Source organism: Pungitius pungitius, chromosome 1 (genome assembly GCF_949316345.1).
Source record: "Pungitius pungitius chromosome 1, fPunPun2.1, whole genome shotgun sequence".
In the NCBI taxonomy this organism is placed as follows: domain Eukaryota; kingdom Metazoa; phylum Chordata; class Actinopteri; order Perciformes; family Gasterosteidae; genus Pungitius; species Pungitius pungitius.
Window position 1 is genome coordinate 33,357,928 of NC_084900.1, and position 70,760 is coordinate 33,428,687.

At 43.2% G+C, this 70,760-nt stretch overlaps 5 protein-coding genes across 12 annotated transcripts; 2 read left to right on the forward strand and 3 right to left on the reverse strand.

Annotated features, from left to right (window-relative positions):
* Window positions 1-13,608: 13,608 nt before the first annotated feature.
* On the reverse strand, window positions 13,609-20,866 carry znf217 (zinc finger protein 217). 5 transcript variants are annotated; one of them, XM_062565465.1, is made up of 7 exons: window positions 20,554-20,866; window positions 20,246-20,401; window positions 17,169-18,535; window positions 16,912-17,019; window positions 15,439-16,815; window positions 15,248-15,362; window positions 13,609-15,093 (listed from the first exon to the last, which is right to left on the reverse strand). In XM_062565465.1, the coding sequence occupies exons 3-6, from the start codon at window positions 18,481-18,483 to the stop codon at window positions 15,250-15,252; spliced, it is 2,913 nt and encodes a 970-aa protein (XP_062421449.1). In that variant the 5' UTR covers window positions 18,484-18,535; window positions 20,246-20,401; window positions 20,554-20,866; the 3' UTR covers window positions 13,609-15,093; window positions 15,248-15,249. The 5 variants fall into 5 exon arrangements, with proteins under 5 accessions (XP_062421449.1, XP_062421447.1, XP_037335029.2 ...); XM_062565463.1 differs by having other exon boundaries at window positions 13,609-15,362; XM_037479132.2 differs by lacking the exon at window positions 20,246-20,401 and having other exon boundaries at window positions 13,609-15,362.
* Window positions 20,867-24,345: 3,479 nt separating this feature from the next.
* bcas1 (brain enriched myelin associated protein 1) lies at window positions 24,346-35,970 on the reverse strand. 4 transcript variants are annotated; one of them, XM_062565474.1, is made up of 15 exons: window positions 35,865-35,970; window positions 35,620-35,711; window positions 35,267-35,351; window positions 34,361-34,563; window positions 31,562-31,693; window positions 30,718-30,774; window positions 30,270-30,305; window positions 29,780-29,995; window positions 28,851-28,916; window positions 28,591-28,635; window positions 28,396-28,461; window positions 28,121-28,159; window positions 27,325-27,447; window positions 26,666-26,875; window positions 24,346-26,259 (listed from the first exon to the last, which is right to left on the reverse strand). In XM_062565474.1, the coding sequence occupies exons 2-15, from the start codon at window positions 35,659-35,661 to the stop codon at window positions 26,179-26,181; spliced, it is 1,401 nt and encodes a 466-aa protein (XP_062421458.1). In that variant the 5' UTR covers window positions 35,662-35,711; window positions 35,865-35,970; the 3' UTR covers window positions 24,346-26,178. The 4 variants fall into 4 exon arrangements, with proteins under 4 accessions (XP_062421458.1, XP_062421452.1, XP_062421455.1 ...); XM_062565468.1 differs by having other exon boundaries at window positions 28,396-28,635; XM_062565471.1 differs by lacking the exon at window positions 30,270-30,305 and having other exon boundaries at window positions 28,396-28,635.
* A 1,489-nt stretch (window positions 35,971-37,459) lies between these two features.
* pfdn4 (prefoldin subunit 4) lies at window positions 37,460-39,941 on the forward strand. The gene is made up of 4 exons (XM_037480778.2): window positions 37,460-37,605; window positions 38,074-38,181; window positions 38,637-38,777; window positions 39,384-39,941. Exons 1-4 carry the CDS (start codon window positions 37,579-37,581, stop codon window positions 39,513-39,515), a joined length of 408 nt encoding a protein of 135 aa, XP_037336675.1. The 5' UTR covers window positions 37,460-37,578; the 3' UTR covers window positions 39,516-39,941.
* A 10,217-nt stretch (window positions 39,942-50,158) lies between these two features.
* LOC119222708 (N-acetyltransferase family 8 member 3) lies at window positions 50,159-51,890 on the forward strand. Its single transcript, XM_037479533.2, has 2 exons — window positions 50,159-50,440; window positions 50,901-51,890. The coding sequence occupies exons 1-2, from the start codon at window positions 50,422-50,424 to the stop codon at window positions 51,659-51,661; spliced, it is 780 nt and encodes a 259-aa protein (XP_037335430.2). The 5' UTR covers window positions 50,159-50,421; the 3' UTR covers window positions 51,662-51,890.
* Window positions 51,891-66,014: 14,124 nt separating this feature from the next.
* On the reverse strand, window positions 66,015-68,889 carry cbln4 (cerebellin 4 precursor). Its single transcript, XM_037480796.2, has 3 exons — window positions 68,103-68,889; window positions 66,925-67,041; window positions 66,015-66,683 (listed from the first exon to the last, which is right to left on the reverse strand). Exons 1-3 carry the CDS (start codon window positions 68,367-68,369, stop codon window positions 66,486-66,488), a joined length of 582 nt encoding a protein of 193 aa, XP_037336693.1. The 5' UTR covers window positions 68,370-68,889; the 3' UTR covers window positions 66,015-66,485.
* Between the last annotated feature and the right edge of the window lie 1,871 nt (window positions 68,890-70,760).

The window sequence follows — 70,760 nt, forward strand, 5'->3', positions numbered from 1 at the left end:
TAAACCATCATTAGCGAGCAGAAGAGCGTAAGTCTTAAAATTGTTAGATCCCGCTGATGTGCCATATAACCCTTTTTATTCCCAGTGACAAACCAAACCACCTAAAATCAGGTATAATTATGCCGAGGCAAATCCAATTTACCCCTTCTTGCATGTAAGGTTCTCTAAATAAATGAAATTATAGATTCCCGAACCACAAAGCAACTGCAATCCTTCACAAAGAATATCTCTGGATATGGATCCCGATTCAACACGTGTCGTATGGGATCGCCTGATTTGTTTGTTTGATTTTAGAGGTGATTGATGCAGCCCAAAATACATGAGGCAAAGTATTGGGATTCGTCTTTCTGATCTAAAAAAGCACCTGACTTTTGATGCTGTCGCAGCAAGACGGAATTACATATTTAACTTTGACATCTTTGACAATCGGGGGAGAGAGAGAGAGAGAGAGAGAGGCAACCTTCACAACTTTCAAGCACACATAAAAGTTGGATTGCATTTTTTAAAGGTGCAAGGGGAAGTCACCGTATTCAACCGAATCAACATTTCAAAGTCTTCACGGAGCCCTTGACTTTTGAGGCAGATCACAGAAGGGTGGATTGGCAAGACTCATTTACATTGTTCAGAAACTGGTCTCACTTGAGAAGAAAGATACCCTTTACACAGCTTAAATATAACCTTTTGTTTCGCAAGTTAAAAAATGAATTTAGGCACGAGAAAACCGACTTGTTATTCTTGTTGCTAACAAAGTGTTTGAGTGACTCCTTGTTCAAGCTATATCTGTGGACCTGTCAGTTGATTAGTCCCCTTGATTACCATTTATAAGAGGCCCCAGCGCTCTATTATTTGCATTCCTATTTAGCCATGATTTTGCAGAGGGCACGCCGTGATTAAACTTGTCAAGAGGTCTGATTGACAAGGTCAGATCTTCACATTCCAGTCTGCTGAAATGAGAAGAAAAAAAAAAGAAAGTAAAATAGACACTGGCTGTGTCAGCTTGCCTTGCTTTTCCTGTTCCTCTCCCACCGTGCTGAACATCCCGCCCCCCACCCCCCCCCCCTCTCGCTTCCTCCCTCTTTTTCCCCCTTACAATCTCAGTCAGGAATGTTTTAATTTCAAGAATATATTCTGCCTGTCAAAGTGAGGCAGGATGGCCTGTAGTTCAGACGATGAGATGTGATGGGTGTAAAACAATAAAAAAAAAGAAGAGACGGTAGGTGATGGGAGAGAGAACAAAGAGGAAAAGAGCTCACTTTATTGGACAGATTTAATTACACTGAATAGAGATTAAGGCAGGCAATCCACCGAGGTGTGAAATTAACCCTTGATTACTGATGAAGCTCCGAACAGAGGCTGAAAACAACTGTTAAAAAAAGATTGACCACTTGGAAGAGGTAATTATTTCAGATATCACCTAATCAAATCTGGATAGGTAATGTTACCATGCATAAATGAACCAAGATAGGTAACTACATTATTAACGAGGCCCGAAAACGCTAACAGAGAACGACTTGACATCATCTGAAATGTAGCAGCTTGCTTGCATCACAGATTGCTAACCTTTCTGCTACTGGGCTCTCTCCCTGGAGGGGAATGGGGCCGGGGAAGGAAAGAAAACTACAATTAAAAATGCAAAATGAGTTGATGCAATCTGCTTTTTCCAAATGATGCTGAGGACTTCATGCTCTCGAAATCTCACGTTACGAGCCGCATTCAGATAAATGGGCAGTTGTTGGCAGATACGAACAAATTAGACTTTTTCAAAACCCCCGGATAATTCTTCAGAACATTTGTTGAAAGTACAACTTATTTTATCACTAAATAAAAGTATTCAAAAAAAAAATAACAGCTGTGTTTCTATCGCGCAGTGATATTCATTCCATCACCATACGTTATCATCCAGGAGGGAAACGTTCAGACCTGATGTTCACAACTCAGAGACAACCGGATGCCCTGCTCCGACAAGGCTAGCTGTTCATGTGATTAGCAGCAATTAATGAACAGAAAGCCAGGACTCGTTTGTGTTTGAAAAGATCTTAAATGAACCCATTAGCACTTGTCATAGTCCTGTACACTAAACAGCGTGAGTTCAATTAGATTTTTGTCGTATTAAAGTGGTTTGCCCGACGCCGCGTTTTAAGTCGTGCAGTTGTGCCTTTTGTTCAAAATCAGTCAGTCTCTCCCATGTTATCAGGTTTCAGGCCTGTGTGCCGATGCTACAAATATTCTTTTTAAAAAAAATTTTTTTTATGTTTGTGTCGGTTTCCCCTAACACACTTTGCACTCTTATTGCAGTCTTAAATATATCTAAAAAACTGTTCAGTTAAAAGTACAGAACAGGAAGCCGGGCTAAAACCACCACTGCCTGCTTCTCCTGCCTAACTGTGCGTGCGTGACAGCATCCATACAATAAAATATGTACCCTGTCTTGTACATTTCATTCCCGGCGCTGAGAGGACAAGGGAGGAGGACAGAGAGGAGAAATAAAGTGCCATAATGAATCTAAGGGGTGTGATTCGTTCTGATCAAACGCACTCAGGGATGAGTCATGCTCCGCTGGACCTTCTGACCACCGATGGGTCCACAGCAGAGAAGGGGACGAGGCCCGGGGACGGACGAGCACGCATCAATTCTAATTATTCCCAATGTATGCGATCCTGCAAATGGCCGTCCTCGCAGTGGTGGTCGACGACAGTTTTCCTCAAACAAACCGCACATCCCCCCCCCCACCACCACCACAGCCACATCTCCCTTCTCAAGATGTCCCCTCGGAATTTTTCATGAAGAGCTTTGTCTGCAAACCCGGGACAAGAGCTACGGATCAGAAGGAATGAAAGCAGCGGGTGGCGTGGTTCGGTACAGAGGGGAGCAAAACACAACCGGCTCTGGTGCCGGGGATGGGGGGGGGGGGGAGAGAGAGAAAGGTACGACGATCAATTAATCCAGGCAGTAATTGGATGAGTGTGTACGTATAGAGCGGTAACGCCGTAATGAAAGTCATCCATTGTGCACGTTCTCTCCCTGGCCGGTGAACCATCCCCCTCATCATCCTCTGGATCTCAGGTGCTTAGCCATGCAAATCTGTCTGACAGCCCAGTACATCTCTGTCTGCCTAATTGGACAGTATGGAGTTGTTTATGGGTATCGCAGACATTTAGGACTCAGTTGGGGGCTGCTCAAAAATCATTAGCGAACGGCCCCTGTTCCTGAAATGTCAGCTCCACTTCAGCGACGTCAAAGCGGCGCCGCCGCGATAAAAAAAACAACACGGTTATCTCCGTCAACAACAGGGACGCGGCCCTTTTGAATGGAACGGCGTACTCGCCGAACAGCCCCAACGTGTTGTGAAACGAGAGGATCTGGATCCCACTCCCACACCACCGCTTTGTGATGTGTAAGCGAGGTGCTGTTTTTTTTTTTTGCTAATTAGAAAAGAACTCCATCTGTAGAATTTGCAGTGGTGGATATTTAAGGATTTAAGCACACTGTGCTCCGTCACTCGCACTCCCCCATCACAATGCACACTTTGGAAGACTGAAGAATTAAAGCTGCTACGTATCACCTGTGGATCCAATAGCCAAGTTGTGCTGTGCTCTCGCTTCAGTTTCACACTAAAACAGCAGACCCAGTTGGTGTGGCTGGTGGAGCGTTTAGCCCCCAAAGAGCCATACATGTCTCCCAGGAGTCGGCTAAAAGAAGACTTAAACTCATCATATGGACACAATAACCACTTTGAATCAATGCCAATGTTGCTCTGTGTAAACAGGCCACTGGTAGCAAGAAGCAAAGAGTTATGTAAGTGTTTATTGATTGTTTCCACAGGCCCAAAATGGCAAACAAATCCTATATGAAGGTTTTTCAACTTCAACTCTACTTCATTCACATCTCAAATAAACTAAATGATCAAATATAGATATATATATATATATATAGATATAGATATATAACAGAATGGACTATGATATTTAGTCTGATTGCTGTTTAATCACCTGAAACCAAGAAGTGTTGTGTTTTTATTGTCTTAGAATGCGCTCTTCATATCAGTCCACCATGAAACACCACCATGTTTTACACAGTACAGCCCAGAATGGACAATCCCAATCCTGCCTCTACGGGGGGGGGGGGGGGGCTTTATGTTTGTACATTACCTAAAAGCAACGGTAGACATGCAAAAAAAAAATGCGCCGCAGAGTGCGTAACAGCTTGTGTGTGACTCCTGTTCCTCTAAAGTGAACTGAGCAATGCGGATGGCGTTAACACAGTTTTGGTATTTGTTTGACGCCCCCCCCCAAATCCTACTCACTGTCCCTCCGAGTTATTAGTCAACCAACAGAAGACTGAGAAGAGCTACTGCAGAGAGGGGAATTGATACCAATCAATTGCTTATTTTCTTTGAATGTTCAAACCCCTCCATTTACTGCCCCTCTCTCTCTCTCTCTCTCTATATATATATATACTGTATATATATATAATATTTGAGGTTTAAATACAATTCAAAATAATCTCCATGACATGTAAACGGATCCTTTTAATAATAACTTTCCTAATTACTAAGTAGATTGAGTCATTTATTAAGCAAACCTATTTGCTCCTATTTTAATGACTGTAAAGGAAATCCATTTGAATTGAACTTGCAGGTTGTGATGGGTAATATTACTATTTAGTCGCATATTTATGCCACAATCAATTCATCGCAAAAATAACAGACAGATCAATTAAACTTAATATCTTTTTCGTGGCCTAATTGGTTCTAATCTAATTTAGCACTTTATCAAAGAACAAAGGAGACCAAATCCCCAATATGTCCCCAAAATGAACTTAAAGTTAACTAAGTTTATAAAAAGTAGAACCGCATTTGGTTTACCACAGCACACCAAAATATAAAAAGTCGCCAATCGTAGGCACCGGGTCCGAGGGGGGGGGGGGGGGGGCTTCCAGGCACAAGCTTTTAAGAGGGAGGAGGCCGTAGCGTGCTCATTGCACTGAATTGACCTCACACACACACACACACACACACACACACACACACACACACCTACCAGGTAGCTGGTTGTGCCGTAAACACCGTAAACATTACAGAGCATGCGGTCGGGCAGGATGAATCATCAACGTTAATTATTAACGTTCATTAACGCAGAGAGCCGTTCCAAAGACAAACCTGCAGCCGGGCGGTAATGGCCGCCGCCATCCAGCGCTCTTCCGTTTTCCCTTTGGGGAGGGACTGTTTTATTATTGCACTTACCTGTCAGGATGCAAATGTGCCCGCACGATGGATCGGAGTGACCACAGAGGAAGCGATGGGCAAAAACCGGTGACAAGACAAGGGTAAATTCAGAAGGTGGTGCTCAGTCTCCAAGTCCTCCTCCCCCTCCAACCCCCCCCCCCCCCCCCCCCCAGCTCTCATTTTGTCTCTCTCTCCCTCTCTCTGGCTCTTGAAACCATTCCATCTTTATAGCTGAGCCAATCAATGGCAAACCAGTGTCTATTGTCTGTTCTTTGCTCAGGCCGTTGCCCTCCTCCCGGCACCCCCCCACCCCCATTACAGAAATGTTTCTTCCCATCAGTGCCTTTACTTATCACTTCCCGGGTGACATTGAACTTCCTATGCCCCGGCCGCCGAGACACATCTCTGAACTCACACAATTACTCTTCATTCCCACTAACAATTTAGTAATGAAGTATTGATTTCCAGATTCCTCTCTTATGGATGATATTAGATTTTGTTTGATAAACTGTGCCTGGGCCTCTAATCTGCACGGTCCCTTTTCCCACTGTCTGTAAAACAAAGTGCCACTGGAGAGATAATGACCGGGGAACATCGATGAACTCATTTCATCAATTTGTAACACTTGACAATGAAAAAGGGCAGGCATTTTTCAAGCAGCAATGTCAAAGTTTATTGCTCTGGGTACGGTCTTATTGGGAGCCAGACATCTTGAGCAGCGTTCAGCTCTAATTTATGGGGCCCTGTGTGCCAGTTACTTTTAAAGGAAATGTTTTGGATACTGGCAGGATATTGGTGTTGAACCGGGGGCTGTCTGATTTCCAGGGTCACGAGGGATTCATGTGTCATGTTAGACAATACGCAAAAGCAGCAGAGGTGGGGGGGGTGCAGAAAATGCCTTTTAAATCACACCAAAATGTGACGTGCGTGTCACACGTTCACTGATGCGAGAGTCGCATTTATGTTTGGATTCCCGTGTTTTCTAAGAAATGGTACCTGGTATTATTTTAAGCGATACAAATATTGAGGAAACGTATAGGATTCCCTAAGAGCGATGTCTTATGGGATCCTATACGTTTCCTCAATTGTTGCATTGTGAAACATAAGCCAATACGTGACATTTTGACACAGGCTGCTGTATTTCTATCTTATGGCACTGTACCCAAGGCAACAAACGGTACTCAGAATTCACTCACTCTTTGCACATTTGTAATGTTACAGCCTTATTCTAAATACAATAAATCCACAATCAATACCTTTATCAATAATGACAAAGAGAAAACAGGATTTACTGTTAATACTATTTACTTTTGAATATTCACCTGAATAAAAAGATAAAAAATAAATATCCCTCCGACATAAGCATTCGCAACCTTTGCTTTGACACTTGACATTTAGCTCAGGTGTCTCCCTTTTCTCTAAATCATCTGTGAGATGTTTTTTACTCCTTGATTCCGTGTTCCATTCCAAGTAATTGGACATGATTGCGGAAGGCACACATCTGTCTGTATGAGCTCTCGCTGACAACGCAGACCGAAGATCGGCCCGCAGAGATCTGGGAAGGGCTACAAAAACATTACGCCCCACCGAAAGGTTCCCAAGAGCACAGGGGCTTCCATAATTCTTCATCAGAAGACGTTTAGAAGAAACAGAGCTCTTCCCGGGGTCCAGCAAAAATGTGAGGCGCGTGAAGGGGTGCGGGTACTTTTTGTTAGAAAAATTAAAAATCAAGAACTCACAGCTGCAACCCGTAACTCACATTTCGTACACTTACACTCTCCTTAAATGTCACACATTTAAGCGGCAAGAAAAATCCACCTGTCAAACGAGGGTTTTGCCTCTTTGAAAGCTGTACGAACCCAGGAGCAAACTCCAATTGAGTTTCTCCTACGAATCCAATGGTTCCGGCCGGGCCCCCACACTTAAGCATCCTCACGTCCCGAGTGGATGTGGCTGCAGTGGTGCTTCTCACACCGCCGCATGGGACGCTTTACCGTGCAATGTGGTGCAGGCCTTCAAGCTGCATTAATGATGATTTTTGAGTCTTTGCCAAGTTCTATATCGAAATACCATTTAATCCATTTACATGAAATAATGGTGGACTTAAATCAGAGAGTTCCAAGTCAAGAGGTTTCCCCCAATGTTTGAATGATGATGGAAGCAACAAACACTGCACAATTGTTACATTTTGATGAGTTAAGTTCCCTAAATATCACTAGCAAAAATGTACATGAATCATGCAACCTTTTTGAAGCTTTGAAACTTAGCATCACATGTATATATGCGTGGTGCATCTCCATACGCTCGATTACCCTAGAACTGTTTTCTTTGTGCGTGCTCCTGCACAGACAATCTATCTGGTGCAAAGTCAAATCATTTATTTCCCCTCATTCATCCTGATAGAATGAGGGGCCTGAGGAACAACAGCCAATTTGGACTGAAAATCCCAGTTCAACTCGGGGTAATCTGATTTCTCTGCTCCCCAGAAATCTACATGTATAGTGCTTATCAACTAGATTACTGGCAGGTAGGAAGAATAACTCAATTTGAGGTTACTTGTTTCTCTGTGTGTAGTATTCAGTGTCACAATGCATTAGAAGAGGAGGGCTATTGCTTTGTGGAATGGATGCGTAACTTCTTTGCTCCTCCTTTTCCGAGATCTTCCCATTTGTTCTCATGCTGCTGTTTTTTGCACAAGAAAACCAAAGTGATCAAATGTAAATGTGCTGCGATCGGATAATGGCTTTTAGGGACGCATTTGCAGCGGAGACCGGAGGGCCTGCAGCTCCACCCATGTGTTTCTTTTTGCATTTTTATTAAAAGGGACACTGTCTTCTCGCCGGTTACGCGGTCCCGCTCGTTTCCCAGCGTGGACTGTAAGAAGGCTCCTCCCAGTCCTCCTATATGTGGACATAATACAGGGTCAAGTACGGGCTGTGGTAACGGATGACCACCACCCACAGTACCCTCATCACCGCGGAGGTCAATCCGCCTGGAACAAGAGCACCGGTCCCTTCAAGGTGATTATTGATAAAGGGTGACACGCCAATGTGGACACGAGACAAATTATACTCCGGGGCCAATCGCTTCTCTTCTCTTGTTTCTGGAGACGAGACCTTGCTTAATGTATAAATACTGTGGCGGGAACCTATTCCCATACCGATTGAGTGACTATAAAAGAAACGGAGTGGAAACCATCAGGGAAGCAGGGAGCCATGTCAGTTTCCTTTAGACACAGTCCTCTTAATATCTTTTAAAGGAAACAATCATCTTTCCTGATGAACCAAAATGTCCCGTAGCAGCCAAGGTCAAACAGACCCGAGCCCACGCGGACCCACACAGTAAATGCATCAAGTGTTCAACTGTGCGTCGTGTTTCTCTCGTTTCCTCCACAGTCCACTGGAGGGTTTGTTTCCAGCTCACGGTTCTGCAGGGCAGAGGCTCCCAATGTGTTTCACATAGAAGAAGAAGAAAAAAAAGATGGTGGCTTGATACATCACATTAACATCTTAATATAACACAGGCAGCTCTGTTGGAGTCTGGAACCAGACTGTTTGTATTAGTAATCACATCGGAGCGTAAATGACCTCCCCCTATCGTGGAGTTATTGGCAGCATTTACGCAATGATGAAATGGTTTCTAACTTACTTAGTAATGCAGTTGTAAACAAATATTAAAAAAAAATGTAATGATGCGTTTGTTCTTTGCTATGAGGCATTCGAAAAACCGGCTAATAATACATGTTTAATAAAAAAAGACTTTTAATCACATTATCCGTTTTATACTTGCGTTTGAGAGGTTGCGTAACAATTAATAAACCTGTTACAAATGTATATTATTAGAAGTCAAATTATAGATATAATATCATTTATTTAAAACTGCATTTTCATCGAAAAACAAACACTCAAGTGTGTTTACCAGACATATTAACCAAAGGAATCTACTCACATAAATAACCATCATAAATTAATCTTGCAAGTAAAAGATGCAAATTCATGCTCATAAATAAGAAAAAGAAACTTTCATGTGTGGTTGGACAGTATAATAACATTATTACATTGTGTCAGAAGGTTTATTAACGTATTAATGTATGCTTACAACTACTTTGTTATCGAACATTCATTCACTGATAGTTAGAGCTTATCGACGATTCATATTAGGCATTAGAATGATGACAAAGAGATTTATTTGCAATAAAAATTGATTGTTTATATACTGCTTGTAAATATATGGATTAATGATATGGTAGTGTGAGTGCATAGACAAAAATAACAAATGAAATGTACTTTCTTATAAAAGATTCAAACAAATAAAGAATATGTCTTGGAAAGCATCTCACCATTGGCAAAAAATGCAAGTAAATAAAGTCCTAGGTGACATTGCACGTATACTTGCTGAACTGTCGCTTGTTGATTAGTCTGTGAGAAGAGGAAACTCGGGGAAAAAAAGAGTTGCTTAGGAGGTGCCATGTCCTACCAATCACTCTCCCCTTCTAAAGGGGCTCCAATGGCACCTGAGGGGGAATCTCATGGCTGTCATCCCAGAAAGCCTGCCGCCCTGATGCCTGCTTACCATCTGCTCCCCATATGAGCAAAAACAGGCAATTGTCTCAGAGAAGGCACCTCAATCACAGTCATTGAACTAATGTACTTAAGCATATTTCCGTCGGTTAGGGTTGAACGACGTCTATGCAATACTGGAAGTCCCCATTTGGCTGGTGGAGATAGCTGTGATGGATTCTCTGTGCGAGCGGCGTAGGTCGAATGTGTTTGAAATGTATATGTGCCCCCGCCTCGGCGTGGACTTCGCCATCTGACAGTGAAAAAAGCACAACAGTGGGACCCTGTCAGCGTTACACTTCCTGTAAATAACCCCTCCATGCCTTTGGTTTTATCATTCCCTGCAAATGGTTCCAGGCCCCTCCAGAGTCGACAAGAAATAGCATTATTTTATGGCATGGAGCAAAAAAAAGAGGAGATAAAAAGAAAAGCCGGGGAGAGAAAAAAGGGAGATGGGGCTAAAAAAGGTCCTTCAGGGAACATGGTGTAAATGAAGTTCCAGGAATGACACAGGCGAGCAATGAGGCGTGGATGGAAAATATACGCTGCACATCATCGGATAGAGATGCCAGTGAAAATGGCTTCATTGAAGTGTCAGCCCTCATCCATCAATCAATCATCCGCAAGAAACAATAACGCTGCGGCGATGGGGCAGCTTTTATGGGGCTTACTCATGGGTATCGGAAACAGCACTTAAGTATAGTTCTGACACTGAGAGAGAAACAGAGGTGAGGTGCTCAGCTTATTCCACATGCAGGTAGAGCAGATGTGGGGGGGGGGACGGGGGGGGCTAAGTATACAGTGCCTCTACCCCCCCCCATACCCCTTGTCAGACGAGCTCTGGACAGAGGGGTCTTTATCTCAACAACAGCCTTGGATTCCATCTTTTGTAACGTCTTTGTGCCTCATCGTGACAATGGAACGAGAGCCTATGAGCCGCGGTGAGTCTCTGGCCAAGTCGTGCTTTGGGCTAGCATCAGCATGCTAACATGCTTCCATCACGGGGGGGGGGGGGGGGGGATTACGGACCCGAATGGTGCAGCCATGCTAGTAGTAGGGCCTGGCTAAATATTTACTACAGTCTAATACTACAGTCACATATGTTTGCGTCCATTCTACATATTGTCTTTTGCTTTCCCTTCAATCCATTTTTCTTCCCTGAAAACCAGGTTGTTCCGCCTCTTTAAGTCGAGTGCAACGATGTCAAGTAATAGACAACACTAGTCATTACTGCTTCTACTTACAAATACCCTCAACAGACCATTGGAAGTAGAGCCACACATTCATAAAGGCTTCAATATGTTTATCACTCTCCAGACATAAAAATAAACAAAAACCGCTAAATGGTCCAACAGTCGCTTTTGCTGTATGTGAGCCTTTTGATTTCCCCAAACCAAGTCCCCTGATGGCTTCTCGGCAACATGAAACATGACACATCATCTATTATTCTGTACATGTGCCTTGCTATCTCAGCCCCGCTCCATATGGCCCCTGTTGTCTCCAGACACCCAAATCCCTTTCCTTAGGCCAGGGGCTGTTTTTGTGGGAACCATTACCATTGCTCCTCTTCCTCAGAGGAATAGGGTGACGATGATGAGCAATCACAGCCAGGGCGGACTTTCTGCCTCAAATTGTGACAGGATATCCAACAACTGACCGTATCCGCTTTGCTGGCCCAATTGCTAATTCATGCAAGTTGACAATCTGGAGGCAACAATTATGAGTGATGAAAAGACTGAAAATAAGAGGAGGGAGCACTTTAAGGAGGGGGGGGGGGGGGGAGAAAAACATGAAGTTTACTTTACTAGGGGGGGGGGAGGGGGGGGTACGGTATTTGATAGCCTCACTACTGGAGAAAAAGAGGATGAAATGGCTCAGCACAGTCACAGATGTACCCGCACCCTCCTCTAAAACCAAATAGTCTGAACAGATGAATGAATAGCAATGCAAGCATAAAATGCCATTTGGGTATTGAGTTGTGAACTAAAATAGCTGCTGTCGGAATCTTAAAATCTAATGGGATGATGATGAAGGAAACTTGATAAGGAGCCGCGAAGACCTCAGGTGTTTCGTAAGCAAAGCATTTTGAGAAGAAAAACTAAAATCCCACATGAATTTGCATGAAACATGGGCGTTTTCTCAGGTTGATCTCTGTGCATAATTGGCAATGAGGCATGGTGCAGGGGAATAACAATTTAAGATGTAGGAAAATAAATACAGTTCTAATTAAATTGATGAAATCTGTTTTCTGTAACTTGTAGAGAAATAAATTGCTTGAGAGATGCGCAGCGTTTATAATCTATTTTTTACATTACTGTGTCAAATCAATAACGATTCTAGTTCTGTTTTAAGCCAGCAATGATGCATTTAAATGGAGAAAAGGGGCCTGCGGTGCCATTCATCTGCAAGGTAGAAAAAAGAAGAAAAAAAACATAGGTGAAGGTCAGGCCACATTTCTGGCGGAGGCTATATTGTTTCTTGAGGCCTCCGAATTACACAGAATAACACAAAGAAAAAGAAGTAAACAGAGTGAAACGTCTGTGGGGTATCGTTGCCTAATATGGGGACTTTTGACGCGAGAGCCCTGGCAGCATTTTGGGACACGGAGGGGATGGAGAGCAGCGGGATGCATGTCATAAGCTGTTGTCGACTACGCGTTCTCTGCCATGCCTTTGCACCAAGCTCGCCATAGTGCGGGGGAACATGAGGGTGATGCTAAGTGAAATGCTCATTTTGCGTTGTGATTACCAAGGCCCATGGGCGATATGCACTAATGTGAGCTAATGCAATAGATTACACAGTGCAGGCCCAGGGGAACAGACAGCAAACAGATGTGGTCTACTCAAAGGGGGGGGGGGGGGGGGGGAACTCAAAGTTTAAAGTGTTCAACGTGCTGAAGATTGTCGCGTTGCATTTGGTTGTGTACAGAATGCACCGCTGTGATAGATTCTGTCATTTTCTTCCGTTCATAAGACACGAGAAAAATTCAACAATGGTGCTGCTCGGGTCTTGCGGAGGACATGACCGGACTTCTCTCTCTTATTCTTCACGGGGGTGAACGCTCACTGAAACAAAAAACAACTTGCGTTGCCTTTGACTGCCGACAGGCAACACCTGCGTGACATCAATAATCCGGGCGCGGCCGAGAGGTGCAGCACTCAGGGTGTAATCTTCAAAACAAAGAGATCAGCACAAGCCGTTGCGGGTTTTTTTTTCCAGTGGTGTGCGGTTTGAAATGAAGACTGATGTGTGTAACTTCCTCGTATGGAGGGGAATAGATACTCCTGTAGTTCCATTCCAAACCTGGCCACGGTGATCTGACTTATAACTCTCACTGTGCTACATAAGTAGGTCTGCTATTCAGACTGATCTCAAAGGTTTTCAAACCCCAATCTGACATGGCTGTGCTCTAAGGTTTGTATGTGCTACCACCTGGTGGTCAATGTGGGTTGTGGATGAGGAAAATGCAACATAAGGCATTTATTCTTTGGTCCAATTTAAGTTATTTCATACATTTTCCCCATTTATTCTTTATTCTCTAAGATTTTTTGTTGAATTGGACATGAAAATGATGCGTGTGGATCATCTTATCTTGCAAGAAAATGTGCACGAGTGGCTGTGTATAAACAATCCAATTCTAAATTAATCTTAAGAGGCAGACTTGTCTGTAATTTTAAATTAAAAGGTGCCATTGCAGGTTGTACCCTGGGCGCAGGTTAAAGGCATGATGGTAAAATACATACCTGGAGCTGAAATACTTGTATTATACAAGTATTTCAGCTCCAGGTACGTGTGACCTCTAACACCAGGGGGATGTCCCAATTGAAGACAGGTTCGTCCAATCAAGATATCATTATCAATTTCAGTTGATTTATTCAAGTTCCTTCCATTGCAGCGACATCGGTGTCCTGTGCAAAGTACATCAGGCAGTCACACAGCACGCAGCTTTTCGCCTCACTTTATTATTGAAACGTGTCATACAAATCTCAAACAATATTTTTCATTTTTTACATAACGTACACAAGTAATGTGAATACCAAACCAAAGAAAAAGAAAAAATAATTTAACCCAAGCCTTTTCAAAAGTGGAAAAAACACAAAATTACACAACAGAGTAAATCGCTCATAAATGAGTTCCCCTGAGACTTTGTTCACAGTGTGTAATCTATCAAGGCCTTAAATCAACATCATCTGCTCCTGTAATTTTTTATTTTTTTGTCAAACTACACAGCGATGCAAAATCCGCAAAGACCACTTGATGTCCAGCCGGGACCGTCCAGGACCACCTGGAACCAAATAACACTTTCAAGACTGCATAGTAAGGCGAACCTCCTGTGACTAAAAGTGACTAAATGTGCAGCCTAAATAATACAGCATGAGCATTTAATACACAAAACAGAACGTGTCAAATTTGGTACTGGTCACAGCTTATGGATTTAAGGGTCCACTAAAGCAGATGATTTCAAAAAGAACCAAAAGAAAGGATCTCCCAGGAAAGCGTTGCGTTTAAGACCAAGTGTTTCAAAATGACTCAACGGTCCCGTTAATCGTGGACCAGAAGGTCCATGTGGACTCGGCCGCAGCTGGTCCGCACCTCACGGGGTTCGGCGTTCTATGTGGTGCCAGACACCCAAAACACGCATGTCCCTCCAGCTTTACCGCTGGACCTGGCGCTCTAGTGGACGAGCGGACCGGGCTGACACGAGGGCTGCAGCGGCTCTACAAAAAAAACGACGGCGCCGAGGGCACAAAATGAGGTAGAGCACGTCGACGTCCACGGGACTCCTTACCGGGGCCCGTTTGTAAACCTTCAGTGCCTTTGAGAGGGAGGGGGGCGTGGTGAATAGTGCTTAATTACTGCCTGGAGACAAACGGTAAGGTAATGAAGCAGCAATTCATTAGCACAGTTTGTACTTTATACAATCTCTATGTACTGAACGCTTCCAGATACATTTACGTTGTGCCACGTGCAAAGTTTACCGCTATGTCACAGACACTTACAGATATCGGAACGTTAGTGTGGGTCAAATATGGATCAAGCAACAGTTCTGAGTGGAAACAAATATCACAGTGCACACCAGTGCATTAACTTTTTCAAGAGAGATGGTCGGCACTTTTTCATTTCAAAAATAAGGAAGAAAAAAAAAAGTATAAAGGCCTCAGCCACGAAATGTCTATGCAACACAATTTCCCTCCATTGAAAAAAATGATAAATTAAGGGAACATAGACAGTTGGAGCATGAAACCTCTCTTAATCGTCAACAAATTCTCCAAGAAGTTCTCCAAAATAAGGGAGCAGCACAGTTCACATCTAGAGAGAAGAAAAATATACCTTTTATATTTTCAAATAGGATCTGAATAAATTTATATCAAGTACCAGGTAAACTATTTCAATCAGGGTTTGAAACCCCTCCTCCCCCCAAAAAAGAAGGAAGCTCTAAATTGCGTATGAAATGTGTTTTAACCTTTATGTAGTTTTGTCAGTGGTCCCCTGGCGCTGGTTAGGATAAGGGCCCGACGGGTCTCTCCTCTGAAGGCTGGACATGGGGGGTAAGTGTTGGTACAGCAATGTTCTGCCCCCTGAGGAAACACCTGTAATGTTAACCCTGCAATCTGACGGCCTATGCAGACGCACTCCACGAAAACTAAAACGTACCTGCTCTCGGGGCGGCCAGGCCTCCGTGACCCGGGTTGGCCGGCGAGCCGTGATAGAGGGACGCCAGGTCGCTGGGGGTGTAGGAGCGCAGGAGGTTCATCATGCTCCACTCCGAGTCCAAGCCTCCGCCGATGGCCGCCGACGTCGTCTTCAAAGCGTCCAGGGCGTCGGCGACGGTGGAGGAGGCGCTCGGCATTTGCGGCGGCGCTTTCTGACTCCTCCCCGAGAGCAGCAGCCTGTTGGACGCGTTCCCCGCCGGCCCCCTGAAGCCGGGCTTCTCCCCGCCGTCCGCTTCCCGGCCTTTGGGCGCCGCGTACTTCAGCCTCTTGCTGGAGGGCTCCCCGAAATCGATTTGGGGGAGGCTCCCGAAGCGGCTCGACAGGCACAGCCGGGCGGCGTCCGAGTGCCAAATGACGCCGCTCCTCGCCGGGTAGCTCCTCTCGCCTATTCCCACTCTGTCTGCGGGGGGGCCCGCCCGGTCCACGGCGTACTTGCTCCCCGCCGTGGACCTCATCACGAGCTCCGTGTACCTGGAGGACTCCGGGCCGCCGTGTACGCAGCGCTGGGTCTCGTCCGCGGCCCTCTGCGCGGGCGCGTGGACCGGGGAGCGCTTCGGGGGCGGCGGCGGCGGCGGGGGGGGGCGAGCGGGCGTCTTCTCTTGCGGCTTGGCAGGTTGAGGGGGCGGGGACTGGGTGCGGCGGGGGTGGCGCCGGTCAACCAGCGGAAGCGGGCTGACGTCTTTGCCTTCCAGGGCGGGGGGGCAGCCCGTGTGGCGTCGTTCTTTCAAACTGCCCGACGCGCCGATTTGTGGAGGCTCCGACTTGTCTTTGTGGGTGAGCTTTTTGTGCATGATCAGAACCTCTGGGTACATGGTTTTATACGCACAAAGCGAACAGCCCATTGGGACCAACGCGTCTCTGGGTTCGGCGCTGGCGGGGATGGAGATGGACACTTTTAAGGACAGATTTAATGGGCCCTCAGAGTTCTCGTATTTCATCTCCTCCCTTTCGGTCTTCGGGTTAACGGGTTTGGGACACTTTACGGCTGCATCGTCAGGCGCGGCGACTACTTTCTTATACTCTGCGCTCATCTGTACGAGGGGTTTGCCGAGCTTGTTACCTTTGCTGTCAAATCTGTCCTCCGGTGCTTCGTTGGTGCACGATCTGGTGCCGGGAGCCCAGAGTTTGGATCTATTCGGAGCAGGATTTTCATTGTCATTCGCATGCTTTCTATCGCTGGGGGAGGGCACTGAGGACACGGGCCTGCTGGGAATGTCGACGGAAGGTTTGTCCTTGTGACGGCGATCCAGGTGGTATTTCAGGGAAGTCTTCTGGGCCGCCGCGTAGTCGCAGTAAGCACACTTGAACGGTTTCTCGCCTGAAAAACAGCAAACGGTGCCGTTAAAACGTCAGCCACAGAAGGAGGCCTGCCGCGTGCGGTGGGGCGAACGGAAGAATTTTGCGTGCCACATACCCGTGTGAGTCCTCAGGTGAACGGTGAGGTAATAGCTCGATCGGAATGATTTGCCACAGTAACTGCAGGCTTTCGATCGGACCTTCAATCGATCGAACCCGTCTTCACCTTTTGAAAGACGAATACATAAATGGGTACACAGAGAGGAACCAGACAGAATGGCATCACAAGCTGTGATTATTGCCCCTCCCATCAGCAGAGGGAGCACAGAAAAAAAGAAGAAGAAAAAAAAAAAAAAAACACATTAACAAAGTTACCTGGAGCCATGTTGTCGTGGAGCGCGGCCTCCTCCAGGCCGTCCTCGCAGCCCTCCTCCGCGTGGTCCCCCGAGCCCGCTCCGGACAGCTTCCCGTCGACGGATAGCGTCGGACTCTCCTCGCCGCCCCTCTCCCGCTTGTGGACCCTGGAATGGAGGACCAGCTGGTGGTAGGTCCTGAAGGTCCTCTGGCAGTCCTCGCAGGTCGTTGGCCGCACTTTCACCTTGCTCTTTTGCATCAGGGACCGCCGCTGCGGGGCCGGGGCCGGCTGCTGGGGCCGCAGCTCCCTCCCGAGGACCCCTTTGGCGGCTTTGTCTCCCTGTCCCTCCGCCCAAATTTGACTCAACTCCTCCTTGTCGGAGCCGCATTCCTCGTTGTCCGTGCTGGCTTCCTGGCCGATGTCTTTGATGTTGTTCGGGCCGACCGCCACCTTGCCCTTAGTGGCGAGTTGCCACGCCTGATAGGTGTTGAAGGGATCCAGCTGGGCGATCCACTTGGATGACCGCTCACCCCGCGAGCCGCCTCCGGGAGAGCGAGGCGTCAGGTTTAGACTGTGAAGAAAAGTTTCCTGCGTGGCGAGGGATTCAGCGGGGACGTCCGTTCTCTTCTCGTCTCTGTCCCGGCCCGGCTCCCCCTCCCGGTTGTGCACTTTGCTGTGCTCCGCCAGACTGTCGTGGTCGGGGAAGAAAAAGCCACACACCATGCACATTTTGTACACGGTGACCACCGTTTCCGAGGCGGCGTCTTGGGCGACGCCGTTGACGGTGCCCGGGGTGTCCAGGTCCTGCTGGGCTTTGCTCTTCGCCCCGGGTTTAACGTGCATTTTCATGTGGTTCTTGAGGAACCACGGCTCTCTGAAGCGCCGGCCGCAGACGTTGCAGCAGTAGGTGAAGTAGTCCTTGTGCTTCCTCATGTGGGTCTCCAGCTCGGCGGCGTCATGCGACAGCTGACCGCACACAATACAGCTGTGAACCTCTGCTTTGTCAACGGGACAGTTGGTCTTTTTAGGCCAGACTCTCTCTCCGGGGATCCTGAACTCGGCCTCGACTCGGAGCACGGCCGGCTCGAAGAACGTCGTGGGGTGCTGCGTTAGCACGTGGGGGCCGAGCTCATCCTGATGGGTGAAGGTCTGATCACAGAACATGCACAGGAGCGGTACACTTCCTCCGGATTGCAACACAGTCTTCTCTGAGTAAATGGCGTGTGGTGTCATGCTGCAGCCAGGCCCCGGAACGCTCGCACTGTTACTAATGAGAATATCTTGGGCAAGTCCATCTGGGCTCTCCACAAACGGCGGCAGCGAGTGCGTCGGCATTGTCCTCTGAAGGTGGAACCAGCACGAGGGTCACTTGCTCCAGACTAGGAACCTGAAAACAGTGTCGAATGTCAAAACAGGATCAGGTCGCTGCTTCATAACTTTAGATTAAATCTGTTAAAACCTTCACCACACAGAAACAGGAAATGTATCTTTTTTAGAAATCAACTGCATAGACAACTCATTTCCTGTACCGGGCCATTAATAAAACAACAAAAGACAAAAAGCAATGTTTTTCTTAATCAAGAAACCTTAGTTTGTAAGCAATAGACCACAGGATTTGGCAGACTTGGTATCATACAAACTTAAAAGTTAATTAATCTGAAGGCATATGTTCATACTGTCATCTACTACATGTTTCTCTTCAAAAACAAAAAAATCATTTTTGAGCTAAATTGTGTTTAAAAGTGAACAATAAATAGGTTTAAGTTAAACATTTTGTAGGAGTTTGAATAGAAGCATTATTTAATACCACACCTAGCGTTGCTCTAACCTCACCACCATCTTGTTCCAAAGATCACACCCAAACTTAGTTGGTCACACGACTGTTCGGCACCAAAACAACAGCCAGCCAACACCTCATCATAGAGAAAAGCGGTTTTCATGACATGCATGGCCTGCTATCTTTGGCTGCCTTTGCTGACTCAAACTTTGCACATCAACTTTTTTTTTTTTTGGTTTTGTGACACTAGGGTCCCCCCCCCCCCTCTTCCTCCTCCTCCTCCTTTCCTTGTGCTCACTGTGGATAATCAACTGTCTCTCTGGGTCTGATTGGCACACGGGTGCAGGAACGGACCAGTGAGAGCTGAGGCTCAAGAAGAAGAAAAAAAAAGGGAAGTTACACCGATTATAAAAAAAAAAAAAACAACGTTTGTCGCCAATAGTCATTTTCAACTGTAGCGCCGCTATGGTCATTGTTGTTAACATTGATTAACTTCCCGTGGCAGATTACCTCGGTGAATTAGTGATTTGACCCAGGTGAGCCCGCGGGCTTTGTGCGAGGCTGCACTTTGTTATTCGAACAGACGCAGCTCTCAACGACAATTAACGTTGGTTTGCACGTAAGGTGTAACGGAGGCAGGGACAAGTTACACGTTACTCTTAAATAAACCGTTTAGTAATAAAGTGCACTTGGTTATTACATTCCTACCTGTGTATAATAAGCAGAGCACGAGGAATTGGGGAGGAGGAGGAGGAGGGGGGGGGTGTCTTTTCCATCAGGTTTACTGGCGTTTCACCGACGGATCTAAAACACACCCGTTTCTAATCTAACGTTACTTTAAACAAACCCCCCAAAAAAAACACGTTCCGAGAGCAACGACGACGACGTTCATTTCACAGGCAACATATTGGAATCACCCCCCCCCCCCCCTCCTTCCTCTGATCAGTGCTTACGTTGCTGCTTATTGATTTTGGGGGCTTTTCAACGCCGGTTCGTCGTTAACACTCGAGCCCCCTTCGACGAAAAGTAACGTAAACTCCCGACGACACGGTTCAACCGGGACGTCCGCGCGCCGAGCTCGTTAAAACACTCTGCTGCCGCCTCGAGAGCTCGAGCACAACTGTTGAAACTCACCGAACAATACCTCACCAACGGAGAGTTTCCGGATTAATAATGACACTGATACTACGGAGCGGTTCGCTTGAGCTGCTTCTTCATTTCGCTCGCGCGTACGAACAAACAAAAAAAAAAAAGGAAGAGAAAAAAACAACAATAACAACAAAAAGACGCGTTTTCTGCTGCTGGAGGAGGAGAGCTCACCTCTTAAATTGTTTGAATGTGAATCATATTTGTTCTACTTGGCGAGTCCTCTCTGTGCAGCTGTTGAGCTCTGATGCGCGTTCTCGCTCTCCAGCGAGTCTCTCTCTCTCTCTCTTTCTCCAATGGAGCGCGTGCACGGGAACCCCGAAAGAAACCCTTAGGGGAAAGTCACGTGGTCGCGAATAACAGATACAAAGTGCCGAGTTCACATAATGTCGATACACGGCAATAAAAAAATAAATAATTAAAAGGCAGTTAATGAATCGATGTAAACATATACGTTTTTTTTTTTAATGAGCTCTACTTACCAGGAAAGTGAACCGGTCTAACAGTCTTTGGCATTTAATCTCTGTCGTGTGCTTAAACACCCCCTTTACACTTCCATAACACTACTCGATCTAATATTGTGTTTTTCTCCCTGTGTTGTAGGTAACGGAGCGTGGGCTCCCCTGTTAAATAACGCGTAAAAAATGCTACTTTAATGGATGTAAACTGTCACAGAGTGTGTTCCTGAGGCTGATTGGAGATAACAACCACTGTTTCTTGTGTCGTCCTAATGCAGCTCTGCACCTCCCTGAAGAAGTGGCCCTTCTTCTTCAGCTCACACGTCATGCATCGGCTACCATGTGGAGATGGGGGAGGGGTGCTTCAAACTCTTCACAGTTACATGAGGGCTTTTTTTTTGGGGGGGGGGGTGTTGCTGCAGAAGCAGGTTGACAGAATTCAACTTCCTCCACTTTATAAAACATGCAAATAAAACTCCTAAACTTAAATGTGATGGAGCCATATAATCAATGCAAATGTTTAAATGTTTAATCTTAAAAAACAGACAACGCTTTCTTTCTCCATTAAAATAGTTTATTTAATTAAATTAAAGTGATTGTTTCGAAAAGATGACAGGGATAACAGAGAATAACTATTTGGTTCTTTTTAAGAAGAATACACTGATTCAATGAGGTGAAGAACAACACCTACAGTAGCACCCGCTGACTAGTGTGAAGTTGATTACCAGGCCCCTCCTCCACCCTGAAACCCTTCCAAAAAGACACCAGGCATTGGTGGTAATTTAAATCCATAGGTTGTGCAATCAATGAGGATATTCACTAGACTACAGGGTACATTCATTATTGGGACACAAACACCCTGCTATCCGTCTGAAAGAAAGGAAAGGAGCAGTGAACAAAAAACGAAACCGTCGTTTAGATTAGGCGAGGTTGTTGCCTTATCCTGCCTCTTGTGAAGACTAGTGTTTGCTTGTATATAAATAAGTCAGATCCACCCCGTTGGTCTCTTTATAAAGAAATCAAAAGTTGATCCGCGGGTTCGGCAAGTGTACTATGCCAAATGCAGTGAATGTGATTATTGTGCAAGTGCCAGCTACTATTAAAGAGACATTGTGCCCATCAAATGTTGATATTAGACATAGAGTTCCATTGTTCCATGTTAGACATAGAGTTCCATTGATTATTTCATCTGATCAAATATTGGATTTAAAGTGTTGTCTGCAGTAAAAACTATAACATCATTTTGGTGCTGCCCTAAATTATAAAATTCTATTCACCCCCCCCCCCGCAATAGCCTGATTCATTTTTCTAGTGTTCTTGCCTCGCCCTGAGATCCTGTTACACAAACAAGTCTAGTATGTTAATCAAAGGCACCACATGTGTCACACGGAGGCCTCCCGCTCATTTCCTATTGTTCTGAGGCCACAAAGGCTCCGTGAAAGGCTATCAATCTGAAGAAGCAGTTTGATGCCTCTGGATGATGAAATTGGCAGGAGATGTTATAACCTACAATAAAAAAAACATTGTGTGGATGTGGTGGTAGTTTGGGTTTAACCAGGTTTTCTTCCACTGGATGAAAATTTGTATCATAAATTGCCATTTATGAATTATCCTTAATTTCCCTCGGCAGTGATAACAGCAACAAGTACACAAACATTGTTTGCTTTAACTGATTTAATTAACTTAGTCATATTGTTTGCTGATTTATTTCCTCCACTGCAGTTTTGCCGTAACTCTTTGTTTCAGATCATTCCACAAAAGAAAAAAACAACCTGCACGAATGCCTTCAAACCGAAAAGCAACGCATTTTAATTAAAGATAGAGAGACAAAGAAGAAAAAAGTAATGCCTTAATAAATACTTATGTGACCGACGGCCCGATAGGAGCCGGAGCACAAACGGGGAAAGGCTGCAGCGGCTTCTTTTTGTCTCCGTGTGTCAGGAGCAGCTGACTGCATTGTTCCCCACCGGATTCACAGCCTGCCTTCTTGCATAATCCCGGTGTGGATCCCGGGAGACACTGATCATATATAATCTCCTTTCTAAACCCCTGTGTTTATTCAGTGAAACCAGCTGTTTTTTGATCATCGGGGAAAATTGCATCAGTCACTTTTTGGAGATCTGCACGTGTTTGAGATATTTTTGCCTTTTTGTCCTGAGAATAGGTTGAGAAAAGGGTACTCTGCATGGCCGTGTGTCGAAGAAAGGCATTTATTGTTACTCATGTAAAGCAGTAATGGACACAAAATAGAATGAAGAAGAAAACGGTTACTTTAATAAACAGATGAGCAAAATGCATTTACTCTTGTGAATATTCAATATTTACTTATCCCTTTTACAAGTGAAACTCGAAAAATTAGAATATCGTGCAAAAGCTCATTAGTTTCAGTAATTCAACTTAAAAGGTGAAACAAAATACACATATTATATAGCCATAATCATCTAAGTTATATCAAATAAAGGCATGAAATATCTCACTTTGCATGTAATGAGTCTATATAATATATTAGTTTCACCTTTTAAGTTGAATTACTGAAAGTAATGAGCTTTTGCACGATATTCAAATTTGTATATTTGATTTCTTCTCAGTTGCTTCTTGAATTAGAATGAATGTGTATCTCTTATCATCAAAAGCCGGACAAGCTAGCGTACTGGTTTACTGATTCCTCTGACCTCAATCTCCTCTCCCACTAAGATATGTCCCCTTAAAAATGTCATATCTTCTCTGGAGTCACAGTTAAACAGTCCAGTCAGTCCAAACTGTCTGTAGGTACGTCACAGATAGTTCATCATGCCCATCCTAAAGGTACTTATCCATCAGTCTGTCAGCCTAAAATCGTTTGTGTTCTGCGGTGAAATCTGCACCATAATCCACATTCATAGAGAACCAACTTCCATAAGAGAATTATTTCTATCACTATCCCCCGCCGCCATGCTGTCAGTGCATCAGCACAGTACATCTTCAAATTCTAGTTTCTATCTTTGCAGCCAACTGGCTGTGTTTCTGATCACTGCAACACACATTTCATGGACCAAGTACCGAAAAAGGGAACGGAATGAGCTGCCGTAGCATCTTACAGCGGAGGAATGATCATGTCACAGATTTTGTTATCAAGCAAATGTTCCAGCGCACAACATCGAACAAGAGTGATGTTTCCGTGATCCGTAGCATTTGCATTATCAAACTACAGGTACCTTTTGTCTCTCCGGCAGGATGTAACGGCCCCCTGAAAAGACCCCCTAAAGGTCACTGGGGAGCATCTGCATTAGAATGCAGTGCCCACAAACACTCACATCAGGTCAGTAGGACCTGCTTAAAGTGACTCGCACCCGCCTGTAGAATTCACTGCTATTAATTTGTTCGGAATCTGCGACTACCCCCCCCCTCCCCCCGCCGGTCCCTGGAATTGTGTCCCCCTAACGTTTGCTTAACAGAACAGACCTTTTTACTAGCGAGCAGTGCCGTGATCCACATTAGTGCTGACAGCGGGCCTCCTGTCAGGCCTCCCTGGCCACTGTTCCCCCGTCACACAGGCACGGCCATTGTCCCGGGATGAACCTGCGGGCAACGCGGTGGTCAAGCGGATCTCGTGCACGGCGTGCAATCTTTCCATTCCCATTCGTCTCCGTCTCCATCTCCCGAAGGAGGGATTGAGTCTGATTGTACGGAAAAAGGGTGTAAAGGGTTTCCCTTTAAACGATCCCTCGTGCTTCTGGGGGTAGTGCGTGTAGGGACTCGCCGCTGTTTCATTATTGGCACAGTTTTTTTCACAGAGTGAATTTGCTAATAAAAGCATGAAGACATCAGGAAGCGGCGGCGAGTTTGCAGCGTGGGTACTGAGAAGTGTTTTATTTTAAGAGAATGTTAGTGGTGAATTTCACACTTGAGCAATACAGTTGGCAAAGAGTCATGTATTCATCTTAGTTTAAAACAATCCCCAGGGGGGAGAGGACTTGACCACATGGCTGACACAGTGCAGGCAATACCTCACGTTTTCTCCCTAAGTGCCACGGCAATTACTTTGATGCACAATATAAAATGATCACAACGATTATAGAGGGCAAACGCAAAAAGAGTAAGAATAAAGGAGCAGCGGTGAGTTATGCCTTTAAGGGGGCCGCGACTCATCACTTAATGGCGGGCTGAATGGTGGGTCTCAGACATTACTATTTAAAACACATCCTTCCAAAGACTGCGCACTGTGTTATCCATCATTGGAATTACATCATAAATGGTAATAGAATATGTGAGGGCATTCCTTTACCTGAAACATACAATTCCTTAGATCTGGTTTTACATCTTTACTTTTTTTATCTCTAAGGTGTCTCGGGGACTCTAAATAAAAAGTAGTATTTGATAGTGTCGGACCGTCAAAGGTTACAGATGGCGGTCTGCTCTGCGGTGCCCTGCCCGTCACCTGTCTTTCAGCCAACAAAATAAACTCATGGATGAGTAAGGCTCGCAGTATTTTCCCCCGACGCCCAACATACTGAAGGTAGGACTCATGTGTCGCGCCCCGTGAGTTTGGTTGAGTGTGAATTAAAAGAATTATTATAGATCTGATGTGTGATTCTTTTTTGCCAAACTTGCTGAGCTGCATATTTTTGCGGATGTTGCAACACCCGGTGATTTTTCACACGGTTTCCCGGTTGCCGTGCACATACGTGAATGATGAACATATTTATTGTCTTCAAGATAGCTACACACACACACACACACACACACACACACATGCATGCATAAAGCAAGGCCACCAAAAGCATGATATTATTTGCTCCTAATGCCAAATACAAGTGACTGACACCACAAGACTTCCATTGAGTTACATGGCACAGAAGAGCTGCGTTCAAATGAAAAGCTGAACCACTGTGAGTAATAAGAACTGCAAAAACATACCACAAGGACACATCTACACAACACCTTTTTTACACCAGATGGATTTTTTAAGCTTATAGCCAGTTCCCCTCACACCAATACAGACACTTGACTGTTAGAATACGTGCGCATGTGCTTTAGTCTACATAGCAAAGTTAAGTGCTTTTTGTTAAGCTAAGATGCTCCTCTTATTTGCTCTTTTTTAGAGCTGTTAATGTCAATATATGATATATGGATTTAAGTGCTATGCAATTTCATGGGAACCTCTGCACTGCCACAGCTGCGTGATTTTTTGTTGTTGTGTGAACTGTAAAAAATAGAACCTTTTAAAAATGTTTATGACAAACACAATGCTAAAAGCGATACCGTTTACCTTCTATTGCATGTGAAAGAACAGAGAGAAGTTACATTAAATGTCTGCAGGAAAGCTTTCACACTCATTTTGCTATACTTGTCAAGGAATTTACATGACCCAAATACAATATGTATATGCTGTATAAATCCCAACAACCTCACCATGGACCATTTCAAATCAGCACTTGTGCAACTAGCCGCTGTGCGTCTTTCCGACTACTTGCCTTTGCTTTTCCACTCACTTTTCCATGCAAATTGTAGCTTTGTGAACGATAACCAAATCAAAATGTAGTTAAAGCAATGCAATAAGAGTTTAAAGAATAATGAGACAGATGAGGCACATAAAGACTGAGTAAGCAACTGAGTAGCAAGAAAAAGAGAAGGAGTCTGTACAGAGGAACTTCACTCTTGCTTTTGGGTTCATTTGACCTTCTCAGGTGCCGGAGGGACAGCGATCGTCTCTGTCTGGATCCCAGCGTCTGTCGAGTTACGCTTCTGACCCTGAAATTTAAATGGGATAAAATGTGTCATTGCGATATCTCAATATCTACTTTTCCTTTCTCTAAAGACTCTTGTATATGACTACATATATAAGCCATTAGAAATTCATTTACATTTCGGTTGCACTTCCTCAATTTCTCACGAGAATTGTTTCATGAAACTAAACAGCCCAGAACGCCGTGTGAAATATGAAGTCAAACCTATTAACTCTAAGTCATTAAAACCAAAGTGGAGGAAAAAAAATCACAAAAATGTTAAAACAGTACCCAACAATTTAGTTACCTAATGAGTAGCTACTGCCTCCTAGTGGAGATGTATCTTCACAACGTTGCAAAATGCAGGTTTATTTAAGTTAAATCTTAAAGAACAATTTGCCAAGTCTAGGGACAAGTGATCCTTTCTTTACCAGAATCTTAAAGAACTGATGGATGGAGTTCCTCTTCTCCAGTTTTTTGGGCTCATTGGCTGCAGCACCTCCGGCCTGGGAGGCCACTGAAGCAGGCTTATTATCTACAACGGCCTCTGATGACTTGGCGGCTGCTTTGGGTTCCTCCTTGGCTTTCACTGTCTCTGCGGCTGCAGCCGGGGCTGGACTCGCCTTTTTGGGATCAGCGGCCTGTAAGTGTTGCGGTGCATTATGAAGGACCCGAATTATTCCAGTGCTCCGCCCGATAAGATCAGGTGTAACGTGTTTAGTTGTTAGTTGTTGTTGAGGCAGTGGGTCTCAGTGGCCGCACCGAACATCACAAGCGATGTGTGTAGAAGCACTGTTAGGATTCTTGACAATAATATAAAAATGGCCTTGACAAAAAAATGGTTTGAGAGCACTTCAATACCAGATGTAATTGCTGAAATTACTCTGGAATAATCAATCTATTCTCCAGAGGTAATTTTACTCTATTTACCACTCCAGTTGTTCTCCTGAGGAGCCGAGCTTTTGTGGTCATGTGGTCTAATAGTACTTCAAAATTCACATGAATATCTTACTTTTTGTACTTTAATTTTTCTACAATTTATTCTCAGACATTGAGAAAAAAAAACGTGAATACGTAAACAGCCCCTTACTTTAGGCTTGAAGAGAGAAAAGAAGGAGGATGTTGAGGCAGTTTTCTTTGTTTCCTGCACAGGGGGTGGCGGTTCTGGTTTTGCTGCAGCCTCCAAAGTGCCAGCTTTTGAAGAATCCACCTTCTTTTATCAAAACAGCAGAAAAGAAAATACACATGAGGTACTTAAGCATTAGGAGCAGCATTGAGGCGGACGGAGTATAAGGGAAGCATTCTGCCATCTGTGAAATAAAAAGAAGGAGTAAGGGGGGGGGGGGGGGATTCCAGGCAGAATCAGAGCAGAAAAGGAGGTGAAAGAATGTGATAAGAACCAGTCCCTGTAAGTGAAGACACCCGCTGCGCCATGCACATAAGTGTATAATGTCACTTTCTTTAAGGAAAGAAATGAAATAGTAAAGTGAATGTCTCCACTGAAGACTCTTCCCTTAAATGTAATACGTCGACACATCGGGAAAATGAGGGAATTTTCTTTCTTTCAAAGTGATGAGAATACCGATACCATTTTTAATATCTCTCATGTGCTGTATGGACACCTTTGACTTAAGGTTTCACTAAGAATGGAAAAAGCTCAAAACCATCTTTGTCCCCCATGCAAAAGTCAGAATATGTTTCTCTCTTTGGTACAAAAAAATATATTTTCTATGATTATCGAACAAAAAACAAACTAAACTAATCTAATCTAATCTAATCTGCTACTATCTGACGTCTCAGATTTAACAGACAGAGATGAGAGCGTTCTTCTCATTTAACTCTCGGCAAAAGCATGAAGGGCAGAAGATCCCAAACTGTTGATTTACCTCCGCCGCTACCATGGGCTGTGATACAGCTGCCACCATCTGCAGGAAAGGGAATTATTTATTTTCCCACCAATTTAATAGCTGCATGAAATGCAACAAAAATAGGTGATAGAAATGGATAAAATCCCTTTTGTATAAAGCAAAGATTTGAATAATGAGAGCAAATGCTAAACAATTTACTGATCGTTTTTTGATTCAAGATCAACAACATTGTGTCAGAGTTGCCTGCAGAGTGAAGAGGATTTCATTTTCCCAAGCACTTCCTGCTGATTTACCTGTGCTTGTAAAACTGGCTGGGCCACCTGCTCTGCTGAGTCATGGGTGTCAACATTATTTTCACTCTGAGCAAATGCAGATGAACAAGAACATGTCAATTTCATTGAATTTCTTTGCAGTGTAGAACATGGTGATGTAATATAATCACATAATCTACCCTTAAGCCCCAAATTAACAACTCTCTTTTGATTTACCTTGACTTCTACAACAACTGGCTCAGGAGCTTCCACTGGTGTCTCCTGCAGAGCAAAGCTACTTATTTATTTTTTATTTATGAGATGCAAATTAAGATGGACAAGAACACGTGCTGTAATTTGCATAATCTGGCCTGATTTTCTGACCGCAAATGTAATTATAAGAGGATTCAAAACAAGAGTTAAATGTGCGATTAAAACTTGCATTAAAACACATTAGCAATCCCCGAATAGAAGATTGGGCATGCTCTCTGGTTTACCTCTACGTCTACAACTTGTTGTACGTCTACTTCAATGTCTGCCTTTGTTGGGGACTCCTTGTTTCTCTGCAGGACAGCGGGGAATCGTTGTTAGTAAGAAGCTAACACAACAGAAAAGGAAGAACATTTTTTTGTATGTTGTACTTTGTATGTTAGCCTAGCAATGGATGCTAACTAATAAAAATGAATAATGTGACTTTTTTTTGGGAAATTATTATATTTCATCAAAAGTTGGCAGGTCAAAACCCCACTTAGCACAGCATGAATACTGGAAGCCAGTACGGCTCCTTGCCAAAGCACACAAATAGCCGTTGTGCTAAGCTAATGGTCTGATTCTAACTCCATACTTAGCTTACAGAAACCATGGTGCTATTGATCCCCTCATCTAACCTCTTGGCAAGTAAGCCAGATAATTCTACTTCCCAAAACGAAACACAGTGTTGCTAAATAATTCATGAATGCAATTTAGATGTTGGGAATGTAATGTATTATGGAAATATGGAATGTGGTAGAAACAGCTGCACTAATGCGAGGATAATTTACTGAGGGACTGGCGGCAAAGTCAAAATTTTGAAAGACTAGGAAAAAAAGCCAAAACCCTATTTGCCTGGATAAAGTTAAAAGCTGACACATTTGCAGCAGGTTCCGATATGGAAACAGCAAATTTTCCTGTTTCAGCCTCATCCGGACAAACCAGCTCTTGTTCTGTTAGTAACAGGATGAGCCATGGTCACTTTGAGAACATAATAACGTGACACTGTACCACTGGAGGGGGCCTTGTCTCCACATGCTGGAGCACCCTGGACCGTAGCAGAACCTCACATTCACATATATTTCACACTGAGTTATAATCTGATTTATCTATGGACTCCCTATGGACATAACCTTCATGATCTTGTCTTGCAAGCTCCAGTTTGTTGTTAATTTACCTTTGAACGGAAAAGTTTGCTTAGAGTATCTTTGGCTGATTTTCCTTTTGAGGACTCGGGCTGCTTGGCAACGGCTTTTGGTTCTTCTTTTGGTGTGGGTTTGACAGGTTTAGCAGCTGGTTCTGCCTTGAAATCCATTTTGGGTGGCTCTGGAGGAGGTGGTGGTGGGATAGACATTCCTTTGGGTGCTGCAGGCGGCTCAGACACTTGTGCGACCTATTCAAGAGAGAGAGGTTGTTAAAGCAATGCACACGATCACCTTTACCACTGCACGCCTTTTACACCAATTTTAGGTATGATAAGATAAATACAGTGATTCATCCAGTTTAGCGACTAAGTATTCATCCAACATAAACTATTTCAAAATTAATTAGTAAGAAAAAAACATTAGAAAATAAAGCAGAACTTCTGGAACTAAACTGAATCCAAATATGCCCGACAAACATATTCTTTTTAGGGAAATAAAACACTATTTGGGCATTGTGCTCACTGTAGTGGTTGCTGCTGGTTGGTTCTCCTTCTGGGACTATTTTGCAACAGAAAAAGGGAAGCAGTGAGAAATAACGTTAAACTGATGCAAAAAAAAACATGCAAAAAAGCTTGTAATGTCCTATAAATAGTTTGGAGAAGCTATTGGTTCTTTAGAAATTAAGTGTTTTTGGGCATCAGAAATATCAAACAGACATCTATACAAGGTAAGGAAAAAGGAAAAACAAATTCCAGCACATACTATTAAATAATCTACCCCAAACATTACTGAGCTCACTGATCTGGCTTTTTTAAATCAGAACAATTGTTATATATAATATGGTTATTGAAAGGAAGTCAAAGTAAGTGGGAACTCTTCTGACTAATCCATTGGTGTTACCGTCATAATGAATGAATGAATATAAAAGGGTTTATGAAGCGATGTAATCCTTCATAAACATCTGTGTCACCTGGTCTTTTACGGCAGCAGGAGCAGCTGTTTCCTTTTTGGTTATTTTGGAAGTCGTCTGTGTAACAAAGAAGGAACAATTAACCGCTTTCAATCAATTTTTGTTCACGTCACACAATATCCACCTTTGTTAAATCTCAATTTGACAAAACCGTCGAGCTGCAGTGCAAAGCAGGGTCAGTGCAGTGTGAATGCAGACATGGGCCTTTATGATAAGCTGACTGAGGCACCCTGAGGTCCCTGACAGAGCACATACAGTACGTGCGCTGTCATTGTGATAGCCATTGTGCTCCCGGAGATGGCGTAGGCCTGCCCTCGCTCTATCTTCACAAATCTCAACTTCCAAACGCACAGGCCTCCCTTGTGAGCTCACCCGATGGGCTGAACAATAGGCCCGACACATTCCTGCATGTTCAGAGACTTGATTAGCATGGGGCTAGTGCGATGGTAACTCTTTAAAACAGCATGAATCCAAAAGAGATACAATAGCTGCTTGTCTGCTTTTCCATCAGGCGCTGTGATCATGGCACATTTTGCAATGGATACCTTTGCTGCCATACATTCTTTATATATATATATACCCCAACAATAATTCTATAAATGGTTTTCCACTCTTTATCAGGCAAATTCATACATTTCTGCAGTAAAAATTCAAACACTACTTATCGTAATGGTTGTTTTAGCGGTTGTCTTCCTTCAGTAATAGCTGGCATTAACAAAGGTGGATTCACTTTTGATCAAAGCAATAATTCAACTCATTCCCCCAAGAGCTATCTAATTTTACAAGCAATTACAAATGCCAAGTGCACATAAACCACACTTAATTCTCCAATGGCGTCACTTACTAGTGATTTGAAGAAGTTCATAACTGGATTCTCTTCTGGGTTATTGTCCTCCTGGTTTCCCTCGTCAGATGCAGGAGTCACACTCTCTGGCTCCGTCAATGATTCTGACTCTTGCTTTCGCTTAGCTGTCTCCTATACACCATCACAAAGAATTAGCCTTTGAGAATTGCGTTAGAGCAGCGTAGCTTATAATGCAAGCAGTGAGGGTCTTAATCGCAGCATTGAGATGGGAGTACACAATTCCAACCATGCCTCTGCCTACTCGGGGCACTGTCAACAATCAGCCTTTTATTAATGCGTGTGTCCCACCCCTCACTCATTGCTATGCAACAATGTGTGAGAGTTTTGACCAGAGAGAAGAATGTCAGGAAACGCAAATACCTTTGCTGTGTTTTGATGCTGGGTTATCTTTAACCAACCTTGATTTTAAGATTATTAGTGAATCTAATAACATCTACATTTCTGATTCATTTTTTACAAGGTCAGCGACCAAAGGAATGCAAACAGATAATGAAGAAAAGGCTGAATGGTTTCATTTGTCATTTTATTGGAAAAGTGTTGATGATGCATAAAAACAGAGGGACTTTTTGCTTGTTATGATAAAACACTATTCATTTTACAATTGGGTTATAATTACTATTGCACATCATTAAACTCCTGGAGGCAGACCGATCATTTTCAACAAAAAAGTTCAGACAATTCAAACAGCGTTTTACTGGTGTTCTTGCTTTGGGGCTACGTGAACAGTGACCGTGATGCTGTAACCCGATGAAGGGAGCATTAAGGCACCGTGCCTATTCGTTGATTCTTCAACAACTGATTTACAAGCCGACTGCAAACTCACAGCCAAAGCCTCTATCTCTGTGCTCGTGACACTCTGTGAGTCCACTGTTGAACCCGAAGAGTTCACGCTTGATTCCTTCCCTGCGTCCTCATCAGCCGCTTCCTCTGCAGAGACCTCTGGTGACACCTCGTCTGGAGTCACGAGGTCAGCTGAGAAAACGTCTTCGTTAATGATTTCCTCCACGATGGCCTCGAGAACAGCATCGAAACTCTCTGACATAGACTCGTCTGAAGTGGTAGTCTGGGAGTCCACCACAGCAGAAGTATCTGTTTCATGCGCCATCTGTCCCGTCACTCCATCTTCCATTGCCTCCATGAAGACGGTCGGCGCGCCGGGCTCTGTTCGGCGCTCAAGGAGGCTCGACCTCTCCTCCACGGGCCCCTCGGGCACCTCTGCCGGTGCAACCTCGGCGTCTTTGAGTCTCTCTTGGACTGCAACGCGAGGCTCGCTCTCTCCTGTGGCGTCCATCGGGGGCACGTCTGCAGGTTCCTCCTCAACGCTTTCTGCCACTGCTTCCATTCGATGGAACGATGCCTGCGTGGCGTCTACGTTCGTCTCGCCAGTGACCCTCTCGACCGCCTCCTCTGTAACGCCGATGCTTGCTTCCTGGCCCCCCGAAAAGCCCCCATAGGTTGATGCAGTGATCACCTCTTCTATCAGAGGCAAGCCGTTGGCCACTGCGGCCTCCTGGGGAGGCGGGCTGCTGGATTCTAATTCTTGAGAGAGGGCGTCGATTGCCGCTTCCCACATCGGGTCAACGCTGTGTTCGGTTACAGTACTCGGATCCGCTTCTTCGTAACCTTCTGGTCCCACGGGAAGCTCCTCATTGGGAGCCTCTGCATTGATGATGTCATCCTCGGGGCAACTGTTGCCCTTCTGTGAGGGCTCATCGTCCAGTTTGTCTTGTCGAGGTGTTCCTGGTCCGTCCGCGTCGACCGACACGTCTCCGGATCCCTCGCCATTGTCTCCAGTAGCAACTCTGTCCGCGGTCACTGACGAGTCTAACTCATCACGCCCCTTCACGCTCTCTCCTTCAGGATGATTGTGGTCGACGTGTGTGTGTTCTGCCCGTTCCCCTCGGAGCACCATGCTTTCAAACAACACCACTCTTTCCTTGATGGTCCAAGACTCCCCGTTTTGCCGAACAAGCTCGTCAGCGGCGACGCGGGCCGACGCATTCAGAGGATGCTCTTCAGTCGATCCGGTCTCCTCGGAGACTACGTCTTCAACGGGAGCCGCGTTAGTGGGGGTTGTGACATCTTCGTCCTTGTCGGTTTGGGTTGAGATATCTGCTTCGATTATCCCGTCTGTTTGTGTCGATGTTTCGGCTTTTCGAAGTGGACACTCAATGCTCTCTAGCTGCACAGCGATGATCACTGCGGCAGCTTCTTCTCCACTTGAGGTTGACTCCTTGATCATGGAAATCAACATTTGTGTTTAGATGAAATACAGCTGTGTTTGTGGTTGCGGGACACTTATGACAACTGTGAGTTTCATCACTTTGTGACTGAGAACAATTAGGTAAAGAAATTAGGTTATTATTATTTTTTTTGGTTTGTACAGTGAAAGTGGCTCAAATCTATGTATAATTTTCTATAGATTGGAAAACATTAAAATATTTGACTGGCATTATTCTATAATATGTGTGAACAAACTCATGAAATTAGGAACATCTTCAATGCAGTCCCTTTACTTAATAGGAGCTGATTCGCCTTTCCGTCGCATCTTTAAAACCAAGCTCAAAGATGGCTCAAAAACATGCAGTTTAGTTTTTAGAAAGAACTGAATGAGTTAGGGTAAAGGTAAAACTGCTCAACGAGTAAGTACTGGATTTCTTTTCCAGTCGTGGATAAACTCTTATTTGTCAGTAGAAAATTGCAGTGTTGAGTCAAAATAAGCAACTCAGACAATATTTGAATTTCACCCTTGAAAACAAACAAGAAAAGTGTAGTCACCGTCAGTGGGTTTGTGGCATCCGTTTGATCTTCTTCACTTTCCTTCACCTCTTCCTTGTGGATGACGACTTCAAGTATTTCAGAAATAACTGGAGCGGCAGCAGGTTTACGGTCTAATTCCACAATCACAAAATCATTTGGTTCAGTGGCAAGCTTTGAAGAGAAGGGCTCGCTATTTTTCTGGACTGCGGTCTCACCGTTAGCTGCAAAAAAAACAAAAAAAAGAAGAAATGTGAATAAAATTTTTCATTCTTGCAATTACCAAACTTGTTTATTTGCACATGACACATAGATCCAATATATAGTATTTTTAAATTATCAAAATAATACTAACTGGGACTAAGTTTGTTTTCTTGTAATGTGAACTACCTTTTACGTAATGATTACTCACTTTGACTTCAACGTTAAGCTCTTTGCATGCAACATTTAAGTCATGCATGATATCTACTCATGCAATGCTTCATGAAGTCAACATGGGCCCAGTGACATTATTATTATTATCTGCAGGGTCAACATTGGCTCTTGGACAAAGTCAAGTCCCAGTGGAGATCCTACAGCACCATTGTCGCTGCAAAGGCAACTCCAACCAAACCCTCCATGACAGGACAAATAGTAGGCTACTATTCAATATCTGAGACTACGCCTAAAGTTTACACTGGAAGTCTCAAGACAGAGGCCAGCTGTGAGTCACTGTGTTGACGGAGCCTTAAAAAAGTCCAAAAGACTAATCCAAAACACACATAGGACGATCTGCTGATGTGCAGTATTTTCCCAAAGAGCAAGATACAATGAGACAGATCACAGGATACAAATCTTCTTTCATCTTTGAATTCTCAAAAGGGAACATGTTTAACAGTGACACAGTGTAAATATTTTACCAGCAAAGGAGAAGACGTATGCACTCACCAGAAATCTCCAAGCCGTTAGAGGAGAGGTTTGCAGAGAGGCCGTTTGCTGATCCATTTATATGCTTCTCAGGAATCCTCCCGTTCTATAAAAGATAATGAAGAAATGTCTGTTTGTGTTATGCTCCACAGCTCATGACACTCTCTACACTGGGTTACAATTTTAACAGAAATAGTGGGGGGGTTTTTTCCCTGTAAATGAACCCCTGAACAATTCAACATTTTGAAAAACTTGGAGATTCACATTTTAGGCCAAGAAGCAACTAACATCTATTTTGTATTATCCCAACCACTGATGTAGAGGCAGCAAAGTTATTTATATTACAGGTATTACAGCTCTTATTAGAATGTTACCCTGTTCGGCTGTTCTTTGTCCTTGGAGTGCTCGTTTCCCATGGTTCTCCCAGTAGAGACGCACAGATGCAGGCTTCTAAACAAAGACTGAACTGAAACACAAAGAGAAACAAGCAAAAACGTAGTTTTGTTATGTACAAACCAGCAAATACATCCCGGAGAGAATGAACAATGTCTGCATAAGTGGTTAAAAAGATGTGTACAGTACAATATCTTCTAACTTCAGTATTAATGAAATGTCTTACCTTGTTGCACCTCTCGTAAGTCAATCAAGTGATATCCTCCTTCAACAAAAAATGAAATATGGACGATTCTGTGAGAGCGATGTAGTTCCTATTCACTGTGTGTGTGGGGGATGTTGGCAGCAGCCTATATACACGGTCGGTTTGCTTTTAGAAATGGGTGGGACCGTTTTTAAGTAATCAAATGTTTTCATCCAGTAAAAAAGCCCAACAGAGGGTTGGTGCTCTTTAATGAGCTCATGGTAATCTCACTGTGAAAGATCTGATTATACCCCCCCGACGTGATAATGTAGGTTCCCTCTAATCACTCACGCAATGTTAACGCAGCACATTTTTGTAACAGGATGTGTATTAAGGATATTGGCGTGTCACACTTCCAGACTGCCAAAACCAAAATATATATGGTATTGGGCTGCTTGTTTCAATATATTTAAGTAGAACATGTTTTAATATAGGTCCTTATTAGCTGTTTATATTTATTCGTATAAGTGTAAAGCATTGCTTTGGTATTATTTGAGAAAAAGCTTTTTGATTGGCAAAGAACACCTATCTGCTTCCTTATCACAGTTAATCAAGAAGAACAAAGAGCTCTGTAATGAAATCATCTGTGTTTACAGACTTTCACAGGGTCATGTGTAAACGTCTTTAAGGGCCTTCCAATACAGCGATACCAACGGAGACAAAGACAAACTGACTTAAGTCCATCAGCTGATTACTTGCTCATTTTACTATTCTCATCTTCTGCTTTTGGCAATAAATGTGCTCTGATCATGTTGACAAAAGCCTCTTTATGCAAGTCAACCAAACGAGTCTGAGTGCGTTTCACCACAAACAACTACAAGGATAACGTTTCTCAAAAAGAAACGTCAAATGCGCAGTAGCCCATTTATTGAGCTTATTATGATAAGTGTAGGAATCCATGAACACAATGTCTCAATTGTAGCCTATGGCCTGCACATGGAGGTGGGAGTTGGATTCCCCTGTTGGGATTGTGCACATTTGACATCGTTCAAGGCCCAGCTGAGATGCCTCAGGCAAACTCTTCATGATGTACCAACGCCTACTGCTTTCAGTAGTCATGTTTCAGTGGCACTCCACTGCAAAAAATCCACCTCACTATAGAATTGTAAACTGTTTTGTCAAAAAAAATGTTTTCTCATGAAACTGCCAGGTTGCACAAGGCTGTATCTATCTTTGATGTGGTAAACTTCTCTCATCCTTTGCAGCTAGTCAAAATTGGATTAGATTTAGTCGTACGGTGCTAGCTCTGTAGGTGTATTCAGTAAATATTTGAGTTTGGGTGAAGTACTGTTTGCTGTAGAACCATTTCAGAGCAGCAGTTCGGTTGATAAAATAACTTGTTGAACATATCGTCCGCCACATTTTTTTAGAAGATTAATGTTAATTTCAAATCAAATAGACAGAATTCAGCATTTAGTTGAAATAGCGCTCTATGTTTTTGGTTTAGATGGAAATGAAGAACCATGTTTGATACCACGTTACGTGTCCAAATTATATTGTTTATTATTAAAGCACATGTGTGATCGAGGGGAAACCACTATGTGCCGCTAAATGGCGGAAAACCAGTAAAAACGGCCTAAAACAACCCCTTTTTTCTACCATCCTCACTGTCATGCGCTGAGGCGGCCGCTCGGTGGCGCTGTGGCCATTTCCTTCTGTTGAGTACATCAGTCTTTGTGCAGTCGAGGAAGCCGTGATGGCAGCCACCATGAAGGGACCTGTAGTAAGTACTAAATAAAGAAAATTGTGTCTTGTGGACACACCGTCGAGGTATCTTTTGACGCCTGACGCTAAACAGCAAATGGGGTTTGAGAGGGGGAAAAGGCCACAGTGGCTGGTGGTCGTGGTTTCAGACGGTCGCAGGCACACCCTCGTGTAGCTAACGTCAACGACTGGGGTTAGCAGCCGTTAGGTGCTAACGTTAGCTTGCTAGCTCACGCGCTTGCTAGCTTGTTCGTGTGTTTATGGAACTGAGAGCTCTTGACAATCCACCAGCATAAAGATAATGGTGATACTTGAGTCTCAATAGTAAAGGTACTGATTTTGCAGATTGGCCCAACTCAGAAATATTGTCTGAAATGTCGTGGTACGTTTAAAGTAACAGAACTTCAGAATTATGCTAGATAACAGTTTTTCAGTAATGTATTTTTCGAAGGCTGACAGCTTTAAACATCTATCCTCTTTCTTGTAGGGCGTTGAAGACGTGAACGTCACATTTGCTGACCAACAGAAGATCAATAAATTTGCCAGGAACACAAATCGGATGACGGAGCTGAAAAATGAAATAGAAGGAAAGAAAGTAAGTGGTGTGTGTTGTAAACCTCACCCTCTCAGGGATAACCAAGTGGTCATATGTTTTCTAAAATCATATTTAAGAATTATCTGGACTATTCTAATAACCAGAGTAAGTAGTTAAATCCTGACACTTGTTTTCTCTTAAATGATCATTTTTGATTGAGTCCAAACATTAGTTTTAATGAAAAAAGGTGCATAATCTCTCTTTTAAGCATCTGTTTAATAAACCCTAATCTGTACTGTGTTAAGTGAGAAATGTTTCCAATAACTACCCTCACACCTACTTCAACACCTTTTTAAGTTTAACATGGTTCCAGTCATCAAAATGAATCAACAAAAATTCCACTGAAATGTTACTTTGTTTTTTTTGTTTTTAAAAGGTTGTGCATTTGCTTAATCAGTCATGTTTGTTAACACCCTCAATTGAGAGTGTAACGGTCCGCTGGTGTTTCCCTTCAGAAATCGCTTCAGAACTTGCAGGATGCCAGCGATGACCTCATGATGTTAGACGACGACGCTCTGTTGATCCCATATCAAATCGGCGACGTCTTTGTCAGTCACACCCAGGAAGAAACCCAAGAGATGCTGGAGGCTGCAAAGGTAAGTTTCGTAGTCTTTTAAAAACATGTCGGACTCTGACTCTAATCATTAGTAAAACACCCTTATTAAGTCAGTCATTAAGATAAAGGTCTGTGGAGGAGAATTCTTATGATGATTGAGCTAACATGAGCTTGAGTTATGTTCGTCAAGGCTGACATAAATACATCATCAAGTAGTTCACTTGAATATTTTATTCTCATTAAAACATTTTCACTTTAATATTCCTTAAAATAAGAACATGTCGAATCCCATACTGTCCCACTCTGGCTGAGAAACGTTTATGTATAACTAATGTTTATTTGTCCCTGTCCCGGACTGTTTTTAAAAATGGAGATCTGAATTCCGTTTGTTCCGATGAATTAACATGAGCAGATTTCTTCAAATTTGGCACAAAACGTCCACTTGGACTCAAGAATGAACTGATTTGCGGATTCATAGCGGATTCATTTAGTTTTCCTTCTTCATCGCATTTTCGCCTTCTTTCGAATCTTTTTATCGAGTCCTCTAATAACTAACCGATTTGTGGAAATGTCCCTAGTTGGTTGCCTCGCGTGAGGAAATGTCGGCGGTTGTCGTGTAATTAGAAGTTTTTTGTTCTGCAATCAGGAAACACTGGAGCAGGAGGTGAAAGGCCTTGAGGAACGCGTGTCTGCGATACAGCAAGTTTTGGGTGATCTGAAGGTCCAGCTCTATGCCAAGTTCGGTAACAACATCAACCTGGAGGCCGATGAAAGCTGAGCTGTCAATTGGACTTTGACAGCTGCCCCAACACAGACTCTGTCATGCAGCTCTCGTATCCGATCCACAAAGCGTCTGCCCAGAAAAACATCAAGCAGGACCTGGCGTGAAAGGTTGCAATTTGGAGCTCCTGGCCTTTGTTGGTGCACGCATGTTTAATGACTCGTCATTTTAGCTCCTGCAAAGCAATTTACAAGGACACGAAAAGATCTGGTTTGAAGATTGGATAGATGAACATCATGTCTACGGTCTTTTATTCGGTTTCTTTATTAACATTTGTTTCCTTTTACTTGGTGGATCAAACTAAAGTTAAAAAAACAGCTGTTTAGTCTTTTAATTTGGGACAAATTTGACATTCTGAGGTTGTTTCATTTGTAAACTCACTTTGTGTTTGAATACCCTGAAGGAATAAAGAAGTTGTCTCTGCACTAAGGGTGGAAATCCTTAAAAATGTTTACTCTGCTTCTGCTTCTGAATCTAAATCTGAAATGGAGTGACAAAAAGAGCCAAACTCCATCCTCCATTTTATTTTTGCAGTCTTAAATTTGCTTTGGAGAGTTTTTCTAGGCAGCGGTAAGTGCAGTTCTTTTCAAATCTGATATTTAATTGAAATGGATGACTAAGCATTTGTTGAAACCTGGTAAATATCGTTAAAGTGCCAAACTGAAACATACCATTTAAAGGTTACAAATTTAAAATCATTCAAAAGTAACATTTTTGACCAAATGTTTGTATAAAAAAAGTCAATATTTTGGGTCAAATCAGGTGGAACAATGTGTTGGGAACAAATATAAAAAAAACGGAAAAAATGTGTCATGAAAAAAAAGTAAATTTATATTTGGTGGAGAAAACATTAATATAAAAAAATACTGGGTTACAAAGTCCTCATTGAAAAGGGGTCAATATGTGTTAGGTCGATAAACATCAATACACCTGCAGACCTTAGTGATTCAAAGTTACCAGACGTGTGAAAGGAACAACTTTCCTTTGTTTTACGTCTGAATGGTTTTTCTTCTTTCTGTTTTTAGATAATCCTCTTTATATATATATTGGATGCTCTGTGGCTCCCACAAATAACAATACACCAACCTCATTAAAATGTGCCCTGTATATTCTAATACAGGCCACACTTGGACAAAAAGAAAAGTCGAGCTTAAAGTTACAGAAGACACCTCTGGAGCATCAAGATCTCAATTATCAGGTTCCTCCTCCCGGTAGGTTCCCTGCTGAGCCTCCATCGCTGTGATTAAGGAGACTCCGAGGGAGTCACGTGGAAAGGACTGCGCTTATTTCCCTGATGGCATCGTTCACTCGCTCATTTGTCAGAGGAGGCGGGATGTTTCTCTTCACCTGCAGCTTTTAAGAGTCCTTTAAAATGTTGATGTAACGCCGCGAACCGACCACAGGGTGTCTCTGTCTCCCCAGTTATTTTTCACGGTGGAACCAAATAGCTTCATCCAGTGCCAGGATGAGCTGAGTGACGTCATCGGACACGGCTGCACATCGTAAATATTGGAGTTACACCTCAAACACGTCGACTTTCGATGAACAATTCAGAATGAGAACAAATGAGTACAATCCAGTAGTCCTCGCAGGTTTTTTTTTTTTTTTTTTTCCTGGTAGCCGTTGTCTTCCACACAAGGAGTTGGTGCACAATTTATCATTTTCTGCGCTGCCGCAATGTGAGCCCACATGTCAGGAGAGTCGACCCAGGCGGTTTGAGGAGCGTCTCCGTTCTTCATCACTTACACAGCTGCTCTGTCTCGGCTTCCGTTCATCACATGTGAGGAGCGATCCCAAGAGCACAAAGCTACATGCTTTCTTTCGTAGGCCGTGCTATTTATACCGTGGCCATTCATACTAGTCTTGTTACTCTTTAATTAAATACCAGCAACGGGTCTCTGGTTTATATCGATGTACAAACAAAATCCAGCATCACGATCAGTTCTTCTGTATTATCTAACTATAATTGTCCACTATAGTACATCGTGGGCGTCAGGAACACTGAGATTGAGATAAGTGATGAGATGCGTGTTGGGGGGGGGCAGCGACACACCTGTGTGAACAAACAACCTGCATCATTGAGGAAGCAGCAAATGGGCCCACTGACCAAAAAGCCTAAGGAGGCTTTCAAGAGCGTAGTATTTCTTGATAAGGGATTTTAATCGCTGCACTTCGTCCAGTGGACGCAGAGTGTGGATTTATCAGCTGAAATATCTTCTGTCATTCATTTCATTACTGTCTGTCAAGCTGATCAGCCGAGACAATAAAGGCCCAATTCCACCGTGGCAGCGAATGAACCATCTGAATGATGAAGACAAGTACTTGTGTGGACTGATCCCTCTGTGTGTGTGTGTGTGTCTGTGTGTGTGTGTGTGTGTGTGTGTGTGTGTGGCATCAGTGCAGCAATCCGGTCTTATAAGTGCTTTGAAAACAAATTGGTGTCCCAGGGCTAACATCTAGTGGTTTATTTAAAGATTTGTTTATTTTTCATTTATGAATTGCTGAATTGTAAATTAAAACTTTGCACTCTTGTGACTTCAAGTCTAGAAGGGCTAAAATGTGTGAGTCTTAGCTAGTAAGTTTCCATCGGTCTTGCTAATTCGCAAAGAATAATACGTTGGAAATGCATTTCTATATCCACCACGCAACAATAGACCACATAACTATATGCAGGACCATATGAAGGACCGTAGAATGCCTCCAAATGTTTCAATGAATATCATTACCAAAGCCTGAATTTATACATCAGTTAAATTGCAAAGACCTTGAAGTAACTGAGGTTGTGGCACAATTGGAAATGCACATAAATCTATATAACAAGTGATGGACAACTTAAATCTCACCTGAAAGTTGCTTCTTATTAGTGATGTTTTTAGGGAATTCGCTCAAACATTACATTTAAAACTCAATAATTGTTTGAGTGAAGGGTTTGAATTGTTGGTGCCTTCGTTCACCACTTTCGTCTAGACTTCAATATCTCAACAATTATTTGACAGATTGCCATGCAACGGTGTACAGACATTCATTTTCCCCAGAGGAAAGACCCCCTTTGTTGTTCAAACTTTATTCAGGCACTACCATGAGATGGATATTTTCAGGTTTTACCAAATTGTTTCAACAATAATTGGATGGATAACCAAGGAATTTGGTGCAGACATTAATAGTCACCAGATGAATGATATCCCAGTAACTTTACTGATCCCTTGATTTGTCCTACAGCTCCACCAGGAGATGGATTGTTGTTTCTGCAGTGAAATCCAATGATATTTGTACAGCCATGTTGCACACATTGTTAGCCTCACCCTGACGACATTTTTGCGATTCGTTGAAATATCTCAATAACTTTGAGATGAAACGCCATCATTTACTCATTATGCAGCACAACGTCCACACATCCATTTGTCAAACAGTTCGATTCGTGACTGGATACCGGTTAAAGAAATCACATTCTGAAGCTCAACTTTGCTAGCATGCTAAACGCTAAACAAAGGCACAGACAATGGCAAACTTTTTACCACCTTAAAACCTGCGTGTTGACGCTCAACCACCTCCGTGCCCAAGTGCCGCCCGAAAGGACTCTCGGCCTAGTTGCTAACAAGGCGCTAGAGTCATATTGGAGGAGGTGATATTTTTCAGTGCACGTAACCAACGGGGCACGGCTGGGCCTCGGTGACCGAGCCGGCGCTCCGTCTGTTGCGCAACGTTGCTCTAATGGCCTTCACTGAAGAAGGATGAATGCTTCACATTCATTCCAACAGGATTTTCCCCCAAGTAGAGATTTAAACCAATGATCCTTCACTCATGTTAGCGTTGCTCTGACTCAGCGCTACGGTTCTCCAATTTGCTCCAATTTATGGTCCGACAACAGCACACAGAAGCACAAAAGACGGTTTTGTTTAGTGTTTCATTAGGGTGACATCTTTCCGCGATATTGCGTTTCCTCTATTCCCCCCCGACCGACCCCTATTTCCAGAAACATGTGCACAGCTTAATTAAAGGGGGAAGACAGAAGTGAGGCAACCAATACTGATTCATGACATTTCTGTTTTCACACCAATTAAAATGACTGGTTTTTACAGTGGTCCAAATTGAAGCATAAACACCCATCGGTCTGCCCGCACACCCCCCGGGACCACTCATGGTGTCAGCTATGTGTAAGGCGGCTACAGCCCAAGACGCTTTTTCGGGAACTGTGACACCTTTGGGTCTCGGTCTTCATAATACTTGAACGTCTTGGACGATAGTGACATGTGCGATTTTTTTCCTGCCGGTTACTTACTGCGATGTGCTGCTTCACGTCGGCTTGTTTTTATTTCCAATGTGTATTTCTTCTTCTATTTTGACATTAAACCAGACAAAACGGCTTGGAAGCAGGAAGACATCTGTTGTTGTTTTTCTAGGATGGCCCAGTATGGATTATATGTTAATTGGTCCTATTTTAACTAAGTGTGAAAGATGTGGAAAGGTCTGCTGTCTGTCAAATTAATCCCATCAATGTGACACGCTGTGAATCTACAGCCGGATTGTGAGAGCAACTTTTCTTTCTTTTTTTTTTTTTTTTGCCTCAAAAGAAAATAGATTGATGTCTCGATGCATTTTGCAAATTCATTCAGCCTGTGTTTATTTCATGAGGACATTTGACACATATTTGTACATATTTCCATGGTTGAAGATGTACTACAGGATAAACCACCGTTTGTCAATAAATTACTATTCATACTATTATTTTTCCTCGAGATGCTGCCCTGTGTAGAGATGAAATCAAAAACACAAAACCTTGGCTACAAGGGCTTAAGTCTCTGACAATACTGTGAACAATCTGTCCGTTGAACCTTATTTCTAAATGTAAAAACAAAGTATTTAGTAATAATCCTGTCTGGAATGAACACAATGAGGGGCCCATTATGCCGTGCGTTCGAGGCTGGAAAAGTTAAGCATGAGCTCTTTTGTGGGCTTAGAAATGAGCCAGCCAGTGCAAGATTTATATATGATCTTGACTAAAATGAAAGAGAGGACTGACTTGCTCGCCAGAAAAGCCCTGCAATGTAAAACCTCTTCAGACTTTTTGGAAAGAGGTCAAGTGTATGAATACCGGTGCTGATGGTGTTGATTTCGCGGTGGGCGAGAATAATGAGATATCCAAAGCTCTCATGTAGGTCACAGCTTCATGACAATTATATATATATATATATATATATATATATATATTTATATTTATCACTGCACTGTGATTGAATGGTCGCTGTGTGAGTTTAGCAAATGGGAAATTAGCTGTTGTGAGAATGTTTAAAACTTGATATGAAAATGTTCCCACACGTATGAATGTCCCATGTGCTCAGCCTCTCTGTAAAGGCTACTGTCCCCATTGCTGCTTATCTTCGGAATGCAAAGGAGGAGAACTCAGAGGGATAACGTTGGTTTGTTATTGTGTGCGACAAGATTTACAACGCAGTCATTTATCAACACAAATGCACCCGCATTTAAGACAGTGATAAGTAACTGTGTAAATGTATGTAGAGATTAGACAGGGTACACAAGCATAATTGATGCTTTGGTTAATCCTGCCAAAAGATGCACATGTTGCAGTACACTTCTTAGATATTAAATCTCCGATGGCAAAGTGCGTTTCTGCAAGTTTCCATAAAGAATCAAACAGCTTAACTTAAGCTTCTATTATTCATATTAGGTGCAGTGAAACGTCTTCAGAAACGGTATGAGTGTGAAGTCAAATATTCAACAATGAGATACTAGGATTCAACTGATGAGCAAGTGAATTCATTGACGAGAGCTCAGCTTTTGTGATCATTCCACAGATTCTACAGAAATTGCTGAATATTAACGACGCAAACCCCATTTCGGCAAACATCTTAGAGGGTATCCTGCTAAACAGGCTTCTGCAAAAGTATCAGACATGTTCACATTCTTAGAATTGTTGTCGGACCAGAAACTTCTTTCACTTCAATACAGAATCAGGGTTTGGGCGAAGAAATACTTTCACCTCCTTTTTGTTCCTTCACCGAGTTGTGCTTTTTAAAGCAAGTGTTCAACCTCAGCTTCACTGAATGTTCTTTACTTTTGGTAATCTAAGCTAAGCTAAGCTAAGCTAAGCTAATCAAAGCCTGGTTCTGGCTTCAAACCTGATGAACAGACCAGTTTTATAGCGACGCGTCAGTCAAAAGGCAATTATTGCATGCATATACAAATCAGAGTTATTTGATGATTGTTTACTACATTGCCGAGTGTACTTGGAGCACTGTAACTGAATCTTTTTTTTTTTTCAACCAGTGGCCAACTGTAGCCAGGGACATTATAAATATGGTGATAGAAATGCAGGTATTTCATCTTAATTGAATTTCTAATGACATGACCCCAATGATCCAAACCATCTGACAGCACGATGCAGCAGTTGCTGTTGCATCTGTCTCAGTAATTATAATTCCACTCAGAAGTGCTGGTATAGTGTTTAAATTGCCTGTGGCGCAGGTCACTTTACTGTGCAGCTGTGATGAGAAGCAGGACGCCAGCGTGATGGTGGCTTATTTAGCTCTGTTTACTTTAATAAAAGTATGATATTATCCAAAATAGAGTCAATAATATAGGGTTTTTTTTAGGTTTCTTTACAATTTAATTTAGAGTTTAATTTGGATTCCAAAACGTGCTTTCACCTTGTCAAGAGACAAAAGTCGTGCTTTTATGCATTTTGCATCATGGGAAACATTTGACACTTTGATCCTCTCTGCATCTAATCCAGTTTTCGAATAGATTCCATTTTAAAAATCCTCAGTCACACGCGATGGTATTTACTTTTAAATGAGCTCTGAGCACTTCCACGTCACGTGAAAATAAATAACCGAAACTGCCAGCAGCAGACTCCACTTCTCCGTCGACAGCTGTGTAAGATGAGTGCCTCCATGAAACAGAGCATTCCATCAGATCGCCATGCACACAAAGTACAAATATGAATGAAAATGACAATGTTTGATTTCATGGCAAGAACGAACACACAAACAGTGCTGAAGGCAAAATGGCTGAATGGTAGTAAAGGGACAGAATGTTTGTCAGGATGGGTCCGGAGCTGGGAGGAGGATGCAAGTCAGCGAGGTTCAATTCAAACTATGTGATGATTACGGAAGTCTTGTTTAATGTACATGACGCACTTTCTGTGAGTCATCTGCAAACACGGTGCACAGTGCTTTATTTACCTCTTCATTGCCTTTTATTTCATCCTCTTTGCCTCCTTTAAGGTCCTGCTGCTCAAAATGCGCCGTGTCGCAGACAAACCACATGTTTGATGCAGCCGTGCAGCCGTGCGGGGGGAGTTGTGTTCTTTTAAAGCCATGTTCCCAAGTCCATAATCAACTCTTAACAACACCAGTGTCTAATGAAAAACACGGCTTTATCGTTCAACACAATCCCTGCATAATTCCCCCAGCGGCTCCTGCCATATCTGTGGCCTATAGATGCAGGTGGGCCGCTTCTTTAAGTGTGATGGATGGAGTTTGGTTCCCGGCTGCAGCTTCTTCTCTGACCCGAGCGTCCCCGGGGAGCCTGGGATGAGCCTGAGCCACAACAACGTCCCGCTGAAAAGCCTTTTGTTGTGGATCGATATGGATTCAGGGAAAGAGCAGAACAGAGTCCCTTAACTCAGGGGTTTCTTTTCATGCATTTTTTGTTTTGTGGAGTTTATTAAGATACTATTAACAACAATTGTACAAAGATTGAGCACAAATGTTATATAATTTAGTGCATGTAGGCACATTCATATGCGGCTCATATGTGTTGCCCTCGCACTGTAAAGGGGAACAAATACACCTACGTGAAACCATGTTATTAAGGTGAGTTTGCTGCTTGCTTCTTGAATCAAACGATCACTTTTTATTTAGCTTTTTCTGTAATTCTTCACTCAGAATAAAGGGAAGTGTATGTTTAATAACAACTTCACAAATATGCATCCAGACCGTGAGCCTTAACCAGAATCATACTGTGTCTCCATGTATTATTTATTTAGAAGTGCAGCGCAGTTTTGATGATTGTCAAAGGCTTTAAATAATAAAGTTAAGTTCATATAATAGAATTGTTTTCTGTGAGGCGACGTGATCTGAAACTGCTCTTTCCGTAAGGTGTTTATTCACAGGGCTGCTATACATGTGCAGTTTGGATGGTTCACAGTGAGCTAACGGTCCCAAGCAGTGACAAAGACGGAACACGTCTGATATTGTGACAAACTAAGAATAACCTGAAACAAGATTTGAAAGAAGACAACCTTGTGTCTTCTTTTTAATTGTCCATTGCTTCAAGTTGACTTGGTTCATTAAAATAACTCTACAATCTATACGGGACCTTAAAGGTCAACAGATTGATATAGCTTGGAAATGAGCTTATTAACTTTTGACTACTCTTGCACTCTGTGAGTCTGTAAATATAAAGTCAGCAACTTGATTTAGCACAAAGACTAGAAGCAGCCAAAGGGGGAGGGACATTGCCACGAACAACATGAAACACATTTTAGTTGTCACTAATAATGAAACCTTCTGCATTTACTTACTAGATAATGTTGACCATTCAACTGTTGATCAAATCAACTATGGGCAGAATTAGCCCCCCCATGCATATACAAATATGTATATGTTTTCTTCATAATTTACTTTACCTCAAGACAACATAGTTTTGACTGCAGGGACATTTATCTGGACAAATGAATCCAATGATGAAATCAAGTTAAAGAATAAGTACTCTGTGGCATTTAATCCAACAGAGATCTGAACTCAGTCAGCACAAAGATTCTTTACCCTCGCAAATAGAGGATGGGGGGGGGGCATCACTGTGGCACAATCTTGAAAGAGCTCCCGCTCTCGTGTACCACACATTTCTAATTTCCACCAGGGGAGCCTCCATTAAACATGCGCATGTCTATTCAAGAGCAAATGCACTGCTACAATCATGAATGAGGTCCGGGGATTAAATGGATATTACCGGGGAGCGCTTTAGTCGTGTTTATGCACCTTGGAGCTACAAAAAGCCACAAGGAAATTCAGTTTCAATTAAGAGTTTCTGAAGTAGGCGGGAAATGAAGTTGTCGGAGGCGCGTTTAAATGCTGGCTAGCCCCCCCCCCCCCCCCCCCCCCCCCCCGCCCCCAGATATGTGGGGGGAAAATTCAATGATGTAATGGTTTATTCCCTCACTGTTGTGGCTCTATCACAAGCATACCCTCTTTCTCCTACAATCCCTGTGCGAGTACACGTCCATGAACACGGGAGCCCGTTAGAAGTGGAGCATGCGGTTCGTTTCCAGGGCAACTTTAACCTTATATTCTTGGGACTTTTTTGTTTGAAGACATCACGCAATCAACTCTTAAGCACTCTTAGCTGCTTAAATGAAAGTGAATTAATATCGCCTGGGATGGAATATTAATCATATTTTAATGAATTTGAGTATGAATTGATTTAAGTAACAGCTTCTAGTTAAATTCACAACACGGGGTCATATCTTGTTTTCTTTAACTGCATCCACTGTCTTGTAAGAAACTTTTGAAGTGATTGTTTTGTGCCAAAATGCCTTTCAAATTATCTTAGCGTTTGCAAAGATGTCATCTGTCATCTGTTGTTTTGCTGGACTTGGCATGGATAAAAGTGATTTTTAAAGACTGATTTGATTCCAACACACATCTCCCACATATATAAGGTGTGTATTTGAAATGTAGCTGTCTTCCAGCCGCAGGCAGCTGAGTCAGCTTTCTTTAAACTCAAGGACAGCGACGTGAGCGGCTGTCTGACCTGCGTTATTGAAACTCTAGTCTTCAGTTTGCACCAGTGTTCTCCAGCCCCCTTTGTTTATTTGAAATCCCTTCATGTGTTTTTGCGTCACTCTGACGATCTTCAATTCAAAGGCGCCACGGGGGTCGTCATTTTGTCCGATTTCTTTAGATTGGTAAATGTGAAGAAATGATCCCAACCAGGTCGGATCGGCATCCCATTTGTGACGTATCATACTCCCCCCCTCTGTGTAAACACAATAACTAACATCACCAAACACCATCACACTGGTTTTCCAAAGCCTGTTTCACTCGAATTGTGCAGAATTGTGTCAGTAAAAAAACTTTTAAGGAACTTGCGGAGATGCTTGACCTTCTGTCCCTCCCGGATTCATGAGGCAGCACTATTGATTTAAACAGGTGGAAAGGCCCCTTCTCCTGCCAAGGAAATGTAATCATGTCAGAGGTCCGCCGGGTTATTGCACAGGACACTGCCGCTGACGCCATAGGACGCTTTATGTCGGGGGGGGGGGCTTGACAATATTAATTTGACTTTCACCTCCTGGGAAAGAGGCCATGTGGAGATCCACAGCAGTTCCGTGAGCGAACGCCACCTAGACTGAAGCACTGGAGAATAGGTTAATAATGACATTTTATCCTTGGAAATAGTTGCGAGGTGCTCGGGAAGGGCTCAGGATTCTCGTTCCGATTCTCGAGTATTCTGAATTAATATGTTCAGGATGTATGTTCTCATCTTTCTTGGGAAATCCATGGTAGTGTTATTTACTCTGTTGAGGAAGCTAATTAGTTTTTTTTTTTTTAGCACTTCATGTTTCATAATCAAAGCACTGATTAATTACAATTAAGCTGAGAACACGCTCCCTGAAATCACCGTTATTTCAACCTCACTATTGAAGCTCCATTACAATCAATACATTTAACAATCAGAAACAGTTGCACTTCAAAGTCATTTAAGGTCTACAAGTTTTCTGGGTTTTTTTCTGTGTGTGAGTGTGGTGGGGGCTCGTGCTCAGACTAACTTCAACCCCCTTTGTGAATGGATGATTATAACAATCTGCAGCTTAAGTTCAGGGCCAGCAGCCGCGTTAAGTCCTTCACAGTGAGCGCAAGACGAGGGCGAGAGAGTCGGCATGGCCCAGAAAAATAACTGTAAGTTGATGTTCTGATTATGACGATGTAGCAGTATTTGCGTTTATTATGAACGGCACCACTAACGTGCATAGATGACACATAACCTGTTTTCACCGAGGAGCTGTTTTTTTTGGTTTCCTCTGTTTTTGATCTGATTTCCATGATTTGCCACTACTGAGACCTGATTGTATTGCTTCTAAAACTTGAAATCCTATATAAATTCATAATGATTTTCACCTCAGGTCGCACTGTGCCGTGCTTCATGCTCTTGCGGAACCGTTGAGTTCGAAACGAAGAGGTTTAAATCCTGTTAGAGGTGTATTGATTACATTGTTCCTTCTCAACGACAAGTTACGTGAGCGCATTGAGTCCTTTGTGAAATCCAGCAGGAATTTCTCACTGCCACGAGAGGCAGATTAGTCTCACCGAGCTCTCGTTCTCTTTCTTCACCCCCCCCCCCCCTTTCTCGTACGCACAGTTCAGTTCTCCATCAGGGAATACAGACCCTCGGATCAACGTGCCGTCATGTCGCTCTTCTCCGATGGCGTACGCGAGCAGGTGTACCCGGCGTTCTTCAGGGCCATGAGCCACCCGGACCACGTCGGCATCGCTCTGAGCATCTCCGTGGCCGGCTACGTCCTCGGCGGCAGCTCCTGCCTCCAAGCCGTCCTCTTTGGCAGCGCGTGGGCCGCCCTCACCTACTACTGCTGCCAGGAGATCTACGACGGCTACGCCAAGCGGAGGCTGAGCGCCGACATGGCCGACATCGCGGCCAACTACCTGGAGAGGCCGGACAGCGGCTTCTGGGTGGCGGAGGCAGACGTCGGCGGGCAGCCCAGGGTGGTGGGGATGATGGCGGTGAGCGGCAGGGGGCCAGGGGAGGGAGGGGAGGGGTCCCGCGACCCGAGCGGAGGAGGAGCGGCGGCGGCGGCGGGAGGCGGGGAGGCGGTCGAGGGCGCTGCCGACGGGAGCCACGGCGAGATGTCCCACGTGGTCGTGGCGTTCCCGTGGCGGCGCAGGAGCCTGGGCTCGCAGCTGACCAAGAGGGCCCTCGACTTCTGCCAGGAGCGGGGACACGCCCGCCTCGTCCTGGACGTCAGCTCGCCACAGAGGGAAGCCGTTGCCCTGTGCCGAAAATTGGGTTTCGCTCAAACTGCGTCCCACAGCGACACGCACGCCAACCGATGGTTCTCCAGACTGGCGAGGATAAGTGTGATGCAGATGGAGAAGGTCATTTGATGAACTTTCGACCTCTGCACCACCAAACGGCCACCTCCGCTCTGTACATTGAGAAAACATCAGTTAATTTATGCGTCTTATCTAATTTAGCCCAAAATCTTTTTTTGTGATACATTACCATTACCATTGTAGTTTGAAAAAAAAAAAAGTACATTAAATGTAATGTTTTTTAACAAAGCAGCATTAATCCCCTCAGTTTCATTGTGTTTCTTCTTGCTTGATGTATTGTGTTTCCACCTGCACGCCTTACGTTGCCCTACAAGTATAGAAAAACCACGAGTCAGATTCACGTATAAACACATATTGCACACGGAAGAATGATACATTTAAATCGTAATTTAAGTAATGATCACACATTAAAAAGAACAGACAGTATTGGCATTTTCCTTACCGTTCCCATCTCCAATGAGTCATTAAAAAAAAAAAAAAAAAAAAAAAAAAAGTGCAAAAGTGGGAATTAAGTCATTTGGATCAGGAGAACTTTCCTTTTAAGCCTCTTTCCAGGCAGAAGCTGAATCCCTCCGACTCAGAGGAATTAATGCCAGCGGACTTCTAAGACCTCACAACGCCTTGCTTAAAATACCAATGAAAAATGCAATGGTATCAAGACATCGGGAGGTTTAAAATTCTTTGGAGCTGAACAAGCTCTGTGCGTGTGAGTGTGCCTGTGTGTGTGTGCCTGTGTGTGTGTGTGTGTGCTCCATGAAAATGTTGAGTTGAGTGTATGCTTTAAGGCCATCGTACACAGGGCAAAGATTATCGACACCGAACAATAGACAAAAAGCACAAGTGTGTCTTTAATCGTTGTCTTATGACATGTGCTGGGAGGGACTGGACACAGTAGATGTGAAAGAGCCATGAAAAATAAACCGATAGTACATTATTTCCCTTAAATATCCCCCAGAAATAGAAAATCTATTCTAATATTCTCAGTGCGACACAGTACCTGCTTATCTTGAGAGAGAGTGTGTGAAAGCCTGTAAGAGAAAACATCACGCAACCAGTGTTTGTGTGCGCAATGACAGGTGGGGCCTAAATTATGTTTCAAGGGGGGGGGGGGAACTGTATGAATAGAGCATTTTGGCACCAACACATACACACACACACACACACACATACACACACACACACACAGACGCCGTCAAAAGCCTTTGGGCATCAATCATTCCCACTGAGGCCATCAGAAAAGAATTAGGATGGTGGCCAGCAGGCAGGTGTTGAACTAGTCAGATGAGGATGAGCTTCAATGCTGGCCAACCTGTTCATCCTTCCACAATTAACCCTCGCAACCGGCCTCAAGGTGACGAAAAGCTTGACACACGCTTCAATGATGAAGTCAGTTACCTTTTCTCTCAATGTTAGTAGAAGACGCTTGGCTGAGATGTGAACCTTTCTGGCTGCAGTGCCTATAACATGTATTTCCCCCCCACAGAGGTTTTGTCAGACAAAGTGTTCACCCTGTAAAGGTTTTCACTTTCACACCCCAAGGTTTTTTTTTTTTTCTGTGTGAAATCAACATTCACTTCAAGTGGGGTGAACTAGTGTGAAATAACCATACATGCATGCAACAGCTGAGTCATAATTTGATTTATTTGCATAATGAGTTCCGTTTTTTTTTTTCTTTGGTCTTTGGCTTGTGACATTCCTTCCTTTTATGCCCCTGCAGCCTCTGCAGAGGGCGTCGTGTTTTTGGGCTGTCGGCCCATAAAACGTGAGGACGCGCAATTCTTTTGACAGCAACAATATCCCAGGAAACGCCGAGAGGGAATGTCTTTAAACTTGGACTCGACGATGAACTGATTCAATTGTACAGGTCAAAGGTCGAGGTCACTGTGACATTTCGGACAAACATGAACCCAAACTGACGCTTTTAGCCGAGGCAGAGGCCTCAATGGATTATTCTGTTCTAGTTTTGGTATGAAAGGTATACGTGACAAAATGTCATAGGCACTTTATATCAATCTGTGGGACTTTTGGACTAGAGGCCGAATTTGAACTCAAGAAATTAAATTGCAAAACGTCTTTGTCCATTAGTTCAAGCTTTTCATCGCCGCCTTGCATGGTCACTTTGGGGAAGTTTATTTTTGGACATTCTGCTGAACCTCAGTGCAAAAAAACCTGGCTAGTTAAGGAACAGAGGCATGGTACAAAACTATATATCTTTAAGTGTAGCACTGTGCAAAATGGGCACTCCCTTTCACTGAATATTTGGTCAATTATTTGCTGCATGGTTTAAGAACGAGAATTTCAATGAAAGTATTGGGCCAGAGTGCACGCTCTGAGACACTAAAAGGTAGTGAAAAACTGGATGCTCTTAATTATGGCTTACAGTACAACACTGAAACATGTGTAAACCACTGTGTCTCATTATCATTCCATGCCCTGGAAATCCAATTATAGCGATGAATTTAGGGATTAGCTGTTGCTAATGACTCGCTATGAAAATACGTCTACTCCACATACGCACCTCTGCATCGTTGATAAATGTTCCGGACCGCATCAGGCAGCGGGCTCGTTTGCCGCAGCTCCACCGCAAAGGGGACGGCTGGGATTTGGTCAAGGAAGTAATTGGACACAGCAACACGTGCAGAATTGATCACAGCTGTTGTAATTAGGAGAAATATGGAACGATCGATGGTTTCATGTTTCCGGCTCGACGCTGAGTTCCGCGCCATAATTGCACTCCGATGTACAAGACAGTGTAATCCTCTTATGGGGTGCATGAAATGATTCGGCAGTACTTTGGGGAATTTAGAATAAGAATGACTGCAGCGCTGAAATAGGTAGGTTTATACATTTGAGGGACCAGTGTGATGGATTTGAGGGGATTTATTGGCAGAAATGAAATGTAATTGTCATAATTCTATTTTCATTGGTTTATTATCACCAGTCATTGGAGTGGGTTTAATTTCCCTGTTGGTAGAACAAGGTTTCTCCGTGTGACGGTGTGCTTGAAATGTCTTAAATATTATGACATGGAAAAAAAAGAAAGAAAAGAGGTTTGTATAATGTGCTGCACTCTGTTGAGAAATGTTCAATGTGGCTCTAAAACATAAAAATCAGACCCCTTGGTGATGAGACCAGAGCACGGCCATCTCATGGAGCACTTGTTGCCAACCGTTATGTCACGGCATACATGCCATCTGTCATGAAGGATTAATGCTGTTTGCATTAGCCAGTTATCTATGTGTCTGTGTGTGTGTGTGTGTGTGTGTGTGTGTGTGTGTGTGTTTTAAAGTCTTGTTCCCCCCAGCCGGGTATCACCGTTTGCCCAGGGCAGCAAGATGAGACATAGCGTGACTGGAGGATGTGCAAAGCAGAGGTGTGAGCTCCAAAGTGACTCCAATGGTTCTGATGCTGGGTATTGACTGCTTTTGGAAAATTAAAAAATGAGGTTTAATAGGCCCCGACTGAGAAACCACTCACGTTTTTCATGGGTCTGTGTCTCAGGTGTATTTGTGTTGACACACCTACACGATATTTATAAACGTGTTGTGGACCCCACGCTTCATGTGTCTCTGAGTATATTCTGGGCTTTAATTGGTAATCCTTCAGCATAAGGGCTCAAAATGAAACACAAATATCTGCTTGGGGAAAATTGGCTCGACGGTTACAGGATACATGGATTGCTATATTTATGTTTTTGGAAATAGGTCGAACACTGAAAGAGACAAAATGATTGTGCACGACAAGAAACATGTTTGCTTTATTAGTATTTAAAGCAGAGCCCTAATCGTGTGATACGTAGTGCATTACGTCGACACATTTCTGTTGGTTGTTACGATCTTTTTTGTCTTTTTGTGTCTTTTTGTTCTTCTAATCAGAAAACAGAACCCACGTAGTACTCGGGATGCACCACCCATCCTTCCATGGTTAGCTGCACGACGCACATAATGCCGGAATGCAATTCTATTTCCTCATAAAACCTCGATTTTGAAAGCAAAAAAAAAAAAAAAACCCGCAGTATGTGAACTTAATTATCAGGAGACGGCGCGGGGAGGCGGTTAGCCTTGAGGACGACACTTCAGGAGTCCTGCTGCTCGCGGCCTTTGGAGACACCTTCAAGCTAGCTGTTGATAGTCAGTACATAACCCCCGGAACCAAGGACGTCTGCTTGTTAAAACACCAGAGTTGATCTCTGTTTCTACCCGCGGTGAATGCAAAGCGTCTGACATGTGGCTACGGAGCTTCTGATTGCTGCTTAATTACGCCTCTGGTACCTGGGATTAGAAATGATTGTATTTTGTCACATGGACGTGTAACGGATACCCTTGACGAGTTAAACAGACGGACAGATTGACAGATTGACAAAAGCAGCATTAAATATAAAACCCGACGGAGACGGAGAGCGAGCGTGGCCCGAGTCTCTAAACAGAGATCAAGGCTTTTGTGCAAAGTTGGCGTCATGGAAAATGCATCGTGCCTGCAGACCCACACCTCACCATCCGCTGCACTCTGCCCACCGGGAGGGGACTTGGTTGTTTATTTAATTATCCAACTCTGACTTGTAAAGCAGTTTTTTTTTTTTTTTTTAATGCCAGAACTAATAATAACAATAGACAGTGATGGATCTTGGGAGACCTCAATATGCATATGAGGAGACAGATTGTTCTCCAGCCAAGCCAGCAGAGAATTCCAGCCACACGGAGAGTGCTGTAAGCAAAATAAAAACAGTCGTGATGCTCCTGCTATCAAGAACAATGATTAAGACTTAGTCATTGTTCTTGATAGCAGGAGCATAGGAACGCCTTTCGTTCATGTCTCATTGGTCGAAAAGGACATGATTTGTCGTAACTAGGTGCTGTGCGACTGGATCTACTGACGTGATGATGATTTCCACAAATATAGCACTGGTGTCGGCATGGGAAGCAATCCTATCACAACAATGTGTCTTCCTCTCCGACTAGTTGAAAGCTCACCCATCCGTCCACCCACAGACTCACTGTCTCACACACACACACACACACACACACACACAGGTAGACAAGCATTCATCCTTCATTTGCTGGCGCCGTCTCTGCCTTTTTTTTCCTTCTCTCTGTACAGCTAAAACACAACAGCAATCCCCCCCCCCTCATTTTGAACAAGCTACACCACGAGGCTGCCCCCCCCCGTTGGTGCTTTGAGGTGAAGAGACACGATTACTACCGAGAGGCAAGGTACTGTATCCCAGCAGCTTGGAGAGCAGCTACCGGAGGAGGATGAGCAGATGGTTCATTACCAATTCCGTGCGATGCGTGGAGATCTGTCAGTGCGAACCGTCCTCCTGGTTCGGCAGTGGAAGTCCTGTCCGAGACCCTGTGACAGAGCACATGCTCTTTCGCCCCGGTCTCAGGAGGCCTAATTGTAGCCGGACGTTGTTTTTTGTGATTTCTGCCAAATTGCCGGAAGGTTTTTCCTCTCTTGCAGCTTTTTGTGACCCCCCCCCCCCCCCCAACACAGCAGGGTCCCTGTGCTGTTATTCTCTCCGTCCATTACCAAATGCATGACAATGGAAAACGCAAATGAGACCAAAATGGCTCCCATCAGAGGGGCAGCGTCAGTCACATGACATTCTCGAGATCACACACAGAGGGCACGATCTCTATGCTCAACATTGTGAAAAAGTTGTGGCAGATCTTCTAATTGCTCCATGTTCATCTGATCTCGATCAGCGTTTCAGTTATGAAATGACAACGAAAGCACACGGAGAATCATTGTGGCTCAGAGTGGAACCGACACACACTTTTATCTGGCCTCGTAAACCTCTCTGCGGGGGGGACAAAGGGAAACGAACTCTCGATAGCGTCTCACCAGAGCTGCGTGCACACTGCCCTGCTCTTGACCATGACGTGTTACTGTCAATTTTTATACTTATATCTGCTCTGATCTGATATAAATACGCTGCTGTCTCATTCTAATGCTCAGTTTGTATAATTGTACTGGTTTAAGATGCTCAAGACGACCGCTGATGTTGATGTAAAGCAGATAGAGGAAACTGGGTGTTTTTGTGCACATGAAGATTTCCGAGCTCAAGTCGGCGAAGAAGTGACACAGCAACCTTATTTAAAGAATTACAGATGCATGTTAACCTATTTTAGGAGTCACACGAGCTATTTCAGATTGGGAGCCTGTCACAGATGGAAGCACGTGTTCATGAGGAAAAGGAGTGCTAAATAACCCACATCGGTTTGCAAAAACATCAAAAAAAGGTTGTTGCTGAAGATAATTACTCATTTTTTGACTAACCAAATACATCCACCAAAGGGGTAAACCATTTGGTGGGCTAAAACAAACGTGATTGGCATCGCTTCTTGTCATGACGATACTCCCACTACGACGTGGTGGAATAGTTTTGGTTTTACAACCTTTTATTTCACCTCGCTCTGTTCCCTTCTCACATACGTCGGTGTGCCTGGTGAATGGCCAGCGGAAATTACACCATCGATCCTCCTCATGGAGAATAGATCTGAAGATGTAAACACAGTGTAACAAGAGGACAGTTAGGCCTAAAACAGGCAAATTCCATGACATTTATCTTAATCGTATCATTGCTCTCTAAATCATTAAGTGTTTTTGCCTGTCCTTGATTAGCTCTCCATACTTACATGAACAATGACGTCCTCTTTCTTTTTTCATTTTTACCAAATACAGACATTTAGTTTTAGCTGCTGAATCATTAAAACACCTACTTGCCTTTCCGATCAGCTGCCAGTCGTCCTCAGTTTGCAACGTTGCATGATAAATATTTCTGATTGCTCAATCAACCCCACAAACATTAAATATATATCCAAAAATATCCTATTAATTAGAAATAAGAGCAATAAAAATAAAAAGCTGCAGAGCCAGGGCTGTTGCATTCGAGACGGAATAACAAATAAGCGCCAGGTGTCATAGAAAGGTAATGGAGTACTTTATTTGAACTATAACTACACTAATTCTATGGTAAAATAGTTGGGCTTATTATTTAGTTAGCTACTTTGTGTCAGTTTTTGATTTACAGTTTATTGGTGATCAGTTACATGTTGATATGTATTTAGATAAATGTACAACTTCAACAATGTGTTTCACATTTAAATTCAGTTGATCCTCTTTTGATATACACAATATCTACATATTGCAATAATAATAACAATATTAGAAAGAAATACCAATTACAAAATTGTGATTCTCCTTAATAAAGCATTGAGATTTTGAGATGAATGATCCCAAATCAACAACTAAACTATTGCAAAAGAAGGTTGTTTTCATTCTATTCTACTCAAAGAAGAAATGGACATGTATGATGAGTCAATCAGAAGCTTCAAAAAATACGGTTTTGTGCTAAACTATCAAAGACTAAACAACCTGAGCTCCTGAACTTATTTCCATTTAATGAATTCTTTCCTGGGGGTGAAGATGAACAATTTTGAAATGTTGCAGCAATCCATGTATGACTGCTTTTCAGCTTTTTTTCCCATTTATTTTGAGTGATTAAGGAGCACTCTGAGCTCTCCAATACAAGCGCGGGTAATTGCAAAGCACATGAGAGTGAGTAATCTCTTATTCATACCCAAAGAATACATTTCATTATATGAGACCATATTTTGCACGTAAAGGTTTCAGGTTTTGAGTGGTATAGATTCAATTTAAGATGCACTTTAAGAGTCACAAAGCCCGCATCACAACCAAGTAACCCCACAAAAACGAGATGGGACACGTTTACTGCGTTTACATGCAAACACAGCAAGTGCAGACTTGTGCTCTGAGTTTTGAGCGATTCCTTTTTTATTCATCAAAAAAAAAAGGAGTCCTTGAATTTGCCACGGATGACTTTGATCTCTGTCTGTCAGCTTCCGCAGTGGCATCTCCTAATGAAATGAGTCACAGCTAGAGGAGATAGGTGTTTTGGGTTTAGGGATATAACACTGCATACATACATTTTAACTGTGATATTTCAGGAAATCGTGTAAGGCTGTCATGTTTTCAAAAGTAAGTGAAAATATCATCACACATGCATATTTGTTACCTGACGTGATCCCTGTTAGTGATCGTACAAACCTCAACGAGGCTCCCCAATCCTCGAGGCCCTGATCAGACGGGCCAGGTTTTAGCAGCCTGTGGCAGTTGTTCTGAAGGAGACTGGGGGGCGGTTTTGAGCCGCTTTTGGGTTCATTTGCATTGCGTTTTTCCACTCTATGCCCTCTTCTTTTCTCTTCCAGTCATTAGCAGTTCTCTTTGTAGCGACTTTTGCTGGATACCCAGAGCTATACAGCACAGTAGAATTTCTCAACTGGAGTTAGTCCTGAACTTCAGCTCCTAATATATACTAATAATGTGAAATGCAGATTTTTGCTTGGAAATAAGTTCAAATGTTAAATGCAGAAAGATGTTTTTTTCTTTTAATATAAGAGAACATTTTCACAGGATACAAAAATAATCTGCACTGCAACACCACAAATGCACACATAGGCCCACTGTAGTTATTTTACTTGCGTATGTTCTTGCTGAGCAACTAAATAAGGAGTCACGTTATTTGCGTGAAATAATACGGCGACTCGCTGCAATCAGCTGAGGTTGGGGAGAACTTTTGTGGATGTTGTGGATGTGTGCGCACACTCGGAGCTCGGAGCTCACCAGGTCAAGTTAAAATCCCCTTGTAATTCAAATTGAATTTTCAACGAATGTGCCTCGCTCCTGCCAGTCAGCTCCGTGGCCGATGGATGGAACTGTATGTGGAGGAGGGGCAGCAGGAGTTTAACCTCCACCTGGGTTCACAGGTCACACAGAACTGGGCTGCATCCAGATTAGCTCCAGGAAAGTTTAAAGGGACATTTGCTTTGGTCATTACTACTTATATTTATATTTTCATAGTAGGACTGTCCATATAGGACTTGAAATATTCACTCCCTTAACAAAGTTGCATGCTTATTGTCCATTAAATCCACTAATGCACTTTTGATTTGAGTCATTCTTGAGCTGCCATGTCAGTTGAGAAGTTCCCCCACCTCCCCGTTTCCTTGCTTCAGGGTTTCACAGGAGACAGATGACGAGACGATGGCATTTCATCTTCATCATGCCATCAGCATCTCCATCAACATGCACTTCTTTTCCTTACATAATGCAGCTCATCTTACTCACGAATGCAGTCAAAGGAAAAGTACAATATCCTAAGAGCTGGTTCTGTCGTTCGTGGTTAATGTCATCAGGACTTCACGGAGGAGTTGATTGGATGCGAATCCACGCAATAATGTTGGAAAAAAATATTTAAAGTAGAATTTTCTATCTACATGATGATTGGGTTATTTGTTCGGGTGTAAAGTATGATAATACAGCGTAGAATATTGATTTGTTGTACGGCGAATGCCTACTGGCTTTACTCCCTCGCAGTGCACCAGGGCTTTACACCACCTGGACTTTGTGTTCATTTCAAAAGAAATGTTTTTTTTTTTTTTATCAATAGATGTTAGGAGAAAGCTTTCTCTGCATGTTCTGTTTTCACAGACTGCGTAAATTACTACAGACTACAATTTCTACAGACTGTACCCCTCCAGACACAAATCTGCCTTTTCAATAAACTCCACCTGGAGTTGATGGGAAATATTGTAATTTGGCTCCTCTTTTCTTGCTTTTCTCTTCTTGAGAAATGATTTGCCAAAAGAAATCTAGGTTCCCCAGCACTGGGTCCCTGTGGATACTGACAGCTGCCGGAATAACAAAGGTAGCAACGTGAGTAATGAACCAAGTGAAACCTCATCATATAGAGCGACTTTGAGCAGACCCTCTGACCATAACCCCCCAACCCCCCCCGGTCTCGGAGCCTCGCCAAATGAGCTTTCCGCTCACTATTCAGACATCGGAACGAGGCGTGTTGCAAGCACAAAGTGGCTCTGAAGAATTGCACCGCACGCAAACACGGTTTTGCAATCCTTAAGCTCAGCAATTCTGTTCCAAGCTCATTTGCATACACACCCTCAAACATTTTGACTGTGTGCGAAACGTGAAAATACAGTTTGATGCTCATTGTTTGGAACTCGGTTCAAACTAAGGTGGGATGCATGTTACCAGTGACATAAAACCAGTGTGTTTTATGTTCACTCCAAAAGGTGGAATTAAGAGCCCTTCATATTTATATCTATTTATTTATACTCTTGAAATGCAGTAATCAAAATGACATATAGAATAGAGATTATATATACACACACCAATATATACTGTGTATATAGTATGTGTATGTATAGTCTTTTGTGTATGTCTTACTGAATTGCTTAAGCAGATGCATGGCGGCATGCCCTTAGTTAATGTAGGGGGAGGATCCAGATGCAGACTCAGACACAGTAGAAGGGGGGTGTAGAATTGTAACTACGGAATTGTCGAATACATTACAAACGAAACGTTACTCAAGCGTCAGAAGTTGTAGGAAACTAGAGAGGCTAAAATGACAGGAAAACCTCAAACTAGGGCTGATGGTCTAATATATACGATATATATGTATATAAAAAGTATTGTTATTATTGTCCCTTATAATAAATTGTTTCTCCCACTGTTTCCTTTGGCCTCCGAGAGGCTATAAAAAATAAGAGTCACAGTGAAAAGAGACAATATATCCTACTTATGGTTCTTGTAAGTCCACCTTCTTTTTGCTCCCTGAAAATCTGTCCTCTCAGCAAAACCGCTCACTATTGACTGACTGACTGAGGCGGCTGAAGGACAGCGACCTAATTTCATATGAATAAATAACACGTTATTTCCGCGTCATGTTTCCACGTTTTTGTTTTTTTTCCTGTGTCATTATTACAAATTTAAAGCTTTTCACATTTTTATGCGGTCACCTACTGGGACGGCAAATATTGTGAAGTCAGTTTATCATTGCAAACTTTTTAAGATACATGAGGTGGTTCTTCAATGCTTCGGTTTGAAGACTGTTGTAGATAAACACACTGCTCAATGTATTCTTTGCATTTTCATTCATCGGTGCTTTCATGTCTGCATTTTCACTAAAATACAACTTTAATTTCATATGAAGCATTTTGAATTGCCTCGTGGTTGAAAAGTGCTCCACGAATAAAAATGCCTTCCCTTGCTTTGCTTTGTTTTATAGCTAAACAACATTAATGTAGCCTGCAGTACCCATTGTGCAAATACACCAGCGTTTACCACCCCTGGAATACATGTATTGTTCTGTTTTGACTTCCTTTACTTGGATTAATGCTGAGCTCTACCCCAGTTCAGGGGTCATGTGCCCCGCCGGATGCAATCAAAGTGAACGGCGCTCTGCATATCTCAAACCAAATCGCTAAATCGCGACACTGTTTGAAGAAAATACACTCAATCACACCTCAATATTGTCCCCACTACAATGTCACTACAGAGGTCACTTTACGTTGGAAATTCAACACAGCGCACCTGCCACCACATCATTTTAAGGACAGGAACATGTGTCACCAAAATTATTTTCTGCAACAGCTGGCTTCCCCCCCCAGCTACAAGGACCATAACATCCCAGAGTGTAAAGTTTTCAGGATGACCTTCTGTTGGTCGTCGATTGAAATTCATGTGGTGAGTCGAGAGATGTGCAGCTCACTTAAAACAACTTCCTTGTTGCTAGATCTTTTTTATCTCGTAAACAGTCCATCTGTCAGCATGAACACAGCCGGGAACCAATCACGCTGCAGTGTCACATAATCTCCCTGCAAATGATTATTGGGATCACATTCATTAACAGAGTAATATTGCTTTTTTGACATATAACACTAAGACCACGATTTAACCCTTCTACCACACATTTAAATCTAGATATTTTAGGAAAAAAAAGGCCATTAGAAACATTTTCTCCTTCATTTATGACACCATATAAGAAGTATTTCTGACACGGATGTATTTTTTTTAGTCAAAATGGTCAAAATGGTTCACCCATCTGAACAATTTTAAATAACAAAAGATTGGCTCCTATATTTGTGATACAATTCCATGGACAACCATCAGTTGACTGGGTTATGGTACAATATCTCATATGCATGAAATTCATTTTTCATTTAAACTCTGAAACATTATAAAAACGCAAAACAAAGAAGAAGAAGAAGAAGAAGAGGAGAAGAAAGGAAAAAACGTAATTGAAGCAGCAAATATGAAGTGATAATAAAGGCTCTGCTGACTAATTAGATTGGGTTTAACATTCGAATACAAAATAAATAACAGAGAATTAGTTTCACGTCACGTTTTTATTTCACATACTGGTGTCGCCTGTAGAGAGGAAGCCGTTTGCTATCGATTGAAGTTTGAACTACACAAATATTAACGAGATGTAGGTTTTTAATTCAGGAATTTGTCCGTTTTTCCCTACAAAATATTTTTGTTTTACTTAATAATGTGTGCTCTTATTTTATTAGTATGCTTTGTCTCTTTGAATTAACAAAATGCAGTGACTTGGGGCTCCCTGCAGAAGGAAGGGTGGTAACAAATAACAAATAACAGCAGCAGGAGATCTGATTAGAATCATTTATGACCAGCAAATGAAAACTGAAAAGCATCATTTTATACAAATCGTACTTTTTATTCATAATTTTGAGCAGAATTTGAATACATTAATCGGTACATCCAATGAACATGTAACAACCTTATAATCCATATATTTACATTTGCATCATGAAAGCACAGAGTTAAGTAATAATGTACTTACTCACTCACATTGTTTTCCTTCCGGAGGCACAGTCCTGCTTCGACAGTCATTAAGAGCCGAATAATGTGACACAAACAGAAAATTGTTAAAAATCAGTTCCAGAATATATTTCGACGGTTTAGGTTGAACAAAAATAAATATTGTGTCAACAATAAACGCAACTTCCTTCAATCAATGCCGCCCTTCTTGTGCTCTCAAAATGAATATGTTTTCACGATTCAAATGAGCGAGTGCTTTTTTAGGCCCCGTTTCCTTGAGCGATGTTTGGTATGAAGCGTGACACCTTTGCCTCTTTATTAACCCAAGTGAACTAAAACATCCCTTCCATCAAACCGTCTCCCAAATACACAAATAAATGCCCCTTTGGGTAACCCATCCGTTCCTGACAAAAAAATCCTTCAGCAAACAAGACGTTGCAACATCATTTCTATCATTCCAAGTGAGGTTCAACCTGTGCGGATTACTGTTCCAGGAGGAAATAAGGATTTCAATAAGCTCCTCAGCGAGGCTTTCACGGTGGGCTTCAACAATGCGGCAGAACGTGTTGCAGGAAGGCAGACGGTAGCTCTGCTGGAGACACGGAGGGGAGAGCCATCACATATTGTAAGCACACTGAGCTCAAAGCAACAATTAAGGAGTTTATTAATTCATCAGTTATCCCGGCGGAACTGTTTATGCTCAACAACAGTGACAGTAATCAAATTGCAATCTGCATGTTTATGTTCTCAGATTGTGCATTAAAGTCACTGAGGTCCATAAACCACGAGGTGACTTGTTCAAAGTCTGTTGGGAATAAACAAATTAAATGTATAAACAACAGAAATACAATTTGGGAGATATGCAATCCAGCCTGAATTGTGTTTTTTTTTATCAATATGATGACGAATGTTTTTTGAATGAATGTATTTCATTGATTACAAAATGCTCGTCAATGGGTTTTACATATTTTTCTGACAATATTCACTTGTACTGCAGCAACTAAATGATTTGGTTGCGATGAGGCTCTCACAGAACCTAGAAGATGTCGGGGATTGTTGAAAAAGGAGAAAACTAACCGTTAACCTAAAATAATATGATTTCTTGGCCTCTTGGGGACGGCAGAAATAAGCTATAAAAAATGATATATCATCACATTATTATCACGTTGTTATGGCTTACTTTGTTAGGAGGCAGTTTTCTAGAAACACATCAAGCAGATTCAAAGCAACACTGGCAGTTATTTGGACTCAGTTTGGTTTCCCCTGATTGATTCAAGCCAAATATATACAATTCATTTAGATGTGTCTGGGCCACTTAACCCCTTGAGAAAACTACTAAATGCTCCACTGTGTTAAGAATCGTCTGTCTGCACTTTGAAGGAGGGAAAGTAGCGCGATGAATTGGTTTAAGCCTTCGTGGTAAAAGCTTCCCACTTTCACCAAGTGCCTGAACCGAGCCACACGGGACACTTGAGATCCGAACCCAAGTCTTCAGAGTCGCAGTACAATAAAAAAAAATATATATAACTTTACCACTCACGAGAATTACTTTCAAAGTGCAGGTTTATCAATGTTATTTCTTTATAGTTAATTAGCTTGTCTATGAAGTCGCTGTGTGTAATTTGTACACTGTGGTTGTTTTGTGCTCTGAACGCAGATGATTTCGCCTCATCTGCCGTCGTCTGGTAGCTTTGAAGAAGTTTGGAGTGTTTCAGGTGACGATGCAAATGAGTTGCAGGGGGGGGGGGGGGGGTGTAGCCTGTGGCAAGCAGGCGTCTTTGAAAATCCGTCCGCGCTGGATGCACTTTTTGATAGGTGTCGACCTCCTTTTGTTGTGAAAATGAATTTGCCACACAAGCATTTACAGTTTACAACCAGAAAAGCAGGTACACTCCAATGCAACAGTTGCCATGATAAAAAATCCCTATGCTGAATATATTAAGGCGTAGTTTTGAAAATGACTTTTTGGGATGTGGTAGCGTTACTCTTCCCGAGGCTGCTTGAGTGACAGGAACGTACATTTAGCAATAGGGAACATTTAAGTGTCTTTCATCTTGACGCATCCAGTGAAGGTGAACGATTTGCAAAGTCCCATTTTTCCCCTCAATTGTTCAAAATCCACTTTTTCAACATCTTGGTGAGATCCAAAACTGGACGCAGCAGCCACGTTTTGATTATACAGTGGGGGACACGTTATTTTCTTTTCATTTTACAGAGGGAACACAAGAAAGCCAGAAAACGTTGAGTACTGCCATCCACCCACAAGGTTTCCCTTCTCCAGCTTTAAGTAGACTTTGTCCTCTTTTTCCAGATAGAGCAGGACTCCATTGGTGGCCGCCTCGCGGGTGACGTCTTTGTCCCCCGCGAAGGCGGAGATGACCGGTTTGCCATTCAACATCAAGTTCACCTGGGCAACAGAAATGGCGGTTAGTAATGGGAAGGACAACGGGACGGTGTAAAGGTGTGTTCCCGCAACTTAAGTTGACTTTCGTGTCAATTAAGACACTCTGTGGAGGGTTTGTCTGCATTTAAGACCTAACCTGTCCTCCCCGCAGCAATCGTTTCCATACTGTCCCCAAAGGGGACATATTGTCCAACTCTAATAACATGTTTACAATCAAATCATTTGAAATAAACAAAAGTAGTACCTGTATGGTTTGGCTCTGGTACACTTTAATGACATGGAAGTTAAAACTGTAGATTCCTTTTCTTGGGGACAAAAATACGGATTCAAACGTGAAGTAGTTTCCTATATTCACAAGAACCTACGGGAGAGGGGGGAAAAAAACACATTATGACGGTGTTTTTATATATCAATATAATGTATATAGCCAGCAGAATGGCTTTCACTTCAATGGGGCGTGAGAATCGCCCCTGCTCAGACACAACATGAATGCATCACACTGACTAAAACATTCAGTTCAACCTCACTGGACCCACCTCAGCATTGAAACTTCCACTTACACAAGAAACCCACAATGTGCTTGATGACCTTTTTTTTTAATCGACAAATTCCAGTTTGGAGCAAAATCTGGATCCCCCCCCCCACCCCCCCACACACACACACTCTGCACTGGTAAGAAGTCATGACTGCAAAGGATCAGACTCTTCCCTTAATACTGCCTTGCTGAAAGGTTCCACCCTGCAGTGAGCATAACGCTTCCTTATGAGTGGTGCAAAAAGGCTTTACACACACACACACACACACACAAACACACACACACACACACACACACACACACACACACACACACGCGCGCGCACACATACACGCACACACACACGCTCACATCTACCGCAGCCTCCGCGACCTTTGACAAGTGTTGCTTTCATAGCAACGGCACGCGCATCCGGAACCATCATTCGGATCATTCTGCAGTGGGTTGAAGACCAATTGTAATGTTATGCCATTCAAACGAGAGGGAACATCACCGTACCGGTTTGAGCGATATTGTTATGTTGCCCAACGCTGTATGAATAATTTTTGGGCTTACATTTTAATTAACTTATTTAAACCACGCGTGTATCGGCGCGTGCGCCCTCGGTAGCTCGAGGCCAACTGGTGAATGCTCTGCGGGAACAAACACGATCCAGTCACTTTCAAACCTGCGTGCGTTTGACGTGCACTTGTAGCGGATCCACCTGCCAGCTGCGACCAGCTTCAAAGTAAAACCTCTGGGGGGACCGCGATGACACTTTAATGTGCTGCAACGCAACGCCGAGAGCTTAAAGGGTGCAGACGTGTATCACGAAACAAATAAAGACTTCAGTGGACCAGGTTTCGACAAGTTAAGCACATCGTTGTTGATAAAGAAATCGTCCTGACCTGGTCGAAGTAGATTATTCTGGTTTTGTTGCTCATCTCCGACGGTTCGTGGTTGTTGCTGCGGACCGCAGAGAAAGCCACCTTGGAGTTGGCGGCGCGCACCGAGATGCCCAGCGGGGAGGACGAAGCCTTCCAGTCCGCGGTCGGGTTAGAGTCGCAGACCACGAGGCATTTCCCCTCCAGGACAATGGGCTCCGTGTCATTCTGAGCTCTAGCCACCCCGGAGATCACGGTCCAGCTGAGCATCAGTAGGAGGCAGTTGACCATGGTTCTCTCTCTCTCTCTCTCTCTCCCTCTCTCTCTCCCTCTCTCTCTCTCTCTCTTTTGTGCGCGCGCTTTCGTTCTCTCGCCGCGGCAGCGCCGATTCGAAAAGAGAGACCGTGTCCTGCACCACACAAGTTCCCGAGTCCAGTCCCCGCGCTGGTCTGCCCCACCTGCCGCGGACGCGTCTGACGCTGCAAAATGCTGTTACTGGATCCAGATGTGTGCCATATCCAACTGAGACTACAACGGCCACCGAAAACAGTCCGCGTAAAGTCGGAACCTTATAATCTTACCACCAACCGGCAAACGGGCAGGTCAACGACTGCGGCGCGCGCCTCTCATTTTCAGGTGCACTCGCAGCTCGTGGATGAGACAAAAGCACAGGTTTGCTCCGGTCTGAGAGGGGCATCTCTCCATAGATCATCCGTAGCCCGCACTCTCACTCCAAGCAACGCGTCCGACAGCAGCGGTTCCCCGAAATGATGCGCTGCGTGTGTGTGCGCGCACAGCCATCGACTTTACGCACACACGTGTGGTGGAAGTTGTAATTAACTGACGCGATGCGTAATTTGCCAAAAGCTTTCATTTCTTTAATTTCCCATAGTGCCTTTACATCAAATAGTTTGCTGTTTTAAAAATGCCAAGAAGCATCCGTTCTAAATTTATCTGATCCACAACCAAATTCATTTTTCTCTTTTTCTTCTTTTATAGTTTTATTGTAGTCCACAGACCTTCCAGACCACTGTGCATGTGCTGGGTTCCAGAGTGGGTTCCTGTGGTTTTCCATGGAGGTCATGGGTCACCATCATGGGTGATCTTAGTTGTTATGTCAATATGCATTTAATCAACAAGTTCTCCAGAGTGGGATATAGTGTACACATCATATAATATCACATCAAGCATATCATATTTGACAACATCAACTCTGTCACTCTGTCAAGATCAATACCACCGTCCATCAAATGACGAGTTAGACCATTTAGCACCCACAGCAGCTAAAAAACTACTTTTATTTTGAAAAGTATGAGATGTAAGAATAATGAGTGTAAAGTGTTTGTTCTCTTGGTTTTGTCCCAAACAAAACTACATCATTTAGGACTGACTTTAGATTTTAGATTAAGTTGGTGGATTTTGGTGGAATGTCTATTTGCATCCGGATGACAAGAGTCACACTGACGATATAACCGCATTGGCTATTCGACACCTCGATATTAATAACATTTGTGACTCTTTCAGATCATTTTAATGAATCACTAAGTCAAGTCGTCAGAGCAGCTGTACAAAAAGCAGCCTACAATTAACATATATGAAGATCAGAGCTTCTAACAATAAACGAATGATGGCTTAGCAGCTCTGGAAATACTCTGGAGATGAAGGACAGCTTTTAAGGTCAACATCGTTTTTTGTAAATTCTTTGCAGAAAACTGGAAATAAACTAAATGAAAGCCAATAAAAATGTAATAAAAAAGCTACAGTTTGTTATTCTTAAAGGAGTCAAAGCGTCCAAAGGTTTATATGCCACATAAACAGGGAAATGTAGTGTGGCATGTTCATAAAGCACTAAACTAGAATGGCTAGATTCAGACTAGATTGTTGTAATTAGAGGCTTTGTAAAGTGTTCTTTGTGCTGTTAAAGTGAAATAAGCCGGCATCCTGAGGAGCATATTTGGGATTCATTTGCTTTCTCATTAAATACACGCTGATGAATGCAGCTTTTTGATCTTTGTGTCTGAACAATTTGAAAGTGATCAGGAACTAGACAGCTTTAAAATACACATAGTGTACATATATTGTTTAACCCAACCCACCTTTCAATAAACACATGAATAGCAAACTGGGAAATTAGTTTATAACCGAATCAACCTGTTGCTCCATTTCATCGTCTCTCCAGAGGAGCACGACGAGCTGTTAACCCCACATGGACATGTCATCACCACCTCACGTTAAATTGATAACAATTTGAATAGATAACCGGTAACATTTAGCAAGTTGAGTTGAGTACAGTATTAAATCCACTCTGATGCCTTGAGGAAATATTTTTGACATTTTAATCATCCTTTAGATATTCTTGACCTGCTGATTACAGTATTTGCAGATTCAGGTTCTCGATTAAATAATACAACTGACACCATGGCCTTTTTGCTGATGTCTCAAGGAACACACTGTGTGTGTGTGTGTGTGTGTGTGTGTGTGTGTGTGTGTGTGTGTGTGTGTGTGTGGGAATGAACTTCAATATATACCTCAAAAATGAAGGATTCTCCTGTGTGCCTTGTGTGCTTGTGTGTGTGTGGCATCGCTGCCTGCCCCGCTGTGTGTGCCTGCACCTAAAACGTGTGCATAATCTGAGCCCCAAAACGAGCACGAGACTGACTAGCCGCCCATTTGCTGATCTGC

Bases quoted from the DNA above. Each gene is read 5' to 3' on its own strand.
- znf217 (XM_037479132.2), bottom strand. From the start codon at position 18,483: ATGCCGACGCACTCGCTGCCGCCGTTTGTGGAGAGCCCAGATGGACTT. The intron at 17,020-17,168 runs GTAACTTTGTTA...GTCTTTCAAAAG, and splicing joins CCACGACAACATGGCTCCAG to GTGAAGACGGGTTCGATCGA. The intron at 15,363-15,438 runs GTACGTTTTAGT...GTGTTTCCTCAG, and splicing joins CCTGGCCGCCCCGAGAGCAG to GGGGCAGAACATTGCTGTAC.
- bcas1 (XM_062565468.1), bottom strand. From the start codon at position 35,661: ATGGGAAACGAGCACTCCAAGGACAAAGAACAGCCGAACAGG. The intron at 29,996-30,269 runs GTGAGCACAATG...TCTCTTGAATAG, and splicing joins AACCAGCAGCAACCACTACA to GTCGCACAAGTGTCTGAGCC. The intron at 28,917-29,779 runs GTAAATTAACAA...GCTGTCCTGCAG, and splicing joins GCAAACTTTTCCGTTCAAAG to AGAAACAAGGAGTCCCCAAC.
- pfdn4 (XM_037480778.2), top strand. From the start codon at position 37,579: ATGGCAGCCACCATGAAGGGACCTGTA. The intron at 38,182-38,636 runs GTAAGTGGTGTG...GTTTCCCTTCAG, and splicing joins ATGAAATAGAAGGAAAGAAA to AAATCGCTTCAGAACTTGCA. The intron at 38,778-39,383 runs GTAAGTTTCGTA...TTCTGCAATCAG, and splicing joins AGATGCTGGAGGCTGCAAAG to GAAACACTGGAGCAGGAGGT.
- cbln4 (XM_037480796.2), bottom strand. From the start codon at position 68,369: ATGGTCAACTGCCTCCTACTGATGCTCAGCTGGACCGTGATCTCCGGG. The intron at 67,042-68,102 runs GTCAGGACGATT...CCTCTCCCGTAG, and splicing joins GAATAATCTACTTCGACCAG to GTTCTTGTGAATATAGGAAA. The intron at 66,684-66,924 runs GTACTACTTTTG...TCTGTTGCCCAG, and splicing joins ACCAGAGCCAAACCATACAG to GTGAACTTGATGTTGAATGG.